We start from the raw sequence: 71,121 nt of genomic DNA, 5'->3' as shown, positions 1-71,121 counted from the left end.
AAGGTACTTAGTGAGTTCTTAAACTGAATTAACATTCATGTTTACAAAACTACGACCCCCAAATGTAAATCCGAGTAAACCCAAATGTAAATGAAGGCGCGATACATATTTCCACGACCTTCATCAAGTTAATATCGCCGACTACCACCCGTTTTACTGCATTCAATCCGAGTGCCCATTATGAACTTTGAAATGATTTTGTTATGAGAATTTTGTAGTACATTAATGTTTTTGTAAATACTTAAATATGTATTATATATGTACTTAGAAAACGCGCAGACCAATACAAACAGATAAATTCAGGTAAATAAAATGTTTGCGTTGTGCGGGGATAGAAAATTAAAAACATGTTTTCATTTCGCCTACCGCTGTCCCGACTACCGATACTTTTCGCTTATATCGATTGATATAACGCTAAATCACATTCGAGATGGTCTAAGCTTCTAACACACTCTGTGACTTTATTTACCACCATATACGAGTACACTGCTGAACATAGCTGCTCTGAAGTTCTGCCCAAGATTTCTCTAAATCTGCATAACCTACCAAATTCCCTTGATGATTTGTAATCAATTTTATCTGTTGACATCACTGTAGACTGACCTTATTCAGCCAATAATCCCCGTCAGCACCTGAGAAGGGGGCCCGAGAGCCCTGCAGGTCCAGATATTAGGTCAATGCCGGGCCGCGGGAAGTGCAGCACTTGCCGAATCTTATCACGAACAATGTTCGAGAGGCATTGTTCCAGAGATAGCAATTAGGTAACAACAACTTTGAACTTTATTCTAGTTCCTAATAAAAGCGAAAGGTCACTGACTGACTCACTCATCATGAAATCTCAGAAACTATAACACCTACAAACTTGAAATTTGACAAGTAGGTTCTTTAAAGTGTGTAGACATCCGCTAAGAACAGGAGGAGGAACTGGAACTCCACCCCTAAGGAGGTAAAAAGGGGTCCACGAGTACGAGATCGCGGGCTAGTAGATGGATTAAAAAATAGGAACCGAACCGAAGCACAAAAGAAGGTCACAAGCAAAAGCTTCTCCTGATGTAACTTTGTCAAAGAATTAAATTAATGTAAAACTAAGTTACGCATACGCAAATATTAACATGTTGACTGTTTTATTAGGATTGTGCCTAACAGGAAAAATATAGGGTGTCACGAGGCAGGATAATAGGGTTTTATTAAAACAAGATACAAAGAAAAGAAGAAAAGACCCTTGTATCACAAATTAATTAGTGGAGCTACTTCTCCGACATATTAACAGAGACTTAAGATACAACCTAATTAATAAGACCTGAGCTAATTGGAAAGCTTGTTAGGTGAGGTCGACAGGTTCTTGTCAATTTCAGGAATTCTTCACTAAAGGTCAAGCCGAGTTGGATAAATTAGCCTATCAATTCGCTGAAAGTGAAATCAAAACTATGACTTAGTGTTTTTTTTTGCATGCCATTTTCTGGTAAAATGTGATCTACTTTATCTGATCCTACTTTAATCTACTTTACCATCTATTTACATTATTTTACATGTACCACTTTCAAACGAAATAAATGACTTGATTTGATATTTGATTTGATCTTGAAATAGAAAGCAAAGTAATCATAAGAAATGGACACAACCTTAATGAAATGCCATTTACCTATAATGAGACATTGTTATGACTCATTTAATTTGGTTTCAAAAAGGTATATTCAGCAAACACGCTATTAAAATTACTGGTAGTTTAACTCCTTAAACTACTTACTTACATGAAATTAACTATAAATTATGTACAAAATTACTACAATTGTTCAAACGCATGTTTAAATTTCGTTTGCAAACAAACAGACTGATTTAATTGAATAGACAGACGGTCAACAAAAGATAATGGTTGTGACGTAACCGCGTATCTGCTACGTGCCGTGAGCTCACGCAGCACTTCAACCGCCCAATGCCTATATTTATTTTGTTCAATGAGAATATTAGTACATAATTTGTATTGCACAAATTACTAACAGCCCCGTTAGCCCCTCGTACTAAGCTAAATATGCTTGTTTTACAAGTGTGCTAACCACAATAGTCGAGCGACGGGATTCGAACCCGCGTTCCGCGGATTTCGAGCCGGCCGGTCCAACCCCTTCACCGTTCGCTATTGTGACTTTTATCTGATTGCTCATGCATCTCCGTACGTCCTTGTAATTTGCATTATGAGTAGACTACAACTGTAGATGTAGTACCTATTATTGTTGTGAACTGTAAAATCTACTATATAAAAATAAGTCGGGTTTTCCTCCCTGACGCTATAACTCCAGAACGCACGAACCGATTTCCACGGTTTTGCATTCGTTGGAAAGGTCTCGGGCTCCGTGAGGTTTATAGCAAAGAAAATTCGGGAAAAGGGGGTAAAACGGGATCCACGCGTACGAAGTCGCGGGCGGCCGCTAGTTGCATAATAATTATCTCCTCTGCGCACTCACACGCCAACCCTCAGCTGTGATGGAAACACTTGCTAAATCCAAACTATTAAATTTTACAAATTCTTAAAATAGACCGCGTCTTGACAAAAGCAAGCAAGAATACGACGATACGCACAAAGATGATTACACTGTTTATCCTTGGTAAATACTCTTTTTAATTTTGAATGGGTAATTTTATCCTGAGTTTCACCCAAAAGTGTTCAAATACGATTTCGTGTCCAAGGTTGAGTTTTATGAAAAAGCTGTTATAAAGGGATACTTGTAAGTGTTAAGTCTTAATTTTCCAGTTAAAAAAGGTTGCGTTTTATGAAAACACTATCACAACTGTAACCTGTATCTAACCTGTAACGCCCCTGGGTCTGCGGGTGTCTATGGGCGACGGTAATCACTTACCATCAGGTGATCCGTCTGCTCGTTTGCCTCCTGTCACATAAAAAAAACTGCGTGCAGCCTTGCATAGACTCGAATATCGAAAGTATGATATTCTATGAATGAGTAATGTTTATTCTAAACGCGGCAATATCAGCGGGGGCCGTATCTCCGGACAAATAGCCGTTAGCGACACACGGCGCCTCACGTAGCCCTAATAATAATATGTAACTGATGACACATAACTTAACTTCTTCCTACTGTACTTTGGGTACTTTTTTATACAGCTTGCATAACACTACTTCCTATGTATAATATACACAGTAAATTATATGTATAGTGTTACTGCTTTATTCGCGCCAAGAACCTGGATGCGGGCCGCGCAGGACCGGTCGTCATGGAAATCCTTGAGGGAGGCCTTTGTCCAGCAGTGGACGTTATTTGGCTGAAACGAACGAACGAACTCCTCGTAGCGTAGCGTTATGTTTTCATTTTCGTAGCACCTCGTAGCATTCGCGGTAGTTTCCCTTGGTAGGTACTTAACAGATTCGTACTTGTTGCATTGTTTATTGCAATTTTTGTAATAATGAGGACATAGTAGGTTTTAATGTATTTTCTTTAATTCGGAACTTTTTAGATTCCAATTATCTATCTATATATGTATAAATCGTATAGTTTGAAAAGACACCAGACAAACTTAAAAATACTGCGTTACATAATAAGTTACCTTTAGTTTGCTTTAAGCTGTGGTGATAAGTATCGTTTGGAGCACAGACCATTAGAATATATTATCTATGTATTCGAAGCAAGTAGTAAGTAATATAATTAGTCCCAGTAATCAGCTGTTCCGAAGGGAAAAATTTCCCCTCAAAGTGCGTATTCCCCCGTTCAGTCGTTACGTAACAAATACGTGTTCGGTTACCTTAACCTGAATGAAGTGCGTACCATTGCAAGGGTGTCGATCGCAGAGACCACGTGTCCACGCAGCCGGCCGCGTGGCGGTTGTCTTGGGCTGGATGCGCCACGAGTTGAAAAGTTGATCTAATTTGATTTGACCTATTTGGACTACTATGAATATTTCAAAGGAATTTGTAAAGAGCTCTATTTTATGTTGCGCGGTTTCGGAAGTAAATTGGAAAGAAGTAATTCGGAAGGAAGTAAAAAGTGTATTGGTCTTCATTGTCATAAAAAGTCGCGTCTTAAACAGGCCACGATATAAACTTCAAAACTAATCTGATTTTTTCTAATCATCAGTTAATAAAAAAGAAACCTTTATTATTATTATGAGTTTGTGAGTTTTGTTGTAAATGTACTCGTAAATTCCTAATATCCCACCGCGGAGACGTATTCATCCCCTTGCATGGATCATGATCGTGAGACAAATAATTAGGTAGGTAAGTATAGAATTGTGATGTGAAAATAAAAAGCTGACAAATATAAATTAAATTTTTGAATGAATAAACATGGTAATTAATCCATTCATTGCGCTAGATCCTTTACTTATCCTCAAATATTTAATGGTTGGGTGGTCATGTTAGCTTACTCGATAATCTAACTAAAGAATTCCCGGTTCATTTTCGAGCAGCTGCCCGTCGACAGAAAATAAACCAGTTTCGAGAAATAACTATTTCGACGTGCAAACAGCTTTTAGTCTGAAACAATTTGAATCCAATTTTACTCTATTATTTTATTTGTTTCAGCAGTTAAAATATTTTAAACTATTGTGTATAGAACTCATGTATCATCTCTAGTATACAATACGGAATATTACCGAATATCTTCTGAAAAGCTCCCGTGTTCGTACATTTTTTTTATGTTTTTTTAACGCCAAGCATTGGTTGACAACGGTTGTTTTTTATATCGATGGCTCCTACGTATAAGGGCGAAACTGCCGCTTACGCCTTTTTCCAATTATTTAAGCAATGATTTCACTTTGCTCTAATCTATAACATCAGTAAGAAAAAAAAATTTTTTTCCATTAGATACAAAATAAAATTTTAGGCAAATAGGCGTATGTGCAAAACTACGCCACGTATAAAGCCCAATCATACGATTCGTCAATCTATACGAGTAGTTGCTTACATAAACATATATTTTTTATAATCCAAATCTTAAATAAAGCCATGAAAATATTTAGCAAATTGTTTTATTTATAAATTATGACACATTATATAGTTATTTAATTTTTAGCGTTAAGAGTCGCATCTCAAACTAATTTGAAAATTATAAATAACTTGAAAAAATCGAACTGCCTAAGGCATCGTGGGTTCAATTCCCGCCTTAGGCAATTCGATTTTTTCAAGTTATTTATATTTTTAAAAAATATGACACATTATGTTAAAAGACCTAACTAAATCTCGAGCACAGTATATGGGCGTATTTGCGTTAAAACGTAAAACGGTACATTAAACGACTTTTTCTAACTGATTTATTATTGATATAGCACATGATAACAATTAAAATAATTACATGCATAAATAAAGAGAGTAATCGCTTAAAATATTATATTTACGTTGTCATTTAAGTCTCTTTACGTTGAACAATATACATGAAATTATAGAAATATGCCGACGTAAAAGGGCAATGCGTAAAATCTCAAAATATATAAGAAAAATATAAAAATTGATAACAGCAGTAGCAAAAGCATTACATGTTAAGGCTAAATGTGAAATTTCATTAAATTCGTTTTAGTAGGTCAGAAGATATGACCCAAAAATATGGTTCTGGCCACTAAAATGGCTCTCCTGTAAAATTTACTTTTTTCACTTACGCCAGTATACGTAGGAGCCATCGATATTGAGTCAATAGACATGACTTTGGTGCAATTTCAGTAAGTTTGTGTTTTATGGACGTTGAGCTTTCGTAGTCCTTAAAAACTACGACGGTGCTACGTCGTAGCAAAAGTTTTCTCATTGCGACTGCCTCTACAGTATTCTTTAATCTTTATTTATTTATTTATTTATTTATTTACACTTTTGCACATACAACTGTACAGTGGCGGACTTTTAATACCAGGTGGCATTATCATTATTTTATTCATGAAAAATCTTACACGTAGAACCACCTAATGCACATTAGTTCAGAAACAAGTATAAAGCATCAAACTAAGCTAAATACTGACCACAATGTATTGCGATGTATTACGATAATTATGTATACGTACACAACTGTGCGTACCTGCTTTGTATTTGTACCAGCCTCACTTATTTTCGTAACCTTTAATTTCTCTGAAATAATGTATATTATTCTCGTCACTTCCATACCTTCGACATCTGCGCATTATTTTCGCTGACACAAGTCATCGGGCCCGCGGGAGGGCTGAAGAGGGCCCTCGAGGACTGCTCCTCTCGCCGTTGGGTAACCGTTGTGTCGAGGCCCTTGAGGTATGTTTGGCACAAGAGGTAATTCTTGGTAGATGATACTCTGAGCAATCGCTACAACTATCTAGTCCCAAAGTAGTATCTAGTCCCAAACTGGTTTGTAGGGCCATACGTTTATCGTAGTAGAGTTGAAGTAGAGTTGAAGAGCACGTCGAGAAGAAAAGATCTCCAATGTGTAAAGTTTATATTGTAGTGAAATACTGACGAGAGTTATTGTGGCAAATCTTTTCTTGAATAGTAGTGTTACGTGGCATGGTTGTTGACGTACTGAGTTATAAGAAAGAAAAATACTTAAAATAGTAACTAACGCGCGCACAAAAAGTGGGACGCAAACATAAGCGTAAAAGTAAGTGCAATGTACGATGGCTTGCCCGTACATAACCAGTTATACGAGTTTCATTGTAGATAATAAGTAATGCTAGTCTAAAAATAAATTAAATAGGTACTTAAATGTGTAATAAAAATGATATAATATTATTCGGCTATTAAATATTCAACATTTTCAAACAGGCACGAATCCCAAACTTTCAAACGGAGCTTTTATTGGCACTTAAGCACTTAAATGATACGCAAGAATATTACCTCCAACTATGTCTGGGGACATAAACGAGCTTCCCAATTTATTGTAATAGGCCCGGGCGCGTGAGCCTGCATTTCTTAACATTTTCAGACAATAGAGCCTTACATAATTCTAATTGTTATTTATTTAATACAAAATTCTAGCTACAGTTTTTCACATTTTGTTATAGGATAACATTTTCTACTCTAGTTCCTACCGTTGCCACTCCTATACATTATCCAGAATCTTCTTGATTGTCAGATTGTCTTGACTGCCAATAAAAGCCTAATAAAGGCCAAATTTGTCCCACGAGTAAGTTAAACCGTCATTGGCCCTGTGAAAAATCAATTGGAAGAAAATAGGAGGCATTTGAAACCAGTGATTGACTTTCCTCTAGTACAGCATGACAAGGTTTACGTTAAGACGGGTCTCCAACTCGTGTTTTGCCCTTCACAATCAACAAAAACATTCAAAATTATAAGCCTATGAACAATGAAATAAACGATATTATTATTATTATTATTATTAATGCTGGAAGAGTGCAGTGTCCAAAGAACACAGCATAACGATTCCCTATAGTTTGACAGCAAGCGTGTGTCTACACGTGGTTCGTGAGGTGGAGAGGCGACTCTGTCAATTTGTATGGACGTAACGCGACGTTCACGCTACGGCGCGCTTTAAAATTGGCACACAGCCGACTGGTACTCGAGTTTTATTTTGAGTCAGTGAACTGCAGTAGGTACACAACAACAATAAGATAGAGAATTCGAGAGTAATAGTTTACTATCTCGATTTACAAAAACTGGATTCCGATAAACGATAGCGATCGACGACTTATTTAGTCTCCAAGAAGGTTCTGATAGGCAAGCTTCTTGATACATTTAATTTAAATCATATTAAAGTTTTATAAGATACACATTTTAAGATGGTTATCTATTTTACATTACTTTGCCGTTTACAAAAGTACTTATTTTCTTTCTTATAAACTTGACTAACTCTACTTTACCCCTAATTAATTATTACTTAAGTTCTACGAAAAAACTATGTGGATTACTGTGTTTGTAACACCGTAAACTGGTCCTCTGTCCCATAAAGAGTTCAAACCAAGCCCTGCACCAAATGTAACGTGTCAACAAATCGTCCTTAATACGTTAACCTTACACACATGCAGAGACCTATAGATGTCCTGAGTAGAGGCCTAAATTAATTGTTTGTAGTCAACCAAAAAATATTTTATACATACTTAAAAATGGCTGAAAATTGAGATTGAGTCTTTTCATTTCTTTCCCTCAGTATCAGTACTGAAACAGACAATAGAGTTAATGTAAATTATGTTTAAAAGATTTCACAGAAGGTATTATTTACACGAAAATAAATATACGAGTTATAATGCTATACTTGTCAGGTATCAACGTTAGTCCCACTAACTTCGATGGATAGCGATGTTGTTTTGACAGCAAGAGTATCATATCACAACATTGCAGGAAGCGAATAAACTGGGCCTTGTATCTAAATAAGTTTTTGCGCAGCAGACCCGGCAAACAAGCGGGGCAAACAGTTTAGCCGAATTGACGCACCATTATACTCGTAGGTGTAGCAGTGATTTTCTTATTGTGTACAACGCCCGAAAGAAGAACGTGATATTTTTAGGACATCAGATTTAAATTGTATTAAAGTGCAAAGTTTTCAACAGTCAAAACATATTTTTAACTGCAAGTTAAGTAACATTTATTTATTGGTGACTAAGTTTCATGCGCTGCTTCTTCTCAGCACTGCAGTGCACTGGTCCATTTATTATCCCGAAGCAGTGTTAGGGTAAAAGTCTGGGACGTGTAAAAGCGCTTTTTAAAAGCCTACATATTTGCAGAAGATAAATTACTTTTCTGACTCTATCGAATTAAATTCCGTTTCGGTTCACTGTAAACCCTAAATTAGGTAGGAACATGAACATAGCCGATCTGAAAAAAAAACATGAACCTAATAGGCTTGTATCCACAGTGAATAAATCTGCAGTATAAGATTGTATAACTATTAAGATAGTCGTATAATTAATGAAAAACGAAACTACATAAAATAATAATTAAAGATTATTAGATATTTTTAGCAAATAAATTCGGAAATAATTAACTTTAAAAAAAAATAAAACCGACTTCAAATGCGTGAACACAAAAAAAAACTAAAAATTAAAAATATTGCGTATAAAAAAGTTCATCCCCAATTTTCCACCCTTGGGGGTGAAATATTTTCTTCAAATTCGCATGAAACCACCCTTTTGATAATACCTATTCAACAAAAAAATAATCAGTCAAATTGATTTATAATCGGCGGAGATATTGCGTATAAAAAAGTTCATCCCCAATTTTCCACCCTTGGGGGTTGTTTTTTCTATTATTAAATTTAAATGGGACCACCCTTGACCACCTATACGCCGAAAAAAGATTTGTTCAAATCGGTTCATAATTGGCGGAGTTATCGCGTAACAAACATAGAAAAAAAAAAAAACATACGGGTCGAATTGAGAACCTCCTCCTTTTTTGAAGTCGGTTGAAAATGGCCCATAAGTCACGTGACAGCAAACACGTTTTCTATTTTTTTAAATATAGTTTTTTACGGCTCTGGGTGCAAGCCCTTTTAAGCCAGATTGTCATTGCCAACATTTGAGTGTTGCTAGAAGGTTATTTTTGTAACCTGTTAGGTGATTTTTCGAAATTTGTAGATATTTTTTCTTTATAGGGCTCTACAAATAATTTTACATTAGGTCTCGAGTTTTGGCAAATAATGTTAGATATAGGTACTGTACAGTACAACTAAGTGATATAAAACATACACCGTTACTAGTTTCCCATATGAATAAGATGAGAGAGTACATTTTAAAAATAGGTTAATTTTTTTTATATTTCTGGTAATTTCTGACAAGACCCGACTGGCAACACTTTTCTTCATGTAAAGTCTTGACCCAGAGCCGTGAAAATCTATATTAAAAAAAAGTGAAGTTTGTTGGTAAATCCTATGTCATGAATAGTTCCTAACCTCATTTTGTTGTTATCATTATTCTTAAACAAAGTTCAACAATTTCATTATAATATGTAGGTACATGATATCAGCTTATGTTGTGTGATATATCTAACTTACATTGAAATGATCTTCACAAAAATACATCCTTGATTTTGTTGCTAAACAATGGACATCATATTTTACGTATCTGCTGATTGTTTGGTACGTATACATATAAATAACTTGTTTGGCGTTTTTATACTTGTGCTTGTACATTGGGGCACTATACAGGACTTGAAATACGATGGATCCATTTGTAATTAATTTAACTTTACAATTTCCGTACTAAAACAGCTGTGTTTTGCAAGGCGTGACGTCATTCAAGACGCCATGACGGTCGTGAGCGTTTTTGAGGGCTATATGTCAAATATTATTGAAATGAAAAAGCAAAATATTCCTTGGAGATGAGATTTTTTTCCTAAATAAGAGCGCATTTGTATAAAATAGACATCAAGGTATATTATTAACTAATTATTGAAATTTGGGCGAAAAGTCTATTACCTATTTTAAACTTTAGAGATTTACCTATTTAGATTTGGAAATAGGTTACAAAGATTGCCGTCAAAATTAAGAAAGCTAATTTTATTTCAAGGATTTATTTTTATATTTTACGGACCGTGTATTAATAGAACCTGAAAGGTCAAGAATCAAAGAGAAACTCAACAAAGAAAACACATTAAACATAATTAATTACTCAGGTGAAGTAGATGCTTAATGGGTAGGTGCCTACTTTTTGATACCACCGCCTACGGAGTTTTAACATACATTAACTACTCTATAATTTTATATTAATCTATAAATAAATTTAAAATCTATAAGATTTAAACATAAATATTTATTCCCACTTTAAATCTTTACATTTATTTCGAAATGTGCCCAATACAAGAAAACCTAGGTGACTTTTACGTAAAAAGTATTTTGCATCGTAACATTAAAATGGTTTAAGTTACCAACAACAACACGTCGAAAACTGTTTTAAAATTAAATTAGGTCACTGGCGAATCCAGGCCAGTTAATGACGTATGCCAACCAGCGGTGACGTCACGGGACTCACGGAGAAACGAAAGTCCCACGTGGGGCACTCCGTTGAGGCCTTCAATGTGATTTTTTAGGGAAAATTGCGATTCTATGTTGTAATTAGGGGTGATTCAGAATTTAATATAGGCTGACATGGAAAGTTACGTCACGATAATACGTTTTCCTTGGAAATAAATAGACGGTAGAATACAGTTTGTTACAAATAAGCTTCATTATGTAGAGTTAAAATAATCGAACCGGAATGAATGTACAATACTCAAGAAAAAGGAAAATATTTACTAAGAATTTCCAATGAAATTGTACCTAAAACTTTCAAAGGGAGCTTTTACTAACGCCTACTGAGAACCTTTCTCAAAATCACTTCAAATTAAGCTCTCTATATACCTATATCGACTGTCCGTTTTCATCCCAGCAAGCACAGAATACATTACTGTCAAAACTACAGATTAAATAACAATGGGCACAATAGTTTGGAACGCAATTAAACATTTTTGCTCGTTACTCAGAAAAATAATATTACACGCACACGCACGCCACGTGTCTGCCACGCGTCACGCACACATACGTGGAGCATTTGGGAGGATTTTGAAAATTAATATTTATAATAAGAGCTTTGAACTTCTTGATGGTGGTAAAAAAAAAGTGCGTTGGTAAATAAATAAAACGTAAATAAACGGTTTTTTTTATTTTGCTAATTGTTTTGCCCACGTCTCTATGTGAGTGAATTTCGGGTTGTCCAAAAATGTGTATGCCATGAAAATCATACTAGGATAAGTAAGGATATTTTACTATTATTTATATTTACTAAGACGGTCCATTTATAATATTACATTCATAATTAATTCTTGTTATTCATGTATCCGAAAATTAGCAAGAATTTAACGGTCTTATAATATTCATATATATCATAGTTCAAATACACATACTAAAATATTTTTGGTGACAAATTGTGCTATTTTCCCGATCTTCCATAAAAAACTATGTAATTACAATGACTTATTCAATAAATTAATATAGGTACCTAGTTTACAGAAATTTTTTCATAGAAAATCAAATCAAAATTAGTCAAAAAGCAAGGTCCCACCGAGATTTGAACTCGGATCGCTGGATTCAGAGTCCAGAGTGCTAACCATTACACCATGGGACCGTTGAGAGGAGCGGCGAAATTTCATTCCAACCTCCACGATTAATGATAAAATAACTAAATAAACTTCTTAATTTAACAATTTCTAATTTTTGTAAAAAGCTGAACGAGTTTTCATTTTATTTCACCAAACTCTTTGAAAATATTATTTTTATTGACGGAATACTGGCCACCTACATTTTTTCTTCTGCCATGACAAATTAATTAAAATATTAAAAATAAAACATAGTTTAGTGATGTTCCATTCGCAATTTAAATAAATGATTGTCGATTGTTCGCAACACGGTCCAATATAATCGAATGATGTCGATTAGTTATCATCAATCATACTCGGGTAGGAAGAGGTGAACATGTGCCGATGATTGAAAAGTCGATAGTTATTCAATTAATTTACAATAACCGATGCGTCAAACTATTTTTAAAGTTAGGTTAATAGGGTTAAGAACTTGTTTCTAATGTAGGTTAAGTGCTTAGATAATAATAAGTAATTATTCACTTGGGATAAAAAAAAATTAAACTTTACATGTTTGTCGATATGATAACATGAAATTTATATTCTGCTTTAATTTACAGCTAAGTAACAATACTGAAAAAATAACTGTGGAACGTTAATGATAAACAATATAATGATCAGAAAAGAAGAACTTAGTGAAAAGTTTATGATCCGCCTGATGATGACTATTTATAATAAAATATTATTAGAAATATAAATAAATAAATTGGCAGTTTGCGTTTACGTTCCAATTCGCACGGCCCATTGCTTCCGAGTGATGTTGTAGCCGATTATGCACCGCTGTACAGTCCCCGCTAATAAATATCTGCCTCTTATAGTAACAAATACATATAGAAACCATTTACCTGCGATTGGATTTACGTGTAACACCTAATAATGCAGGTTTATAGTCATGTGGGTATAGGGTTACCATATCTCAGGATTTGTCCTGGGATTTCAGGATTTTCGGACTCTTCTCAGGATTGCGGCCGGATTTTATGAATCTCAGGATTTTTTGGAATTGCTAAGAAATAGGTGACATTGCCTACATTTTTAAGATTTCTTTAATTAAAAAGAAAAATCTGTGAAGATAGTGTAAATGTGTGTGGAAATAAATAAATAAATAAAAGTTAAACAAAGTAAATAAATCTCATCAATATTGAATATCTCTCTACTTGAAGTAATTTTGCACAACAAGTCACATTTTTATTGTTTTTATCTGCGGATTACTGAGGATAAATAAGTGTTGATTTTCACTTATTTATCCCCTGTAATCCACAGTGTGTAAAACAATAAAAATGTAACTTTTTGAAATGGCTCAGTACGTTTCAGAGAAAATTCTCAAATTGCAACTAAATCTCAGGATTTTTCCATGAAAATCGGGTTTTTCTCCGGACTTTCGATTTTTTCATCTGGTAACCCTATGTGGGTAGAGCCATAGAATACGGTAGAGCTAGACGCGCAGTTTCTGTCTGGATGCGATTTCAAGACAGTAATATTTTGTATGTGTTTTTGCATTCCTGCAATTAATGAATTAAGCTGATTGTCAAAAAATAGAGATTTCTCTACATTGTACCGCACGTTAGCCGTCATAGTCCGTTTGAGCTCTGAAACTAAAGTACTCAGGGCAGCGACTACACTTTTTTATTACTAGGTACAACTCTTGAGATAAAGTGAAAAGAAGCTACTAATTAAAAACAGATTTTAACACAATATTACAAAGTGTAGATACCTACTGACTAGAGATGGATGGTCTCAATAGTATTTTAAATTTTACAATCATGGGTTTGTTCACATTGGACAATACTCAACTCGGTTACAGGTTAATAGTATCTTCTCGATGTTTGAACGATTGCCAATTTGTAGCAGACTGTACCCCGCTGTGGACACGGCGGGCGACATTATTTGCATCTGCGCCGCATAATTGGACCGGACAGAGGTCGCGATACTACCCAACATAATTTTAGTTATCACATTAGGGTGAGAGATAATTTGATAACCGATATTATTGTAAATGGAGAGACAGTATTTGCATTGGAAATTATGTCGTACCTACTTACTTAGTAAAGTCTATTAATTAGGTACAATATGGGTATAAAATGCGTCGATATTTCCACGCACACCTAATTAATTATAGCCAAACCTATTGTTGTAACTGCAAATATTTTATAGTAAATTAAATATTTCTTGAAGCCGATAAAGTGGGGAGTAAGTGTGTATTTCAAACGATAAATTTTGAATTCTATTTATAAGTCTCCTCGACAGCCCCTTAAAGCCCCTGAAAGCTAGAGCCGATGTACACAAAAGCTTTGCCTGAAAAGTAAATTCTCACTTTATTAAGTAACATCAAAGATATTTACGTAACTGATACAGAAAGTATGATAGATTTTACTAGATAAACACAATGTATGAAACAACAATGACCACACACCATCGTCCAATTATTATTCAATAAAGTAGATTGCATCCACCACTCGACAAGTGAACATATCGCTTTATTGCCCAACAATTAGTGACGTAACTGGGGTGATAAGTCGTGGAACCAATACTATTCCTTATTTGTACAACCCCAAGGTTTTATTTAGTACTCCCACTTTAGTGTTTGGGGTGGAGTTTATTGTTGTTGTAACTGACCACCGCCTGACCGCGCCGGCAAGTGACTAAAGACAACAAGAATTATTTTCTCTGTGGTGTGTCTGGAACATTTTCCAACGGCCAAAATAAACATTTTCTTAAAACAGACCGCAATTATCCAACATGCAAATTGAGATGGATAGATAACTCTTTTTAGTTCGCTGAAAATATACGATGTTCTTTCAGGGTGTGTCTAAAAATATTTTTGCATGCAACGCAAATAGTTCTTGCGTAAAGTGATAATACAGTGACTTCGGCAAGCAACAGAAAACGTCGTGATGACATTTCAGATAATACGGGATGAGCAGCCATAATCCTAATGGTTTGATCTTATCCTAAATCCATAGATTTCGGAGAAGGATATCCGTCTAGAAACCAGTAATACCTTTAAGATTTTTTTATTATGTTATTTATTACCAATATGCATTCGCTTGTGTAAAGTTATGTTATGTATACTATTAGCCTTGTATTCTTCAGTATCTGCAAAGTAGGTATAACATCATTCCCCCGCCACAAATAAAACGCGATGAGCAAATTTAGTTTAACCTATTTATTTAAATTCAAACATGCAATTATTCTCTGTGCACTCAATAATCATAAAACTGTTATCATAAATATCTCGTCTGTAACCAAATAGTAAATCAAGCTATTCCCAATAATAATATGCATTTGATAATTTAAGAGAATTTATAACAGTCAACATCTCGTAAATTTATAATCGAATTAATTGGAACGAGATCGAGTTAATCGAATCGAGTGGTTCCGCGATGAATACTGACTAATGACCGCGCGTGGCCTGTCCATTATGATCACACCCCATCCCTAAACCAGACCATTCCAATTTCAAATTTTATTTTTCTATTGTGCAAATAAAGTTACGAAATAGGTTGACCATTTCATGAATTTGAAAGTGTTTCATCATGCAAACCGCGAGAGCCAGAAAAAAATAATATTTCATAGAAACCTAGATACCTTATCAAAAATATGTTTTGAATCAAGAAATTAATTTTACCTAAAGTACTAACTTATTTACTTAGGTGCAATATTAAAAAATATTCCTAAATCCCACCAAATCAAACTTTTCAACAACTGCACGTATTGTTTTTTATTTTTTTGCTTTGAAAAGTCGCAGAAACAATTATTGTATTCGAATCCATTAAAAAATTCATTAATTCGAATTGTACCTATTGTATTTGGGTATTTACAATCATTTGTAACCGTCCCTATGCAAATCCCATCTTGAGTGGCGTGGCGACAGCCGTGGATAAACTAAAAAACTGTTTTTAATTGCCCCAAACTTTAATCTTTGTGAATGTATTTCGGTGACAACTGTTGACGACTGTGACGAATACGAATTAATATTATTATTTTATTGCTTCTTTTAGGTCAAACTTAACAAAAAACATTATTCAAATTTCATTTTTGGTCTTGTGGTAGCTATATTTGTGGAATAGACTCAATGCCTCTAAGAACAAAATAAAAACTTTAATAAATTAGCAATTAAATTCAAAATAATTATACTTTATTTATAGTGGGATAGAACTTTGGCATTCTTCGGAATTCGCTTTTCCTTTGAGCAGTTTCATTATGTCCATCTAATTATTAAATGTAAAATAAATACTTATAAATAGGTAGGTAGGTAATTTCTTGTATTTACAGGTAGGAATTTAATTTTAATTGTTCAAGGACAGTCCATCCATAAAAAAACAGTTGATGTATTCGGCGAATTTAGGATTCTAGAAAATTTAACAAATTCAGTTACCTACAATAATGAGACAGATGTAGTTATTGTAATTATGCTGGATTATAATTAACATTATTGTAACGTTTATTTTTACAGTCAGAAAAAAGAACTTTCAAAACTTTCAAATTCCTTGCGCTCATAAAAAACTTCTAACGCCATCTATCGTAAGCTATAAGCTATAAAACTGTTCAAAGAAAACGCCATAGATGGCAGCATTGAACATTCATTCATAGTTTATTCTTATTGTGTAAAATGCAATGCTTTGTTATACACGAAATGAAACTTTATAACACATTTCCACAGAATTTGAACAGCAGTAATTTATTAATTTAAGTTTACAAAAAGACATACAAAAACGAATATGTACGTTATAAATACGTTCCTTTTCATTCGTCGTTATTAAAATGCCCCCTCAATCTTCCGTTCCGTTTTCTGTCCTTGTCACTTTTGACATTTGGGGTAATTTTAAAAAGTTACAGCCGCGTCGCGTCGCGTACGGACCTGTGGTACGGACACAGAGCAAAGTAATACATTGGGATATCGATTTTATTTATTTATTTGTTGTCTTGAACAGCTGGAATTCTGTTTGCAATCAATGTGTAGTGGATACACAAGTGATTAGTCAGTGTTTGTGTATTGTCCTAAATGTCTACGCAGTCCAAAACGATGCCTGTTCTAGACCTGAAAGTTTACATCCGAGTGGTGGCTGCAGTTTTCTCTGTAAGTAAACACGTCTCGATTTCACTGTTTACTGTCTTGCCGGAGACTAATTAACTCGGTTGTGGTGTTCGCTTCCTTAATTGGCTAATCAGCTGACGATACCTACTTGATTTCACAAATACAACATTTTACTATTTTTTGTAACAAATTAATTTGGCGGTAGTCGTAAAAGTGTTACGAGGTCGCTTTTCTTTTCTAGATTATTATTGTCAAGGCTAGGTAATTAGATTTCTAAGATAATAAATCTGGAATTTCCCTGTAACATTTTTTTCCCATTGTTTGCAACTTAACACAAATATTACAGGTGAACTAAATAAATAAGATACTGGCATAGCTTTGGATATTTGTTTAATTTAAATTCGATTTGATAGAACAATGTAGTAACAATAATTGTTTTAGATACAAGTCTTATTTATGAATCAATATTACAATGTTACTACAAATTATGGTGATGATGGTAGTATTTTATGGTTCCCTATATTTATTTTGAAATGAAATAAATAGGATCAGAGGGAATAGTTAACAAGGGATTTAAAAGAGTAAACAAATATATATTTTTTTACTTTGACTATAATTTCACAAAGTATTTCTCTTAGATATTCATTAGTGTACTTTCTTTTTTGTTAGAAAAGTCTACTTATTGAGTTTTCTATTGAATGAAGTAATTTGATAAAAATTGTAAATTAAGAATATGAGACATTCTTATAATCACAGTTTGTGCAAAACTGAAGAAAATGTATTTATTTATTTAATAACTCAACACCTATTGTAAAATCCCCAATTTCCCAAAATAAATAAAGGTACACAAACAAAATAAATATTTGTATCTTTGCTTTATTTTTTATCATAAATTTTTGCCACATAACTGGATGGTTGATGTAACTTTTCATTGCATTGAATTATGAAGATGTGAATTAATTCAGAATGTATGTTTTTCCTTAGCTTTCATCAACAACAGCATTTGTGATGGCTCTCCTCCGCTTGCTGAATCCAGAATTATTCTACCTGGACCCACTGGATGGTACTGATGTTGGTGAGTTGAATATGAATAATTTTTAATCTTACTTTTCTCCTCCCTTTATTATATGAAATTATTTGTAATTTTTTTTCAGTATTACTTGCTGCTGTTTAAAGATTCACAGTTTAGGCCATATTCATACTTTAAACTAATAAAATATCTAATACATTTCCTGTAATAATTACAAATTATGTTACTACTTGTATTAAATCTATTTCCTACTAATATAGATCCAAAAGTTTTGTAAGGATGTTTTTATGGAAATTTGTTATTCTGTAACACAAAAACTACTGAACAGATTTTGATGAAACCTTACAGAATATTATAATTTATACATCATATCAATTTAGGCCTTTTCAAGGGGAGAGTGAATATGTACTTACTGGTGAGGAGATAGACCATATCCTAGGCTGTATCTCACTTAACATCAGATTTGATTGCAGTCAATTGCCTGCTTTGTGCTTCATAAAAAATAATTTAGCTATAATTTGTAATGATCTGTGTCAAACTAAATTCAAACTAAAGCTTCTTCTTCTGCTTCGGTCCCTCACTGATGAGAATCGCGACAACATATAGTGTTCCTCCACAGACTGCGGTCATAAGCTGTATTGACCGCACGATGCAGACTTACGCCCACCGTCTTCTTTACCGCCTCTGACCATCTTGTGCCCTACCCAGAGCATGTCTGCCTTCCATTTGTCCCAAAATAATTTATTATACTCACAGTAGGATATACATAGATAGATCGTTTCATCCACGAAGACGCGCCCCACCAGTGTTATCAGTACACGCTAAAATCCATGAGTGCACACGCACACTACAATAATCACGCTCGGAATGCTTGGATCAAACTCCCCGCACCCCGCGCTTCTCTCGACCAAAAATTGGTGGGGCGCGTCTTCGTGGATGAAACGATCTGTCAAAGCTAGTTAGTTCATAAAACCCTCATCTTCCAGTGATCCACTACTTCATCGCGGGCTTAATGGTGGTGGCCAGTGCGGTGGGCTTCCTGAACTCATGCGTGGTGCTCAACCGAAGTGCCGCGCTCAACAGTGGTCGAAATCTGACCACCTGGCTGCTGCTGGATTCGCTGTTTGAGACCAGTCGTGTGGTGTACGTCTTCGTGTGTGAGGTGGTGCTGAAAGGAAAAGGACCGCTGCAGGTGTACGAGCTACTTGTCAGCGCTGCGCAATACCGTGAGTATAACTGTTGTGTGATCTGTTTAACTGCTGCTCGATTTTTAAGACCAGGTGTTGTATTTATGTGTGAGGTGGTAATTAAAGGAAAAGGCCCACAGGTGTATGAGCTGCTCATCAGCTGAGTAATACCGTGAGTATAATCACAGTTTATTTATTAATTGCTAGTGTAACTGCTCGAGTAGTGCGTGGCGCTTAACAGCGGCCGGAATCTGACCACCTGGCTGCTGCTGGATTCACTGTTAAAAACCAGTAGAGTGGTGTACGTGTTTCTGTGCGAAGTGGTGCTGAAAGGAAAAGGACCGCTGCAGGTGTATGAGCTACTTGTCAGCGCTGCGCAATACCGTGAGTACAAATAATGTGGGATTATTTTTACCTTAGGATAGGACATGTGGCTACTGCTCGACTCGCTTGAAAAGGCCCGCTGCAGACGTATGAGCTACTTGTCAGCACTGCACAATACTGCTGGGTAAAGGGCCTCTTTTTACCATACCACGTGGCTCCTCGACCGTTGTTCGTGTGTGAAGTCATGAAGGTAGGTAACTGCTTAAAATGAAGCATATACCTGTAGTATTAGCAGTCTACAGTAGCCCTTTCGTCAATAGTGATTGAATCTATTTTCAGAACACCCTGTACAGTGATAAGTGGCGTTGATAGAATGATGAGTGTACGAATAAATTCGTTAATATATGCGCCTTGACTTCACTGAGAATGACGAAGGTCTGTCGATCGGCACTGCCCTCTTTTATACCTACGGTAGCGTGTGTTGTATAGCTATCCAAAAAGGTTTTTAATTTGTTTTCAGAAGCATGCAATACACGATATGATATAAATGCTTCCTTAAATTTAATTTTATTTGAACATTAAAAACGTTATTCAGTGAGTCGCAAATTGGTAACAGAAATCCCATCAAAAACAATACTTGTCCAAAAAACCAAGTCTCGCAACTCAGTTGTTCTACGGTAAAAAGTTGTGAGATCCATGTAATACCAAGTCCAGGCCAGGAAATCTTTAACGTTTTACATAAATTATTGACTTGGCCATCGCACTAAATAATTTAATTTACACGTGTTTTCATGCGATGGCCAAGTCAATATATTTATGTAAAACGTTAAAGATTTCCTGGCCTGGACTTGGTATTACATGGATCTCACAACTTTTTACCGTAGAACAACTGAGTTGCGAGACTTGGTTTTTTTGACAAGTATTGTTTTTGATGGGATCTCATTTCTTTTTGTATTTTGTAGACAGCAGTTATGTATCTAGAAAACTGGACCGAAATTGAAAAATTTTACTCGACTTGGCGGTTGCACTACCGTGCCCCCAAATATTTTAGTTTTTCCTTGATTCATACACCAAACACTACTTATATTCCAAATTTGAAGCTTCTAGGTCTGCTAGAAGTGCCTTAGAATTTTGATGATCGGTGAGTCAGTCAGTGAGTCAGTGAGTGACAAAATTGACCCGTTATAATTCTTAAACTACTGGTTCAAATTGAATGAAATTTTAAATATACCGTGTCTTTACAATGCCTGCATATCTAATGAAAATTCAGCCTTCTAGTTTTATCCACAACGAAGTTACAGGCGGTCGAAAATGGCCTGAATTGCTTCGAGAAAAGGATGGTACGGCCGTGCCGCTTTTTTGCTGCCCCCAGATAAACGATACTTCTATATTCATATGATTTTGCGGAACTTTATTCATTACTAGCGGCCGCCCGCGACTTCGTACGCGTGAATCCCGTTTTAACCCCTTCATCTAGCTTACGCGGTTTAGATTTTTTCATACAAATTTTTTTCACGCTAACTCCCGTTCCCGTGGGAATTTCGCAATATCCTGTTGTAACTAAGCTTTAAGTTTACTAACATACCTGCATGCCAAATTTCAAGCGTCTAACTTAAGCGGTTTAGATTTTTCACACAAAAGGATTTTCCCGCTAATTCCCGTTCCCGTCGGAATTCCTAAGTATACTATAACCTGCCCAGGAGTATGAAGAATAATTGTACCAAGTTTCGTTAAAATCCGTCGAGTAGTTTTTGTTTCTATAAGGAACATACAGACAGACAGACAGACAGACAGACGGACAGACAGACAGACAAAAATTTTACTGATTGCATTTTTGGCATCAGTATCGATCACTAATCACCGCCTAATAGTTATTTTGAAAATATATTTCATGTACAGAATTGATGACCTCTCTACAGATTTATTATAAGTATAGATTTATTAACCTTTTTTAATTGTAATAAAAATTGCTTAGTGATTGAAAAGTGCCTGAGTTATAAACAGTTTTACATCCAGAGCAGCCTTACTTATTTCGTTTAGAGTGACTCTAGACAGGTAGTAATTAACAAGGCAAAACTCTAATTACGGCTTATTTATTAATGTTACGGGATTGTTTGTTTCCAGTGTTGGACAGTTTCCTGTACTGCCAGATGATACTGCGGCACTAGTGGCCGGCCGCCGCGAAATCCGGAGCCCCGGGATTTCGCCCCCGGCGCCCGTCTCACCGGCCCTCGGGGGTTTATGATGTACGTACTGGGGTTAAGGGACAGATGACGGTTCATCAAACTGAACACTGGCATCTAATGTAGATGCGATAAGAAGGGCTGTTTTGGAACAAAAATGTTAAGTTTGATGTGCTGTCGACTGTGCATTTTGTCCACGCAAAAACTGGTCTGCGGGCCAGAAGTTTTTTTTAAAGCAAAGGGAAATTTGCAAATTCCTTTAATTTGATACAACATGTATACCTAATAGGTATCGTTATTTTTGGTTTAAGGATTTTAACGAAATATTCCTTTTTTTTTAAACTCGAAACCAGTTTTTGCTACGTCGAGATATATCTTAACCCGGTATTGATATAACTTTATAGTTAGCACATAGATGTATTGTAGATCTATATGTATGTTAGAGAACATATTTTCGTATAAGTTAGGGGGTGAGGGGGTGGCGAAGTCCAAGCTTCGCCTAGGGGCATTTGGATATTGAATAAGACTGCGATCGTCTATCCTCTTTAGCTCTGAATTTTATAGACGACATTATTTGGTAGCTATTTTCATCAATAAAACACTTAGCTACCCGTTATCAACATATTCAAACCTGTCTATTGCTGTCGCTCATGTCTGCATCTCATATTGAGCGGGAGGGATAGACAGACGGAATCGGGTGTTAGGAAAATAAAGTATTTGTGATGTCTTGTGTTCATTTATTTCCCCTTGCGTCGCCACACATCAAAAGTTAAGTATACTGACCACACGTTATAAATAAAATAGATCGAGAGCAGTCTTATCGAACGCATTTCCTCGCTGGGCGGAGTATGGTTGTTTTACCATAAGAATGGTACAGTTACAGAGTGCCGCAGCTATGCCTATCATTCAATGAGGGCTATAGTTTTAGCACCCACCAGTTGGCGCCACTGTAGATAGGTCACTGTCACTTGCTAGTAGCGAAGAAAGTGGGGCTTATACCACTATTCCCCGTTGCCAATCCCCGTCAACGGGGATTAGTGAACAAACATTTTTTCAGTTATTGTATGCGAAAACATATAATTGGTGTAAAGCTTTATACTCAGATAGTTAATAACTCAATTAACACTGTTTGTTTTCCGAATAAAGTAAAATAAAAAAGTTCTCTAATCCCCGTTGACAATCCCCGTCAACGGGGATTAGAGAACTTTTTTATTTTCATCAAAATCAATCAAAAATCAATATCAAAAATATTTGTTCAGGTTAGACCACAAGTGGCACTTATGAACGTCAAAATATAGTAAATAATAATAATAAAAAGAAAAAGGTAGCCCGAATAATGGAATAAGCCGAAAGTGGTGCCAACGGGTGAGCGCTGAAGGCATTCGCGTTTGCACTCACCACGATGGCGCCACTGTAGTCATGTCAATCACCAGTGGTGCCAACTGTTAAGTATAAAAACGATAGCCCTCATTGGCGTACATTTAAAATGTCATAGATTTTAAAATTGGCTGTCCGCCTCTTGCGCTATACCACTCTACTGGCAAATTTTTGGCCTAATGGTTAGATAGACGTTGGTTTGACGTTTTTACATAAACCAGCACCGATGGTAAAAGGCCAGTGAGGTCAAAATGTAAAGGCATCACATGACCGCCAACGTGTTTATAAAAACGGCGTGAGCCGTATTAGTGTAAATGTAAAAAACCTTCTGCCGGGTCGTCGGTGAGGGTAAATGAAAATACGGTCAATGACACACCCCCTAAACCGTAGGGCAGTTCAGGCAGCTGTCACATTCCATCCTGACTGTGATAGTTTAGGGTTTAATTAAACAATATGTTATACTTCCATATTTCATAATGAAGTTGTCGTATTGATAAGGAACTCATGCGTTTAAAATATTTAAATTATCAAAGCCTAAAAAGACAATATTGTGATAATTGAAATATCAGAATGAACAATATCCTTAATAGTTTTTAAGTATTGAAGCCTCTGATATTAAAAGTAACTTTTTTAGTTTCTTTAGATGTTCCTAATTTTGTACTACACTTAAAAGCAAATGGTTTTATGTTTTGTATTTACAGTTTTTAAGAGGCTTTGAAAATGATCAAGAGACTTATTTTATTCTTGATAACACATTTTGTTTCCGAGTTTTGGTAGCTAAGTTACATTCCATTTTGTATTATACTTAACTAAATTTAAATTAGAATCTCTTGATCAAAATCATCTTAGATTGCGTAAAAACGTTTCAGAAAATGTATTCAACTAGTATCTATCTTGACATGTTCCTTTAGTTGTAGGATGTAGGTAGATTATGGCGTCTGGTTCACACGTCTCAGTATTAGCGTCAAGGTACCACCGAACTATGCATCGACGGCATATCATGAAGGTATATTTTCTTTTTATTAATTGAGATTTTTTATCTGTGATTTATTAATTTTATACCGTGTAAAACTTGTGCTACTTTGCTATTTTTTACACTTTTATAATTTTAAGTTTCAAATAGAGTATTTCTATTTTTAGGTATTTACTTTTGGCTTAATCTCGATTGCAAATTTATGCTAGTCATCTAAATTATTATTTTATTGTATTTTCCCTGTGATTATATTTATTTTCTAGTAACTATTGTAAACAATCCTGAATTGTTTTGCCAAACATTTTATGAAAAAAGATACAATAAATTATATCAATAAGGATTCACGATTAAAAAGTTTAATATGTAATCTAAATGGTGCTCTTTATTATTATTATTATTACATACGATAAAGAGAAACACGTTACTGCCGTTGATACGAAATGAAAGTCTAAATTTGTTTAATCTTTTTAATCAGTGAGTTGTCTGTCCAAAAATATAATGCGTACGCAGCTATCAACACTTCAACAGGCTACCGAATTACAAAGTGCACTTCCTTGCTATACACAACAAACTATACACGACTCTGGCCGGGGACGTGCGTTCTTGCATATTTATACTTAATGTATATTGATTTTGTTATTTCTACACCGAAATTGAGGTAAAAATCGACAATATTGAAAAAATACTGTGAATGCGCGTCCCCGGTGTTACTATGTACACGATGAGCGCCGCCGCAACAGGAACAAGCGGCTCAACAACGCCTACTGGCAACACTCACTCTGTTACGGCTCCTACACACTCGTCAGATCGCATCGCTTCTTTGGTAACTTTGGCGTATTGCTCTCTAAACAATACTCTTTCCTATCTGCATATACCTACATTTATTTAATCCTTGACACGCGCACATTATGCATTTACTACATCAAAACTCTTGTGATGTTTCACGAACCGAACTAATGTGTATGAGCCTTAACACAACTTACATCCCCAATAAGTTTTAATTGGGCTAGAAGAAATGCATTCCGCGAATGATATGATCATAAAAATATCTTAAACCGAAAAAAAAACAATTAAGTTTACTAATCATTGATCAAACAATCCCTGGAGGGATTAAAATGTCATTTCATTCTGCCCAATCTCGATCTAGCAACAGAATCGATATAAAATAATGTTTTAGTGAAGGACTAAACAGCATGGCGACTAAGCATGTAAAATATTATGTACGTACTATTTAATTTTACCCTGTACATTTTAAAAGACAAAAATGTATACTCGAACGCATGTATGTATAGGCCGATTTTGTCAATCAGAAGTCAGCAGTAACATTTTGGTCCATCTACAATTATTTCACACTCGAGGTTCGTCAACATTATTCTACAATCACACGGGTGTTACTGCTGACTCTAAAATTTGTTAAATAAGTTACAAAAAATATTTGTTATTAATAAATATGGCTTTATAACATGACAATTTCTTTCATTTCACCAATAGTCGTAAAAAAATATTGCGGCGTCAAAAATATTACTCGCAACATCCAGACTCGGGCCATGGCACAAAACAAACTAGTTCGATTACTGATCACACTCGGCTCACCAATATAATATATTACGAATTTATTTTCAATTCAACTATTGCTACGTGTAAGAAAATACTATTCTTTCATCTTAATGGCACTTCTAAAAGTTTGTATTCAAATCTGAAATATTTTACCCCATATTCTTACTGCTTAGTTCTCTGGTAATATCACGGGGTATTTCAGGTTCTCCGTAGCTCTAATACCATGGAATAATCACATTACCCACGACCATTAGTAGGAGCACTTCAAATAATTTTTATTTTTTCCGTGACTCCACCAGGAATAAGCAGTAGGACCCTGGAATATTTTATTTATAATTATTTTATAGTGAAGGAAAGTTAATTTATCTATTACAAACGTTACGTTATTTATCAAACTCTGTTAGAGAATAATGCCTATTAAAATTGAGACTTACATCTACCATTTGAGAAACCTAACTGAAGTGTAAAATTCAACACACGTAAGATATATTACAAAATGCATATTAACACTGAAATTATTGCTTGAAATACTTTGTCAACTGTACGTGCGACCAATAACACCACGGCGTATCATCGTACAACTATTTTCAATTAAATTCATTCTCACAACCTGCTACCGAATTCAAAATGTACAATTGAGTTCATAATCGTCTAACATTAGATAGTATTATAATACATTTGCGAGATAAATTGAGATCTAACATAATAAGGAACTAAAATAATTCGTAAACAGACTCGTCAACGAAACTTAACACTATTTTAATTACAATTAATTGTTCAAAACAAACTCAAACAGAGCTACAATTTGAAATCTATCTACAAACAATACATATTGTCATGAATTTGATATAATATACTAAGTTACGGCTTGTGGCTTTCCCCCATTGGTAGTACATAATATTAATAAATACGCAAGCAATAGTAGCTCTTATTCACAGCTTCAAATACATACAATTACATAATGTAAATCAATCAATCACAAAGCTCGTTTCATCAATCTTAAATTAACATTTTAGTTAAGTATACAAAAGTGCTTCATTAGGATTACAAATGGAAGAAAACCATCCACTCCTCGCTAAGTTGTGCTAACAAAGTAGCAATCTTGGATATAGTGTCACATGATCGAACTTCTTTTGCTTACATTGACTAGTAAATTGTTCCACAACAATCGTCGTTTTCGAATCTCGTAAACAGAATCTGCGATGAGATTAAATTTAGATTTCATATTCCCTATTTCTAAAAAAATAAGCTGGTGATTAAATAGTAAAAGATAAATTAAAACAATTCATAAAGTAATGCTTTAATATATAATTTTGTAAAAAATGCTATAATCTCAAACGATTGGCCCAAAACTTAGCGAAGAGTGCCGTCTTTGGGGATATGTTAGCATCCTTACGTAACTCCTACTGCTACGTCAACCGCCTACCTACACTAATATTGCTACAGTAGCGCCATCTACGCTCGATGCTTGCTGAGCTTATAGCCATTTCTGTCCGATGGCACAAATTTTTGGCTGACTTTTTAGGTATAATTTTCAAAAACTAGGCCAAATAATTTAAAAGCCAATGCTTAAGATTTTAGGAACGTTGTTAAGTTTGGCACCTCGCTCGATAAGCACCCTGAGGCATGGTGTTATATTGCACCAAACGTGTAAATATAGGCCTTTATCAAATTGTGTTGTAGAGATGAGCGCTAAGTTAGAGAACAAACAAGCTGGAAGAAACTAAATAATGAAAGATTAGAATATTTAGAAAGTTTACAGAACTTTAGAAAAAGGGAGAGGTATTTGATAGGTTTTATTAACTCCAGCCTGTTTGTTCAGAATACATTTATAAATGCATTAATGTTCAAATCAAATTATAGCCCATAAATTATGACATTAACATTTCTGGCTCTAAACTACCACAGGATAAGATCTGGTATATCATCTTTTCCATTTAATCAAACTCAATGGGGCGAGACAGCACAATACAGACGTGACACAATAAATGTTCCCATTTAATTTGAACTATGGTGGATGGAAATGTTTCAAAAAATATGTCAGTACGTGAGTACATCATTAATCTGAAAGATGTTTCAGATGAATGTTCACAATTTAAAACACTTGGGAAAATATTCCCAGGTAAAAGATCTTTTGTTACTAATAAAAATTGCATCTACAAATTGTTTCTGATGGCATTTGTATACTCGTTTGCGTACGGCTAGACGTGCTAGTTACTTGAGATTTAACGATCAGTATTTGATTTTATATTTGCATCGAGTGCCTATCAGTCGTCAACAAGTCAATTTATAAGATGACGAGCCGCCTCAATCGATTTTGAACCTTAGACCTCTCGCCCACGGCGACTTTTTGTACATTGTAGCGATGCAGTAGCGATTCTATCGCATCGATACAATGCGGTCGCTAGCTGTGTTCCCTCGTTCACATCAACGCGTTTCTGTCGCGATGCAAATGCGATTCAGTAACCCTCCCTCCGTTCTCTTCCCGATGTCATCCGACACGGTCGCGCGTTTGCATCGATACAGTGGCGCTGCTGTAGCGCGTTGGCATCGTGGCAAATGCGAATAACGCGCGTTAGTAAAGCCTGGTCCGTGAGCACGTAGAATTTTGTCCAATGACCCCAAGCTACCCATCCTTATCGCTCGCGCGTAATTATATTGCTGTCGCGACTATGCGACGGGCGCCCGCAGTAAGTGTGCGAGCGCGACAACAACATAATTACGCGCGAGCGATAAGGATGGGTAGCTTGGGGTCATTGGACAAAATTCTACGTGCTCACGGACCAGGCTTCAGTAGTTTACAAAACGTGCGACAGCATCATTACAAAGTGAAGGCCCTTACACGTTTCAGACAAAGTTCGAAGTCAACTGAGGGATCCAACGCCGTAAATGCACGTAACATACAGGTTGTTTTAGCACAGTACCGTCTAACGGGCGTGCGCTAGAAGTTCTGCTGTCGCTTGCGCTTGAGGTGGATGGCGTCGAGGATGGGCTGCCGCTTGCGCGTGTAGATAATTATCCTTTCGAACCCTGAAGTCAACTGAGGGATCCCACCACGTAGATACAGGGTGGTTTTAGCACAGTACCGTCTAACGGGCGTGCGCTAGAAGTTCTGCTGTCGCTTGCGCTTGAGGAGGATGGGCTGCCGCTTGCGCGTGTAGATAATTATCCTTTCGAACCCTGAAGTCAACTGAGGGATCCAACGCCGTAAATGCACGTGATATACAGGTTGTTTAAGCACAGTACCGTCTAACGGGCGTGCGCTAGAAGTTCTGCTGCCGCTTGCGCTTGAGGTGTATGGCGTCGAGGATGGGCTGCCGCTTGCGCGTGTAGATAATTATCCTTTCGAACCCTGAAGTCAACTGAGAGATCCAACGTTGTAAATGCACGTGACATACAGGTTGTTTAACGCAAATGCACGTAACGTACAGGTTGTTTTAGCACAGTACCGTCTAACGGGCGTGCGCTAGAAGTTCTGCTGTCGCTTGCGCTTGAGGTGGATGGCGTCGAGGATGGGCTGCCGCTTGCGCGTGTAGATAATTATCCTTTCGAACCCTGAAGTCAACTGAGAGATCCAACGCCGTAAATGCACGTGACATACAGGTTGTTTTAGCACAGTAGATCCAAGCACGTAGATACAAGGTGGTTTAAGCACAGTACCGTCTAACGGGCGTTCGCTAGAAGTTCTGCTGCCGCTTGCGCTTGAGGTGTATGGCGTCGAGGATGGGCTGCCGCTTGCGCGTGTAGATAATTATCCTTTCGAACCCTGAAGTCAACTGAGGGATCCAAGCACGTAGATACAGGGTGGTTTAAGCACAGTACCGTCTAACGGGCGTGCGCTAGAAGTTCTGCTGTCGCTTGCGCTTGAGGTGGATGGGCTGCCGCTTGCGTGTGTAGATAATTATCCTTTCGAATCCTGAAGTCAACTGAGAGATCCAACCACGCAAATGCACGTAACATACAGGTTGTTTAAGCACAGTACCGTGTTTAGCGGGCGTGCGCTAGAAGTTCTCGTAAACGCACGTGATATACAGGTTGTTTTAGCACAGTACCGTCTACCGGGCGTGCGCTAGAAGTTCTGCTGCCGCTTGCGCTTGAGGTGGATGGCGTCGAGGATGGGCTGCCGCTTGCGCGTGTAGATAATTATCCTTTCGAACCCTGAAGTCAATTGAGAGATCCAACGCCGTAAATGCACGTGACATACAGGTTGTTTTAGCATAGTAGATCCAAGCACGTAGATACAGGGTGGTTTGAGCACAGTACCGTCTACCGGGCGTGCGCTAGAAGTTCTGCTGGCGCTTGCGCTTGAGGTGTATGGCGTCGAGGATGGGCTGCCGCTTGCGCGTGTAGCGCGCGCGCAGCTGTTCGATCTCCGCTTCCATTTCCGCGTCCAGCCGCGACACGCGCGCTTCCAGCTCCGACACCGATAGGAACGCCAGCTGCCGAGCGAAAGGTAAGTACAGATATAAAAATTTCGCCCAATAACCCCAAGCTTCTCTCTCTCTCTTCTCTTCTTATCGCTCGCGCGTAATAGACGTGTTGACACCACCAATCAATTGACGTACTTTTTAAAACTGTCAAAACGAAACTCTCTCATACATTTTGTATGGCACTACAAGCAAGTGACGTCATTATATAAACTACTTTTTTCAATAACAATGCGACCAAAAATCGTAATTTACAGGTAATTTAAAATTAATTAAGTTTTTAAGACCAGAATGAAGTGTCTTATTAAAAAAGTTGTGATTTCGAATTATTGGGGAATGGTATCAAATTGTCTATTATATTGCTGTCGAGACGGGTGGCCGCAGTGAGTGTGCGAGCGCGACAGCAATAATTACGCGCGAGCGATAAGGATGGGTAGCTTGGGGACTGGGGTCATTGGACGAAATTCTACGTGTTCGGCGACCACACTTTAGCTTGTCTATCGCAGTTTAGGGCCTACGCTAATGATTGGACGGGCGCACGCACTCGTATGTGTTACAAACATAAACAATATGAGGACAGCGTCACGTGCATCGTGCACGCTATCATAGAGGAAGGCTGAATGCTTTACACGCCGCAGGCGTGCATTACTATGCGGGTACTCGCGGCTAGTGCCCGCCGCTTCACAAGTTTTAGCGTAAGCCCTTACCAAAAAGTCCAAAACAATTCATTAGACACCAATAAATATTTAATAAGAATAATTTTATCGTCGAAAACGTCTAGTAAATACGATGCAGTCCTGTTGTACCCATGGTTGGCCCCCCTGGGGGAACCAACAAGATTTCTAAATCCTGCACCGTAAATACAATCAAACTCTAAACAAATATTCCTGTATTCTATATTATTTCCACTCGCCGCGTAAGTGCCGGTATTTAATAAATGTCATAAAATTATATGTTTACAAAATATATAAAATTACAAATACCATAATAATTATTATAAAAATAATACACAAAATATAGAAATAAATAAGTTCAGTTAGTATTTTTACTCACAATGGTAATCTAAACAAACAGGGTCATTCATAAAATAGATTTTAAATAATTACTGGATATATTGTTATTGGAACATGTGCCGTGTTTTAGTTAGGTTACGACGAAAGGGTTTTGAGTATAGAGTGGTCGAAGTATAAGTAAAAATATACAAGGACTAAATTAATTTTAATAAGTTAGTAAAAAGGAAGAGAATAGGGTTTCTTTGCAGCCTCACGCCTTTAGCACACCGTCTCGATACTATGATAGCGAAACTAAGTACATTTCTGTATTCATACCACCACGATGCAAATGTGAACGTGGGGATCTGAACAAGTTGTTTGTTATAACCCGTCATTCCTTCAGTGGTCACTAGATGGGCAAATAAAAGAGCCCATTTTTAATCACTAGAATATCTTTACATCGTACAAAAAAGGGATGAACACTGATAAAATGACATTTTCATACTAAATATCAATTTAAACTATAGTCCAGTCGCCGAGCACGTAGAATTTCGTCCAATGACCCCAAGCTACCCATCCTTATCTCGCGCGTAATTATATTGCTGTCGCGACTATGCGACGGGCGCCCGCAGTGAGTGTGCGAGCGCGACAGCAACATTATTACGCGCGAGCAATAAGGATGGGTAGCATGGGGTCATTGGACGAAATTCTACGTGCTCGGCGACCTGGCTTGAGTTTATTCTTTGTAATATGGGGGCGTGTGTCCAAGAATCAGTCGACGGGTAATTAGTTTCGCAGATGTCTGCTACTGGCGTCAGGCGCTAGAGCGCGGCACTGGGATGGCACACGGCACTGGGATGGCACACGGCACTGGCGGCACAGGGCCGGCACTCGGCACTTACGGCGCGCGGCGAGCGGCAGCAGCGCGACGACGTGCAGCTGACTTACGAATTCGAAGTTGCCTTCCTCCACGCACGCGCGCTGACTGGCCAGTTCGCTGACCCCCATCACGCTCTCCAACGCCGCCTCCACGCTGCAAGAACAAACCAATCTTAGTGGCGGATATAGCTTTGCCGCCCGTAGGCTTAGTTGTTGTTGATCTTATTTGACTAGCCTACTGGCCTGGCAAACATTGATATATTCGTATCCAAAATACGTATCAGAGGTGGAATTGTGTAAAGCAATCGTAATCATTTGACAGTTCATAATGTACGATTATTCTGAGAAACGCTTTGTTTATAGTTCCAAAATACTGAACTGTCCTATCCATGACATTGACAGCGGGGCGCCACCGTCAATCCCGGATCGCTAGTTCTGATTTTTGCCATGTTGGAAACCATATAGTTGAACGATGGTAGCGCCCCCCTGTCATTGAGTTTGGTGGGACAGTTCAGCGTGGGTCATCTATAGCGTTATGAACTGTCAAATGATTACGATTGCTTTACACAATTCTACCTATGCTTTGTGTATGTAAAAAATGATTATGAACTAAATCTGCCGCCCTAGGCTTTAGCCTTCTCAGCCTGCTGGTAAATCCGCCACTGAACTTAAAGCACTATATTAGAAGGGTCGTTTTAGTGTCACGCCGACTGTCGACGCGTAACTTTTCCGCAAAATAACAAGTTTGTGTCACTTTAACCACTGTCTAGTACTCGTCAGTGTAAGCACGGGCGTGTTATTGTAACGATAAGCTTTTCTCGCGCCATTTTATCGATTTTATCGACGCCAAACATATGGGCGATAAGGTTTAGCTCGGCTAGCTAAAAATATTTACGTTTTACATATTTAATAAAAGTACATTACGATAGATAAATAGAAAGCCCTTTATGACACTCATCTTAAATACATCGGCAGTGGTTTAAACACTATAAGTGGTTCATTCATATTCTATCATTTGAACTAATAAAAAAACACAGGGAACACACAAACAAGGCGAAACAGAGCGGAGCGGATTAGATCGACTTATTTCCACTTTACCGTTCCGTCCCGTTTTGGTGGAAAACGGTCTTCAAACCTAGAACTTCAGAGTCCACAGTCATCAGTCACAAAAACGTTTCATTTAGATGGTACCTATATTGAGTATTTGTATACTGAGTAGTAGACTATGACAGTTTTGACAGTTCCAACTCCTTGTCAGACAGTTTTTTTAAGATAGCTGCCAAAGTCACGATGACCCAAACTTCATGATTCACCTACATTATATCCTATGTTGGGAGCATACGCTGACAAACTTTCAGCTTTTATAAAATGACGTAGGTCTGGCGTTCACCAGCTCTTAGTTTATAGCAGTCTTTCCCAAAGTGGGCGATAACGCTCCCTTGTGGGCGCTGCAGGCTTAAAGGGGGGCGGTAAGAGACCCAGAAAAAAAATCGGGACGTTGTGTAGAGGCTTGGGAGGCGTCATCTACTAGGAGGACTCTTAGACATTGACTGAGCTCGACTCTTGACTACAAAAATGGGGGGCGCTAAAAATAATGTATTCTCAAAGTGGGCAGTAGACTAAATAAGTTTGGGAACCGCTGGTTTAGATGGTATATTGAGTGCACGTGTACTGAGTAGTGTACTGACCCGTCGCCCTGCGGCGGGCGGCGCGGCGCGGCGCCGTTGGCGGCGGAGAGGTGGTTGACCTCCTTCTTGTCGAAGTGCTCCAGGAACAGCGGCCGGTACTTCGGCCGGTTCGTGTCCATCGGGTCCGTGTCGTGCCCTGCACACAAAACAGACGGTTAGAATACTTTTAGCTTGAACTGCACCATCTTACTTTAACCTACGTTAACAAAATCTCTCATCTGTAGATTATCGTCAATTCGTCATCACCCTCTTACAGAGCTACTCTAAAGATTACAGTTTTGAGTCAATATCACCGTCTCATGCTAGCGTCTCGTGAGAGGGATGGCAACATTCGAAACTTTGTGCTTAGTGCGAGTTTTCTGAGTAAATAAAATAAATATCTTTGGACAGTTACACACAGCGTCATCTAGCCCTCTAATATGCTTGTGTTATGGGTGCTAGCTTAACGGATTATGCATATTATACATAGTAACATTAGTAACATTTAGACCCGTCACAAAAATTAAAATTCAACATTTCAATTTCTACACGGCTGGGAATCGAACCCGAGACCTCTTGTGTGGTATGCCGGCATGTTGTAGCGTGTCCCGCCGGTACTCACGCTTCATGGTGGCGAGGTCGGCGTCGGGCTCGTCGTGCCGTCGTGGCGCTTCATCGTCGCGTCGTAGCCCCGTCGTAGCGTGTCCCGCCGGTACTCACGCTTCATGGTGGCGAGGTCGGCGTCGGGCTCGTTGATGACCATGGTGCCGAGGTCGGCGGCCAGCTCGTCGTGCCGTCGTGGCGCTTCATCGTCGCGTCGTAGCCCCGTCGTAGCGTGTCCCGCCGGTACTCACGCTTCATGGTGGCGAGGTCGGCGTCGGGCTCGTTGATGACCATGGTGCCGAGGTCGGCGGCCAGCTCGTCGTGCCGTCGTGGCGCTTCATCGTCGCGTCGTAGCCCCGTCGTAGCGTGTCCCGCCGGTACTCACGCTTCATGGTGGCGAGGTCGGCGTCGGGCTCGTTGATGACCATGGTGCCGAGGTCGGCGGCCAGCTCGGCGGTCCCGTCGCGTTGCGGCACCAGCGTGCCGTCGTCGCGCTTCTTCATCGTCTCCTCGTCGTAGCCCTCGCCCTGCAAATGGAGAAATCGTTCGTTAGTGTTGAAGGCAAAAATCGTAAATGTCAGCCCCAGGCTTCTCGTGGACGTTGTAATAGACGATTGGAGGTGAAATAAACGAAAACACTCCGTTGACCGACCATCTGGCGAAGATCATGTTAAAATACTAAGAACAGAGCAGGGTCGGTCGTTGTGAAAATCCTTGGGGGAGGCATTTGTCAAGCAGTGGACGTCATTTGGCTGAAACGAACGAACACCAGTGCAGCCGGTCTAGGATACACGTCTCGATATACTTTTCATCGATTACGACAAATGTATGCACTTATTGTCGATATAATGTTTCGATAAGACGATATAATAATGTGCATCCTAGAATGCAAAGACGGATGTTAACCAGCAGCATGAGTGAAGCATAAAGATAGCAAGAAGGCGCTGGATGCAGTCCGTTACCAAACGGTCAATATACAGGGTGTTAGGTAAATGGGTATATGAGCCGACACTAGCCCATGTTAACATGGCCATATAAATGGTATGGTGAAGTCAGAAAATTGATATCTTCATTTTAATTATTTTAATTTTCGTACAAATCGGATTTCATAAAATTTATTTTGTATGAAAATTAAAAAAAATAAAATGATGATATCAAATTTCTGACTTCACCATACCATTTATATCCTTATGTTAACATGGGCTAGTGTCGGCTCATATACCCATTTACCTAACACCCTGTAGAATAAATTTATTTCCAGAAAAATTCACTTTAGTTACATAAGTTTACAAAGTAGTTATACTAATAGGAATTCAGGTGACTTACTAGTAGTCCCCAAACTAGGTAGTGTAGTAATAATTATGGAAATCATTGGAAGAGACATATGTTCAGCAGTGGACGTCCCATGGCTGAAATGATGATGATGAATTAACTCACCGGCGCGGGCAGTCGTGCACCGTGCGCTCGCGTGGCTTGTTGCTCGCGTAACTCGCGCGCCTCCGCGATCATGGCGCTAAGGATCGACGCCTGCTTCGCGTTGCCTGCAAACACCACACAACCCATCATAACTTATGCTCAATCTAATGAGGGCTATCGTTTTAGCGCTCACCAGTTGGCGCCACTGTAGAGTAAGGTCCTGTCACTTGCTAGTCGCGAAGACAGTGGCGCCAACTTGTGAGCGCTAAAGTGGTAGGAGGACTATCGCATTTGCACTCATCAAGATGGCGCCACTGTAGAGTAAGGTCCTGTCAATTGCCAGTGGTGCCAACTGTTAAGTATAAAAACGATAGCCCTCATTCTATAGAGTAGTTTTCACCATGAGGGCTATAGTTTTTAAGCATAGCTGTTGGCACCACTTGCGATTGACATAATCCTATTCGACAGAGGCGCAATCCTGGTGAGTGCAAATGCGATAGTCCTCCTACCGTTTCAGCGTTCGCTAGTTGGCGCTACTGTCTTCGCCACTAGCGAGTGACAGTGACCTTACTCGACAGTGGCGCCAACTGGTGAACGCTAGCGCTCTTTGATATACTTTTAAAAGCTATCAAAACGCGTCACAGCATTTAGTTATGTAATCGTTTAACATACATACCGATAAACTCGTGGTTTAGTAAAAATTCCGCTGTCGCTCTCTCTTCTGGGTTCTTTATAAGGCACTGGCTGACGAAGTCTATGAACTCTGGCGACCACTGGTCTGGTTCTCTGTAATTACAAAAACATATCAATTAGTTTGTTTACTTTTCTTAGAATTTAGTTTGACTAAGACTAATCAAAAGTCAGAACAAACAAGACTTGGCCGTTGCCTGAGCCGGAGCTCGCATAGGTAAGTGACACTTAAACAGGCTAACATTGGCCAATTGGTTATCGAAATGTGCACTTATTAGTTAAGGACTGAAAAAGATTCTGTGGCAGGACTTTCATTAAGGACACAACCTTTAGTAATGAAGATCACCAGTGGCCTAATTCACGTATTGTGACAGTCAAGATCTCGCTGACGTTCAGAAGTCGTCCCATTGAAAAATAGTTCTAAATCCGTATTCATAAGGGTCATTTCGATATAACTATTACCAGGCCTGTTCATCTCCGCGAGTTTACATCGAAAACAAAACACGCACGATGGCTCACCTACAGGATACTATTCGACAAGGCCTCACATACGAGCGAACATTGACTCACGCACGCGTATTCTTGTGTAAGATGGAAGAAAATAAAGAAAATGGTGTACTAAATACTGTGCAGTATTTAACTGCCTAAATAATAATAAAAACACAGAATGTACTTTTTTAAGTTGCCTCAAGACACTGAGAGGTAAATAAGTAGTTAATATTATTCATGATAATTCATGCTAAATCATGTATTTCCTCCGCCATTTTCCGCAGTTTGGCACCTCACGTCACATCATTTTACCGAAGTCAGCCCTATAGCTTCGGCGCAGTGCCGATCACTGACGTTTGTCAACAAAATGGTGCTTGACTCTTGAGACAGGCTAAATTACATCATATTGTTAATGACATTGAGCATACATTTTTTAAATACCTTCGCGAAGTAAAACTTCTGTACGTAGTACTTATTATTATTCTGTGATAGCAGCTACAAAGGCAGCAAATGTCATACCTGAACGAAGGCGGCGGCTTCGTCGGTATCATGAATATAGCCCGCATGGGGTGTATGTCGCCGTAGGGCGGCTTGCCTTCCGCCATCTCCAGCGCCGTGATGCCCAGCGACCAGATGTCGGCCACGCAGTCGTAGCCGATCTCCTGGATCACCTCGGGCGCCATCCAGAAGGGAGTGCCTATTACTGTGTTGCGTTTTGCCATTGTGTCCTGGAAGGCAAAAGGTATGGTTTTAGTGAGGGCTATCGTTTTTCAAAATCAAAAATCAAAATCAAAAATATTTATTCAGTTTAGACCACAAGTGGCACTTATGAATGTCAATAGAAAATAATAAAAAAGAAAAGGTAGCCCTTATGGGGCACTTTACATGTCTCTTTATCTTTTGGGCCCTACCAGCGCTTCGAGACAAACATATGGCAAGTGCTGAGAAGAACCTACCTTTTATACCTAACAGTTGGCACCACTGGCTATCATAATCATTTATTGCTTCATAAGTGTACATAGGCTATGGACATGACTCCACAGTGGCGCTATCTTGGTGAGTGCGACATGACTCCATAGTGGCGCCATCTTGGCGAGTGCAACATGACTCCACAGTGGCGTCAAATGGTGAGCACTAAAACGTTAGCCATTGCAATGGCTGGTAATAGAATAATTCACACCACTGCCAATAACTATACTTTTTATGAGCTGCACTGCAGGAGCACCCTTCTAATTTATCAGAGGCAAATGGAGGATTTGGCGAACACTTTCAACGCTAGCAATTGGAGTCTATGACGTCACTATTTTGATAACTCAAGTAACCATTTTTAGTTTTAAAGCATCTAAAATTCCAAATTCATTCATAAGGATTTGCATAATTTTGACCGTTAAACTTTTACTTTGGCGATATTACAAATATACTGGCCCAAAGTTGCCGCCAACATATTATTCTTACCGTAACCTGTTGCTGACTCTTAGGCCAATTCAGTTAAGATTTCAACTCATAAAATCTAAAATGCAGTCACAAATTATTTATAATCTTGGTCATAAGAATCTATTCTGTCCCAAATACACAAACTCACAGTCAACTGTCCCGCGACGCCGAAGTCCGCTAGTTTGGCATGTCCTTTAGTGTTTAGTGTATATTTCCAGCCTTGATGTCCCGGTGGATCTTGCTCCCTCGATGCAAGCACTCCAGGCCCTAAGCAAGTCTGTCCCGTTACAAACTCACAGTCAACTGTCCCGCGACGCCGAAGTCCGCCAGCTTGGCGTGTCCCTCTGTGTTGAGCAGGATATTTCCAGCCTTGATGTCCCGGTGGATCTTTCTCCGCCGGTGCAGGTACTCCAGGCCCTAAGCAAGTCTACACTGTCCCGTTACACACTCACAGTCAAGTGTCCCTCTGTGTTGAGCAGGATATTTCCAGGCTTGATGTCCCGGTGGATCTTGCTCCGCAGATGCAAGTACTCCAGGCCCTAAGCAAGTCTACACTGTCCCGTTACACACTCACAGTCAACTGTCCCGCGACGCCGAAGTCCGCCAGTTTGGCGTGTCCCTCAGTGTTGAGCAGGATATTTCCAGCCTTGATGTCCCGGTGGATCTTTCTCCGCCGATGCAGGTACTCCAAACCCTTGAGTGTGTCGCACAATATCGTTGCTATCTCGTCTTCCGAGAGCGTCTTCTTCCGTAGCCTCATGATGTCTGAGACTGAACCGGCGCCGCAGTATTCCATTACGATCTGGGGGTAAATATTGTTGAATTAAATGAAGTAAGGTGACTGAGAGGCTAGAATATAATGTTTCGGTTGCGGTAAGCGTAGGCAGGCAACTATGTAGGTAAATCATTTAATAGCTATATGATCTGTATGTAATTATGTATTCTAGCAAATAAATTATTGAATTTGAATTTAAAGATATTAAGGATATAAAAAAGGTTTACGATACGAACTAGACGTTCTACATAAGGGTATTTAGAAACTAGACATGAGAATCCTTGAAATCTGACTTTGTAAGTGGTCGACACATAGTTACGCCACCCTGTGCTCGAGGTATATTATCAAAAATCGTTACTGATATTCAAAAACTGTATAATTCTTCAATTATTGAGGGGAAAACTAGCTACGCCCCCTGCTAGCATAATTACGTGTCATTCATGTAATTTATTGAGGATTAATGATCATGATGATAGTGTATCAGAATTCAGAGTAGAACAGGCATGTACTGAGCCACGGATGAATGTCTAGGTTAGGGCAATAACTCGCGGCTCCATTTCTTTAGCCTCCGGAGGACACTAAGCCGGGTTTTAGTGGGTAGGTCCCGGCCTTTTTGCGAGGCGAGTCCCATATAAACCACAGGCTGTCCACATCGTCCAGTGGGTATGCGCAAAGCTTTTCCCGACGGACAAAAAAGAAGAGGCATGTATAAATAAATAACACAACACAACCAATAACAGACATAAGAAACATTTAAATCACACTAATATTAAAAAGGCGAAAGTTTGGAGTGTGTATGTTTGTTACTTCTTCACGTCTAAACGGCTGGAGCGATTAAAAAAAATGGTATGGAGTTAGCTGACATCCTGGATTAACACATAGGCATTACGTTGTACCGCAGGTAACACGGCGAGGCACAGCTAGTAGGTCAATAATTTCCTCCGACTCACCCACAGGTCTGTGTTCTTGAAGTAGCTGCCGTAGTACTTGACGACGTAGGGGCTGTCGCACTGCTGCATGATGGAGATCTCCTTGATAATCTCCTGCAGGTCCGTGTCCACCGGCACCTGCTTGATGGCCAGCACCTGCCCGCTCTCTTTGTGGAGTGCCTGGAGAGTGCCAGATAACGAATTAATAAGTTTCCCTGTAAGCAAATCCTTTACTATACAAACAACTGGCCGTAACAGCGTGGGGAGTGTAAACGAAAGCTTCCATTTGCCCTTGGCAAATGAGTTGGAGACTAAATTACTTGATGATGGTAGACAGATGACTGAGAAAGGACTACTACCTAACGGCTAAAGATAATATGGAGGCCACACTTCGAATACCTACTTGATGCTAACGGTCTACTAATCAGTGCAGGGGACGACATAGTAAAAGTGCAAAATGAAGGGTGTAAGGATGGGAATCTTTGTCTTGGGACTAGCAAAGTCGAGAATTTGAGGAGCCAGATAAAGAACAAATAAAAAGGTATACCTAAAAAAAAGCCAAAGTGATGAGATGACCTAGGTAGGACCCATTGTAACCCAGGTCATAATAAGGTCAAACTTCTATATTAGTGAATCATAAGTAAATGTAAATGTTGGCGCCAGCGCTGTCCATAACAAACCACTTCACCTCTCCATAACATAAGTGTGTCAGCAATCATCATACAAAAGTAACTACAGCCATACAGCTTTCATTAAACGTAATAAATCAAAGCCTCCGAGACGTTGATAACTGCAGATAAAGATCGGAACACGTAGCCCTTCATTAGCGCAGCCTGCATATGAATGAAGGTCATTAAATGATTACATAAAGTTAGCCTATAAGTCAGGAGGGTGAGGGTCTCAGTCGTTCATCACGCGAGCGGCGCCCTACTCCCTGCAGGGCGCCGGGGGTAGCCAGGCGGCCTAGTGGCGCCGTAACACATACAAACTGTCCATTTTTATTTAGAACTTTGATTTAGTTTAGCCAAAAGTGTTGAAATCCTTTTTTATTAAGCTTCATCCACACCAACGCGTGCAGGCGCGGTGATGGCGATCTGCACGCGTTGGAGTGGTTGAAGCTTAAATGCATATTAGACACTGCTTGGTAGTATGATGAAGATGCTAAGGCAAAATTGCCTATGATTCAATGTCCACGCCCTTCAGATAGTAGGTACATATTAGGTACACACTTGAAGTGCACTTTTAACACGTTGAACGCCACACGGCTCACTTGTGAGCCTCAAACAATAAAATTCGTGTCTCGGCAGTCAACGACTTAAAAGAAATCACATTCGTCAAAAGGTTGTGACAAACACTACGGCTGACTGAACATCATTTATAAGTATTTTGATTATTTTTACAAATGTCAACTTCTTGAACAATTCGTTAGTTAGCATATAAAATATTCAGGCCGCTAGTTGAACGGCGCTGTTTAGTAAAGAGGCTAGACTGTTGATTGAACGGCTAATTAAGCTAGTTGTCTGCGACGTATCAATTGCAATCTAGTTAAATCCCAAGCAAACAAATGCTCTTTTTACAACTGTAGAATGAAAACGCTGGCATTCATAAACGCATCAGCCAATTAGGGCAGGTCCACAGACGGCGGGTAAATAAACACGAGCAGTGTAAACACGCTGGCAGCGGGCCGAGACCGACCCTAGGTGTTGCGGTCGCCACACGCCAAGATATCACAGGATACGAATGCGTTAGAAAGTTGCTTCTAGTAACAATAATTGGACGTGTTAAATTTCTCAGAATAAGTGAATTTTAATGAACTCTTTGGCTCTATTGTCTTATCACAGATAGTGTCGTGAAACAGAGCGACACAAATGACAAACATTATCTTAGTTTTTGGGTCGTGTCTGTCGGTGGTTGTCTTACTGTTAAATATTAGATTTCATAAGGTGAACATAGCGTTATCCTAACTTTTGTGAAGTCACAAACACGCCCAAAGGGAGTTGGTAGAGATCACATTTTTCCCAAGACGATAGCCGATTAATAAATTCGCTTGTACCTATACCGTTTCAAAACCCTGAGGATATTTAAAACTAATCAGACTTTTTGAAAACTTTAATAATGGAGACCCTACCCGAGACCGTGGCTACAGGGAGGGGAAAATTGAATAAGTTAGGCACTTGGCTTTTTAGGCGAGCACATGTCTGCTATAAAATGAAACTCATGGAAATATCATGTCTGTGAAGGCATGGGACCAAGAGGGGACCGGGGTATCATTAGTGCATAACACTGAACAAAACATAAATAAGAGTAATATTGGAAGCAGTGCACATTTTGCATCGAGAAATATAAAGTTTATTTGAAGTCTATTTCTATTTGGTAAAAGACTTATTATTATTCTGTGGTAAATGCAAGTTTTTAAACGAAGCGTTATTAAAAGAAACTGTTTCTAAAATAGATGGGAGGGATGGCGAGGGTCGCGAATGTGTTTACATTCCCTCTAAAAGATACATTAAGGAATTATTTTCTCGGAATTGAGGGATTATTAATATTTTTGAAAGGTTTTTTGATAGATGAAACTGTTTTTTTTTTTGTCATCTCATGCAGTCTGCACGAAACTTCCAAGAAAAAACATTTAACGAGTAGATTAATAAATATATTATGTAATTACCTTGTATACACTGCCATAGGAGCCTTCTCCCAGCTTGCAGATGATGTCGAAGACCTCTTCTGGCTGCCGCGTTAAACTCTCTTCTGAGAGTTTCTTTAGTTCGCTATAACAATACAAAAAATACTATAGAAAATACAATTACATACAATTGACCTAATAGATGTGGTGACGGCAGAGTAGAATACATTTGTCACCAACCCCTACTCTTCCCGCGGGTGTCGTAAGAGGCGACTTAGGGACTACACATCAAACAGAGAATGGGCAGCAGCGCTCTCTGAAAAACATCAATCTTTTAAACTGCGATCTCCAACCCGCCTGCCAAGCGTGGAGATTATGGCAAAACCCTCCACTATAGTGGAGGAGGCTCATAGTCCAGCAGTGGACTGTAAAGGGCTGTTGATGATGACCTAATAGAAAAGTTGGTAAGATCATATCAAGATAAAATGGGCGAGGAAGTTGTCCAGCAATGGACGTCACTTGGCTGAAACAAATGAACGAACGATAAGATGACTGATTAAACCGAGTTAAAAGTAGGTAAATAAAGCTCAGTCTAAATTAAATCATTACAGTTTCTGATGATAGCAGCTTTGTATCAGCAACTGTTCTATGCTCTATTAAGGTCGAACCAAAAGGACCCTTACTACACGTTAGGTCATGGACGACGTATTTGAGTATAATAGTTCCACGTTATTTTACTACGGTACCCTACGAAAGTTTTACACCGAATCCGGATAATTTAATGTCCCCAATAGGAAGTAAACCATGTAATATCGTAGCAAAGCGATATATCTGTCACCGTAAAATTGTGAATTCCGTCAGATTATAATCTGACGTGGTTAAATTACAATCTAACCTAACCCACTGTTAGTTTACAATCTAACGCGTTATATTATAAACTGACAGAGTTCACAATTTCACGTTGACATATCCACCCGGCTCCCACGCCTTATCATATCGCGTCAAACAACCGCGGACGCAGACAATGGCTGTCGTGTCGACGGCCCCTTATCGATGGGGTACGCGCCGCGGCTTGTTCTTCAACCAGTATTTTGTTTTATTGCTGTAACCAGAGTAAATACAAATGAGTAGGTCATCTTCATAGAAACGCACCGAGCGCGGTTTGTATGTGAGCGCGCCATTACGTATGCGGCGCGCACGCACACACTGACGAAATTTAGCGTGGATTAGCGAGGTGTTGCGCCATTTCTCTCCATCGCCATCTACTCATTTGTATTTACTCTGCTGTAACTCTGTAAGGGCAATCGTTTTCCTGTTGAAGATCTGACATCTTGGTCTGTATTTCAGAATGATAGAAAGAATATGAAATGCAAAACTATTATAATGGTCCCTGCAGAACATCTTCATCATACGAGTACTACTAAATTGACTGTTATGAATAAACAAATGTAAAAGTATAAAAATCAAACAATGACAAAGCATAGGAACTATAAATGATTCCCGACACGCAATCTGGAAAGTTGCTAATCTAATAATGGGAAACTCCAGGTGTTCAGGTTGAAGAGAACTTTAAACTGGCTAGTTTCATTGATTTGAATGACATAAGAAGTCGGCAAATGGTGAATAATGATATGACTTACCAGCTACAAAAATACATATCTTATTAAGATAAGAGATGCTTCCGTAAGTAATCAAAAGTGAAACTAGGGCAAGAATACATGACAAATCCGGATTCTTTATTAGGCATGTGTCCTTTTCAGGCCTCTTATATTTACTTTCACCACTTCGAGACATTTAATCGGCTAGTGATGAAAAAAGCAAGAAACTTATTCTCAACGTCAACTGGATTTAGAACCTTGAAAATACTGATAAAAATGAAGTCCTACATAATTTAAAGCTTTCAAATTCCATACATCATTGGTGAGGTGAATGCTTGGCATCCACGGCATCTGTCGCGGGGCTATTAATAGCGGTAATTATTCTCGCATGTGTAACAATGTGCCACCTGAATCGATTAGACATGATACACATCAATTTTTTACAGGATCAGAGTCCACAGATGATATTGTCAGGCGATGGGAAGATATGGAAACGAAAGCCGAGAGTGCAGAAATAAATGTATGAATAACAAGAAAATGACGATCAAAGAAGAAAAAGTTGGAACGTTTCTAAGATGATCTATCTGGGGGCACGGCAGTGCCCCCACCAAGTCGAGCAAAAAAGCGGCACGGCCGTACCATCCTTTTCTCGAAGCAATTCAGGCCATTTTCGACCGCCTGTAACTTCGTTGTGGATAAAACTAGAAGGCTGAATTTTCATTAGCTATGCAGGCATTGTAAAGACACGGTATATTTAAAATTTCATTCAATTTGAACCAGTAGTTTAAGAATTATAACGGGTCAAAGTTACTTAATTTTGTCACTCACTGACTCACTGACTCACTGACTGACTCACCGATCATCAAAATTCTAAGGCACTTCTAGCAGACCTAGAAGCTTCAAATTTGGAATATAAGTAGTGTTTGGTGTATGAATCAAGGAAAAACTAAAATATTTGGGGGCACGGTAGTGCAACCGCCAAGTCGAGTAAAATTTTTCAATTTCGGTCCAGTTTTCTAGATACATAACTGCTGTCTACAAAATACAAAAAGAAATGAGATTTGGGGGCTCGGTAGTGCAACCGCCAAGTCGAGTAAAATTTTTCAATTTCGGTCCAGTTTTCTACATACATAACTGCTGTCTACAAAATACAAAAAGAAATGAGATCCCATCAAAAACAATACTTGTCAAAAAAACCAAGTCTCGCAACTCAGTTGTTCTACGGTAAAAAGTTGTGAGATCCATGTAATACCAAGTCCAGGCCAGGAAATCTTTAACGTTTTACATAAATATATTGACTTGGCCATCGCATGAAAACACGTGTAAATTAAATTATTTAGTGCGATGGCCAAGTCAATAATTTATGTAAAACGTTAAAGATTTCCTGGCCTGGACTTGGTATTACATGGATCTCACAACTTTTTACCGTAGAACAACTGAGTTGCGAGACTTGGTTTTTTTGACAAGTATTGTTTTTGATGGGATTATTATTGCCGAAAATGTACGGGACTATTCGCACCTCTCGTTCCGCCACTGCAACTCCTCTGTAGCCAGGATCTACAGCTTGACCGCCAATAAAAAACTTGCCAAAAAGGGACTCAAAAACTCGATATAACCTGATTTGACATAATATGGAATGGTAAAGAAAACACTGTGATGTGCTAATGGCAAGATCTGGGAACAGAAGAAAAAACCCACGGGACTATGACACTTTCACACTTCTTCGTTCGAGATCCAAAAGACTGATAACCGAATGTCATGACGTATATCTGTCCTCAGTTGAGGATTGCTTAGAGGATGACCCAAAGGTATTCTGGAGGTATGTGAATGGGAAGAAGGGTAGAGCTACAATTCCCAACACAATGTTTTATAATGGCAGGAAATGTTCCGATGGTCAAGGCATTTGCGAACTTTTTTCAGAGTTCTTTGGCTCGGTATACGACGGTCCATGTTCGGCTGTTTCGCCTGAATCTTTGGACCTTCCCGCAGTTTCTAATTCCACACTTCATCATTTCAATTTCACACAACAGGAGATTGCCTTGAAAATAAAAGCCTTAGATATAAGTAAAGGTCCAGGACCTGACGATATCCCTCCTAAATTTATAAAGAACTGCTGTGATGAACTATTATTGCCGTTATGCCTGTTGTTTAATAAATCGATTGAAACTGGAATGTTTCCTTCCCGTTGGAGAGCGGCCAATGTCATTCCCATTTATAAAACGGGCGATAAGACATCTTGTTTAAATTATCGGCCAATAAGCATCCTTCCATGTTTCGCGAAGCTCTTTGAGTCATTGGTTTATGAGCCGCTCTACGATCATCTTAGTGGGCACATATCTAGTAGACAACACGGTTTTGTTAGAAGGAGGTCTACCCTGAGCAACCTCTTGGAGTTTAAAAACTATCTCTGCCATGTGTTTGCTTCAGGGGGTCAAGTCGATGCTCTGTATCTCGATTTTAGCAAGGCCTTCGATAAGGTGGACCACTCACTCCTGTGTTATAAACTCTCGTACTACGGTATACATGGGAGTTTATTGAGATGGGTGGTATCCTACTTAAGTAACAGAACTCAATTGGTGACTGTGAAGGGCTTTTCATCCTCTCCTATATTTGTATCATCTGGAGTCCCACAAGGATCGCATTTAGGACCGCTTCTATTTGTGATCTTTATAAACGACTTGATTAATCGACTGTCATGTCCCTCTCTTCTTTATGCTGATGATCTGAAAATATATACTGATGTCACGGATACAGCGAATTGTGAAGTACTTCAAAGAGATCTCAATACTGTGTCTGATTGGTGTGCTTTAAATAAAATGAGCCTCAATGTGAACAAAAGCAGTGTTATCTCCTTCACAAAAAAGAAAAATAGAACTATTTACCAGTACTGTATCCGGGACAAAGTACTGGGTAGAAGTGAGGTCATAAGGGACTTAGGTGTATATTTCGATGAGGAATTAACATTTCACCATCATTATGAACAAATTATTAAAGTGAGTAATAAACTGTTAGGATTCATTATAAGAACCACCAAATCTTTCAGGAGGCCCCGTAGTATGTTGTGCTTATTTTTTAGCTTGGTTAGAAGTGTCTTAGAGTATTGCTGTCCGATATGGTCCCCTTACTACAATGTCCACATTAATACCATTGAAAGGGTACAGAAGAGATGCCTGAGGTATATAACATATAGGTACGGCATGGGCCGATCGCTTAAGCAGTACAGTGATAGACTTTCTAAGTTTAATATGGTCTCTTTGCAAACTCGTCGAAGCAGATATGACTTACTCTGTCTTCACAAAATAGTGCACTCATCTATTGATGCTCCAGACTTGCTGTCTTCACTAAATTTCAACATCAGGTTTAGATCCCGTAACCCAAGCATATTTTCCCTACAGGTATATAAAAACAACACCTCCTTTTTCAATCCCATGGTGAGAATGTGTCGCTCATACAACGAGGTAGTTCGCAGTGGTGGAGACATTGACATATTTAATAGCAGTTTTCCCCGGTACAAGAGATTGGTAACAGAAATCTTTAAAAATAAATAATCGTCCTCGACCCTATCCAATGTTTACCCTATTTTTATGTATATTTACATTTGTCTTAATATAAGTAGCTTTATTTAATACTAAGCATGTTGTGTACGCTGATTTTGGATCTCTGTTTAGTTATTTAATATTTTGTTAATTTCATGGCTATGTAATTGACAGTGATCTGTTTGTGTACCTATTTTAAATAAAGAAATAAATAAATAAAAAAAATGCCAATACAACATCATGAGATTCCACAAAGTTAAAATTACTGTGCCATATACTCCTTTTGATACTTTACGAGCTTTGCAGAAAACTTTGCTTGGTATTTATTATTGAAAATCGCCCAGACTTCACAAACAAGCCTGTTAAAACAATCTGCGTGCACAGCACAGTCACAACAGTACGTAAACGGCAATAAATCGCTTAAAAAATTATTGCTTTCTATTAAGGCTTGGTATTTCTGCTAAAGTAGGTATTTCGCGCTGTCAAAATCTGCGCGCGCAATACTTCGCCGAAGACAGCGCGCCAAAGAGCTCTCGCGGCTACACAGTATAGAAATACGCAGTTTAGAAATTAGTGTCCGACCGAAACTAGTTTTACGACCGAAACCGAAACCGAAAACGAATTTCGGCAACGGTGTCTATTTCGGCCGAAACCGAAACCGAAACCGAAACTTCCTTACAAGGCTCATATTTTAAGGGAAGAATAAAGAAAACGTTATTATAATCAGTCAGTCTTTATTGTTTTCTCTTTAAATTGCATTATTTAAGGAGAATTTAACTTATAAAGCACATTTTTACTCTAAAAGGTATCAAATTATGTATTAAAAAAGAAAAAGAAGGATTTATAGTCTAGATTTTTTTTAATTACTCGCAATATTCAGGACGTCTACATAACCCGTCCCATAGTCGGGTCTTTTACCTTAATAATTTCTCAAAACAAAATTGGTACTACGTAAGTTAGTATCTACTGTACTTGCCACTTGGATACCTTGGTGATAAATACTAAAATGAACTTTGAAACTCTGAATCCATAATATTATCACCATGAAATGCAGTCATTACTAACTACCTAACTAATGTTTGTTTACGTATAGCATTTGCGAACAAAAAAAAATTATAGGTTAGATTAAACTTGATTATACTTTTATCAGTCATATTGAATATTTTTTTGATGTTTTCTACTACTGAATAAAACTTACTAAATTCAAAATAAATCACTCGAAAACTCGCCACCAAAACAAAACAAAACTAACAGCAAACAAACAAGCGAGCGAATCACGACATTGGTTCTGATCGGATTCATTCACTCATTCAACGCGCCGAACATGACCGATAACAGCGCGGAAACTCCCGAATGCACATTCGGTTTCGGTCGTAGTTTCGGCAAGTTTGCCGCCGAAAACGAAACTAAACCGAAACTAGTGTTTTTACCGAAACTCAACCGAAAACGAAACCGAAACCGAACATTCGGTCGGACACTATTAGAAATACGCAGTTGGTTAGGTTAGGTTGACTTCCTTCCGTTCAAGCGTCACACTCACAGCACTTTCTAATACAAATCAAATATCCAAGTGATACAAATTAAAACAACTTTCAAAATTTTTGGGAATATATTTTAGAATCGAATAAATATAGGATATAACTGCCAAAGTAAACACGGTTCAAAGAGGCGTGGCGTCACCCGACCTTCCGGAAGTTCCGCGCCGGCTAAAATAATTTCAAGATTACGTCACCCGACCTATCGGTAGATCCTCGGGAGCTTGAGCGATTGGAAAAACATTTTATGATCAGTTACTCGTAGTAGCGATTATTTAGAGCTTGGATAATAAATTATAGTTTTGCAATTCACAAAGCTTTGCATGTAGTTAATTACATTAATCAGTACACGCATCAATTTTGTTCAGTCTTTTTGTTTATTAATAAATAAAAATATCATACTAAAATTGCATACATATTTGTTTGTATTGGTCTGGGTGTTTTCTTTCCATAATTTATGTATAACGTATGTACGGGGCTCTGTATCGAAAATCACTATGAGCAATGAGCATCACACACGGTTACCTGGAGTCATTACCGCAGAAAAATTTTTATAAATGTTGTGCTTTAGAGAGTCGAGAGTATAGCAGATAATTAGTCCATCGTGAGCAGAAATTTGTCCACTAATAGCGAAATTCGTTCAAATTATAGTTTTAAAGTTATTAGGAAAACAAAGATTTTGCTGGGGTAACGTTTCAAACATTACCCTGGCAAAATTTTTTTTGAAAGTCGTTCTATCCCGGAACCAAATACATGGATAGATAGCTCTTGTTGCGTAGTAATTTGTCCACGAATAGCAAAATTTGTTCGTGTTCCGGTTCTCAAGTTATTTAGAATTTCGCTGGGGTAATGTTTTGTGATGTCCCAGATCTCGTAAATGGCTCAACGCAGAATTTTGAAAAAAATACCAATGATAGACCTTGATATGTCCAAATTAGTTCAAACATTAGTCATTGATTTGAATGATAAACACCAGTGTAATTAAAAGATTTCAGAAAATCAGATAAAACGGATTTGTGAGTAAACCAGTACTCTTACATTCTAATAAAAAGGTGTAGCATGTACCCTTGGTACACCTTTATAACCACAGTAAATATAAATGATGTGGCTTTGCGCAAAAGAGAGATTTCAAGAAATCTAATTTATTTTAACAGTCTTACTTTCGTGGCCGAATACGCGATTCCCTTATAACAAGGGAACATGGCATACAATGGACAAATTAAAATGTTCCTTAAATAAGCTATCCTGTTAATTTCAGCTTTATATTACGACTTATAAGAAAGTTATCGAACTGCAAAAAAATATCAGGAATTCTTCTATAAGCCGACCAAATTATAAAGGTTACAAAAAAGCGACCGTTCCATACATAAGGCTTGCCATCTTAAATGAACGGTATAATATCGAGGTTTCGTCAGTACAGTTGCGAACAAAGGTGTTTGTGTAGTGTAGTTGAGTTGAGAGGTCAGATTATTGAAATAATAAAACGAACATTTTATTTTTTAAATACATTTTAAAAATAACTTACATTACAGATAACAATGAGAGGATGACATTGCAAGGTGGTGCCAGTCCAGTCTTAAATCCGTTGATATATGCTGCATCTGCCATGTTTTTGGCTAAAAGATTCTTCTATCTTGCAGTTTAGACTTTTATTACAGACCTCAGACAGTATTTTTGGAAAACTTTTACGCATGGTGGAGGAAGGGACGCTCTAGAGCAGTGGTTCTTAACCGGTGGTCCGCGGACCACTGGTGGTCCCTGGAGGCATTCCAAGTGGTCCACGATGTGCACTTGCACTTGGTCAAAACCACTTTTAACTGATTTTTGCAGTCAAACTGGTTTTGACCGATTATGAGGTGGTCCCTGACAAGACAGAAATTTGGTAAAATGGTCCCTCATGACTTAAAGGTTAAGAACCACTGCCCTAGAGACTCAAAACTACAAGGATACACATGAACTCCACTTTTAAATCCGTTGATATCTACTGCATCTGCCATGTTTTTGGCTATAAGATTCTTCTATCTTACGGCTTAGACCTTTTAGCTACAGACCTTAGACAGTATTTTTGTGAAAATTCTTACGCATGGTGGAGGAAGGGACGCTCTAGACACTCAAGTCTACAAGGAAGGAGTCACAACAACTCCAGTTTTAAATCCGTTGACATCTGCTGCATCTGCCATCTTTTTGGTTAGAAGATTCTTCCATCTTGCAGCGTAGACCTTTAGCTACAGACCTTAGACAGTATTTTTGTGAAAATTCTTACGCATGGTGGAGGAAGGGACGCTCTAGACACTCAAGTCTACAAGGAGTCATATGAACTCCAGTTTTAAATCCGTTGACATCTGCTGCATCTGCCATCTTTTTGGCTAGAAGATTCTTCTATCTTACAGCTTAGACCTTTAGCTACAGACCTTAGACAGTATTTTTTATTATTTATTTGTGTCAGTGTGCTCTTCTAAAGAGTGTAAGACGATTGTATGTAGGTACTATTAAAATGTAATTTTAACTCATTGGTTTTGTCTCATATTTGAGTATTGTATCATGAGTAAAGTCTTCGCTTAAAAGGATGCGAACGATTTAAATTTCAATAGGTAGACAAAATTGATAATTCTTAATTATCAAAAATTTAAGCTTTCTCCAGTAACACTTATATTATTATACTGTGACTCATCAAAGTCATCATTGTCAAAAATATTGACAAATCGCGAACTGTCACGGCCAAAAAACTGACACGCGTCCGTCCTCCGTAAGCGCCACCGCGCGACTGATTGAGATTGTCCAAGCCGTCATGGACGATTTTTTCCACATTTTATAACATAGTAACTAAATAAGACGCAATATAAAAATTTCATCCGTTAAAAGCCCTCAAGTTATTTCTGAACTTTAGTTTAGTAAAAGATTTAGAATCTCAAATCGCTTATTTTAAAAATAAAACCATAAATAGAAAACGAATAGAGGTAACTTTGGGAATTTATTCTATCGAGTCAACTTCATCAAATCGTGTTTCCATCCGTTAATAGCCCTAGAAAATATCCTCAACTATGCCCAATAAAAATCTTAGCCTTTAATTTTACTGTTTAGTACCTCAAAAATGAAAAATGAAAACCTCATTTTCGCCATTTTCTCTGCTACCCGGCCTTAATAGACTCGTGGAAATAAATACAATGTAACAGGCGTAAACAAGTGATCGAAAATTAGTCAATCAAACATGAGTAACGGCGGGTCATACTACACTCGTGTTATCTGCTAAATGGAGCGTAACTGTATGCAAGTTGATACTGCAGTCGGTAATACACAGCAATATAACTTCATTACGCCATTAACAGTAACACCCAAATAGGTAGGCACATAAGATCAATACATGGATCTTTATGAAAATACTACCTACAACCGTATGTCTCAAGTTAAAAAATGGACCAGTCCTTTATAAGAAAAAGGGGAGAAAATGTTGATGGATGGCTGAAATAAAAAGGATATTATCAAGTAAAAAATGCAGATAAACTGCCTCTGGGTGTTTTGATGAATGAATAGCAGTTTTTATCAATCCGAGAAGCCGAGATTTCACAGTGAATGACGTTAACACTTTTAAAGAAACAGAGATGACATGAACCGGTTCGAATACCAGAGCTATTTTAAAGTTTTAATACTTATGTATTCTGCAAATTATTCTTTGAAACAATCATCTATAATGGTATCAGTGTTGATTTATCGAATTTATTTCTGCCTTTACGGCCCTGAAGGCAGATAATGGCCAAGTTTATGATGGGTCGCCGACAGTTTTATGGCCTCCATAACTGAACCATGGCTAGCACGAGACTTTCCTAGAGAGGCAGAAAAGTTTGCGACGTAGGATTAACTCATCTATACTTATAATAAATCTTTAGAGAGGTCAATTCTGTACATGAAATATATTTTCAAAATAACTATCAGGGGGTAATTAGTGATCGATACTGATGCCAAAAATGCAATCAGTAAAATTTTTGTCTGTCTGTCTGTCTGTCTGTCCGTCTGTATGTTCCTTATAGAAACAAAAACTACTCGACGGATTTTAACGAAACTTGGTACAATTATTCTTCATACTCCTGGGCAGGTTATAGTATACTTAGGAATTCCCACGGGAACAGGAATTAGCGGGAAAATCCTTTTGTATGAAAAATCTAAACCGCTTAAGATAGACGCTTGAAATTTGGTATGTAGGTACCTTAGTAAACTTAAAGCTTAGTTACAACAAGGAAATCCCGAAATTCCCACGTGAACGGGAATTAGCGGGAAAATTCTTTTGTATGAAAAATCTAAACCGCTTAAGTTAGACGCTTAAAATTTGGCATGTAAAGTTATGTAACGTTAAGTATGTTTAGTAAACTTAAAGCTTAGTTACAACAGGATATTGCAAAATTCCTACGGGAATGGGAGTTAGCGGGAAAAAACTTTTGTATGAAAAAATCTAAACCGCGTAAGACAGATGAAGGGGGTAAAACGGGATCCACGCGTACGAAGTCGCGGGCGGCCGCTAGTAGTTAATATTGATTAAAGATCTTGATTTAATCAATTCTGTTCGGAAACGTACCCATTTTTTTTCGTTTCAGCCAAATGACGTCCTACTGCTGGAGTGCTGGACAAAAGCTTCCCCAAGATTATAAAAAAAACTATTATTTTGTAAATATGATGATTTTTTATTTTGATGAAGGTAAATACGAGTATTTCAGTTCGAAAATTATATTACCTTTCTACTTATTGGTAGCATTTTAATAAAATTTAATAATAGAAACTGTTTTCGTAAATTAACCCGAAATTACACGTTCGTTTATAATTCTGTTCTTTTCTTAGTATCTATTTGGCAACGAGTTCAAACCAATTTCTTGGTATAGCTCATTCTAAAAACCTCACCGAGTCGACCGTTCAATTTTGCACTCAACGCCGCATAAATAAATCTGTGTCAACTCGTTATCATAGGTGTTAAACGTGAATAGGCACTTTCCTCGAACTCAAAAAGATACTTTAAAACCTCTACTACAACAGTCCTAGCAGATAATTTCAGCAGTAAATATTAAATACAAATCGGATTTTTTTCAATCAGACTACATTTTCTGAGCTAACAGTACACTGATGGAAGCCATTATACTTTCAATTCTTGATTTCCCAGGGTACAATGAATAACCGTACAAGTGGAAGTGAACCGCCAACCGGGAAATTCCCATGAAAATAAAATGGAGACAAGCAAACAATGAAACTAAATAACTTTCACATGTTGTTGTTGCGACTGATAATAGACGGAAACTTGTCGCGATAAAACTATATTTCCTTAACCTATTACATACATTGCAGATAACAGTCACCACAACAGTCTATAAACATTCGATACTAAACATAAACATCTCACATCCGATACTCAGCTCTATTACGTAATAAAGCCATGGTCTTGACCTGAGCGAAACAGTTCAAAGATCTAACGATAAAGAAGATCAGACAAACAAAAAAGGCTGCACACGAAACTAATAGTGAAGATGTCTACAAACTGCAAAAGGGCTACTTTAAACTAGACGACAGAAGAAAAAGAGCTTCAATTCAATTTAATTAACATTCCCAATCAGGCCAGCACTTGTTTATTTGTTCAAGTAAACATTGATACAGACCAAAACACGAGATTCGAAGAAACGTGACGCACGAAATTGGAAAGGTGAAACAAGTACCTTTAATTAAGAGAAAGTAGGATACAGGAAATGTGGAAATACCAAATACGACGTTTCAATGACGCAAAGGACTATAATCGAAAACAACTTGTTGGTTTATTGCTAAAAAAACATGAATGTTAGACTATGTACAACTTACGTTTAAGCCATAAAATTAAGGCAATATAAAACATTGGTGCTAAAGCAAAAATCATTGCTCATGGTATCTTAGAGATTCATGATTAATATAAATAATCCCTTACTATACATTTTTCCTCCGCACATTGTTGAGACACATGTGTGGCCCAAAATTACATTGTATAATTTTAGTTTATGATCTCCAGAGAGAGTGTGTGTTATGAAACATTCCAATCTTTTGTTCCATTGTCAACATTTGTCAGCATTTACAATAACAGGCAAACCACTAACGCTATTATTAGTTTTGGTAATGTACAACTAATTGTAATTAATAGGCAAAGTAGGATAATTTTGCATTATGTAAAAGGAAAATATTTATTTTACCTATATTAGCTGGTATACCAATACAGTAAGTAAACAAAGGAAGGAAAAACATACAGGTTAGAAGGCATACATGAGAGTAACTCATAACCGCATACAAAGAGATGACATGGAATTTGGGAAAGAACCAGAGAGGGCCCAAACGCACCCTTGCGAAGCCATCCTATCGTTTTCAGTCATCCTGTCGGCGCGGCGTTTCTTGCAGGTGTTGCAGTTTAAGGTAGGCGCACCCCCCTCCCACACTCCACTCTTCCAGAAAACTAGCCTGCCTTCACTATCCATGTGGCACTAACATTTTTACCACGTGAAACTACCGCACTAGAAAAATATTTGTTCCAAATGTAACACACAATACACAAACTTTTTATCACGTTTACTACACCGACACAAATATTTTTCTTTCGTTCTGAAAAATGGTTTAACCACACAGATAACTTAATCTCACTGATCGACGATCCAAACCACCGAAGCTTTAGCTTTAAAGCTAATCAGATACCGTTTTTACGTAACCAATTCTCAGAAAGTCGTCCAAAAACGTGTAACAAAACTGCACTCCCGAAATAAACACTCGTATCCTTTCCAAGTTATTACGACCGGTGCGAGCGAGCGACCGTCCGAGCGCGCTGTGTTCACAACACTGCCTGAGCGATACCCGCGTCCAAGTTTCCCAAGTTCAGCTTTTGAACTCGATTCTAGCTAGGACAATCTGTTGCTGAATTCCAGAGACACTGATTCATCTCGGACACACTTTTCAACTGGTTTGCACTATAAGAAAAGGTGTTATATCCATTGAAGTAAAACAGGAAATTGTTGTATCGTTGTATCCTTGATGCTTATATGGAGTTGGAAGCATTGACTGATGATGGGTCTACTTTGATGCATCGTGCAGTTGCATAATATTAATTAATGATGAGTGAATTGTCAGCGTGTCGCCTCTGAGGCAACACAAACACTGAAAGACATAAATCACACCGCAACATTAAGTTTTTTAACGTCGCGTGCGCGAGGCGAAGGCAGGCGTGTGGTCGCATCTAGATAAATAAAACCGCGTGTTGCTTGCTTCGTCTATAAATAATACTCGGGATCCTACGAGTTACATCGGCACTGTGACCTTTTTATTGGAGCACATGACGATTAAATAGGACTAGCGTAATAAAAAACATCATGTTTAATACTTATTCCAATGCTAGTTGAGCTGCATACACTTTTTAAGCTTCTTCTTGTTTTGCCGTCTTTTGGGATCTGGTGAAATTCAGCATATTTCATCACATGTCCCTGCATTCCATTTGCTTGGCACATTTAAGTTTCCGTTTCTCAGTTTCGCGTGGGCCATCCTCGGTACAATGAACTGAAGACACACTGTCTGCCATCCCCCACGCGATCTACGCATCACAGCAACAAACAATGTTCCGCAAATAACTCGCCTGCATTCCGAATATTTTACAGGAGAATGACAAAGAGAGCAATGGCAGTAATGTGTTTATAGGCGGTGGGTGCGCGAAATGCGGGCGATTGAGCGCAAGCTATCTGGGCCCGGTCAGTCAAGATCGACGACCTGGAATGAGGACAGACTGCCGTTCATCCAGGTCTAGATAACACCCCACGCGTAGTTTTCACACTAGCAAATCCGGGCGCTCAGTGTACGGAGTTGGCAGGCCGTGTATACAATCCAACCGATGTAGTTGCGTTTAATATGTATGTATGTAGTTCTATTTTTGTAATGCTTATTTTTATTTTAACCTAATAACACAAAGAGTATAATTTATAATCATTGGTGATTAGCTCCAACGCGTCTGTATAATCTGTGAAGATATTACTGAGTATGATTAATGTGCGTCGATAAGTGCTGCATACTGCACTGTTAGAAATAATAATGTCTGCACAATAAAAAATTCCTAAGATAACGATAATTGACTACCTACTACAGGAATATTAACATAAAAAAACGGCTACGAAGCTATTAAGACGAGTATCAAGTTATATTTTAAACATCTATTTCATACTAGCTTTCCGCCCGCGGCTTCGCCCGCGTGGAATTTTGTCTGTCACAGAAAAACTTTATCGCGCGCGTCCCTGTTTCAAAAACCGGGATAAAAACTATCCTATGTTCTTTCCCGGGACTCAAACTATCTCTATGCCAAATTTCATCAAAATCGGTTGCGAGGTTTAAGCGGGAAAGCGTAACAGACAGACAGACAGACAGACAGAGTTACTTTCGCATTTATAATATTAGTTGGGATGCTCCCCTAAAGAGGGGAATTTTACGACCAACGGGGTCATTAATGCCCTATTTTCTTCAGTTAAGTACCTTCCCCGTCATAATCGAATTATGTAAGATACAGTAACGACACCGAAATGCTCAAAAGATAGACTAATTCAGATGTAATTTTGTCTTTATATTCAGGTCATTGATATTTCATTCGTGCCACAGAATGTATGGAACAGTCAATGGATGGAAATTACTTCCGAACGCAATATCTGCGGTTAATCCCAGTTTATGAACCCTTTCTCGTCATGTTTACGGTTGGGAAAATGATTTTTCAGCTCGGTCACGAGGTCAATAGACAGCTTTACAGGTAATATTAACAAAATCTTTGTTGGCACAGTTGACGAGGACCTTATATGTCTCTTAGGTGGTAAAATGCTTTGAATTAGTTAATATTCAGATATCCTTCACAAATCCTCCACTTTTGTCACAAATATTATTTAGGGTGCTAGGTCAATTCTCAGTAATTAAGCCAAACAGTTGGAGGAATATCAAAAATCAATCACGCGTCCAAAATGATGTTTCCGGGTTTACGAAGTCCCAGCCAAATCGGCGCCCGGCGCCATTGTCAACCCGCTATCTAGGCTGCGCACATGGAGCGGTCCACTCACGCGCATGCAAGCCCTTGTAGGCAGATGTGAACAATCAACTGCCCATATGCATCGACCGCCTATGCGTAATCAGCGGCAGCAACGCCGGAAGAATGTACGAGTTGTATAAACTGTTTCTGGTCCTGTAATTAAGTTGGTTCTTTGAAGAAACGGTTAGATATCTTATGACCAAATACCAATACGATACGGATTGCACTTGTTTACTTAGGCAGAAAGCATCAATCTCAAATGTGGGTAGTGTCCTACTATTCACATTTGGATTCTAGGTTGACCAAGCTGAAGTCATCAGAACTGTGTAACTAATATGCAGCAGTGGGTAGACCTTTTGATAATAATCTGACATGCCTTGATAAATTATAGCCATTTATGAAGTACGTAGCAAAACATCAATCATTAGTAGTTTCATGGAGCTAAAAAAACAAGAAAAGCTCGTCATTCAAAATATTTGCAAGATGACGTAAGCCGTAAGAAGTAACGCCGATATAAATCAGCGCGTCTGGGCATTTTAATTACCAAGAACAAAGCCTCCGTCCGGTATGGCTAAGCTTTTCGCAGGAACCCTGAACAAAGGACGTGCGCAAATCCCTTAGGTTTAAACGTAAGAGTATTACTTATTTTAGGTGTGCAAAATAATTAGGAACCACGATAATTGACATCGATAATGGGACAAGGTTCATCAAACAGCGAAATTCAAGGTGTGATTATTTATCATAGTCGACAAAAGAGGGTAGAAGAAAATATTCCAGCAATGCGTCATTTAGATGTAGCTGATTTAGCTAGCAGAGGCAATCGATCTCGGAAGACGTTTCGCTAAACGTTACCTCTCGCGAAACCGTCAAAAAAGTATTTTCATAAGTTACTATATGATTATTTTATTAGGTTTAAAAAAACATCAGAAAGGACCCGATAACGCAGGCAGGTTGACCGACCCCACGAAATCGCAGCCTTTGACTCATCCGCGGAAAAAAAAGAATCGCCAAAAGCCCACCTCTAAACATCGGAATTTATGTGCAAAAACTGGTTCCACAACGCGGGGGAAAGTAACACGAGTCGCCAGATGCACGGGACTCCTTCCTTATTGTTTACAATAATAAGAAAATCTCATCGAAATTGATATAAAAACCTGCATCTTATAAGTAATTTATTTTCTGTAACGAACAAAACTCTAAATAGAAAAACAGGCTTAACTACTTACCAGATTGATCAGACTTGAATCGGTTACAAAATAGCATAAATTATGTAGGTTATTATTAAAATCTCCTAACGTCTTTAGACTTTTTTTAATATCAGAATTCTAATTTGAATACTGTTAACGAATTATCAATTTATGTGCTGTGTGAAAAATAAATGCTGCAAAAAATATCCTCTTGGTCAGAGGGTAGATAACTTTTTATGTTAGAGGATTTAAATTTAAAGCGCCCACTTTGCCCTAGTTTAACTCCAGAGGTGCAATTGTGTAAAACAATCATATTAATTTGACAGTTCAAAACGTACGCAATAATTTGTCAAACGGCTTGTTAAACAGATTTTATTGTTATCAAATAAATACGATTGCTTTACACAATCGCACCTCATTGAGTGTTGCCATGGTGGATCATTGCAATAATAATATTCCATAACTTCTTTCAATCTCAGATTAAATGCACAAAATACCAAAAAGTATGTTAGTTCTCTCACTCTCACTCTTTTGGAATCTATATATATAAAAGAAAGTCGTGTTAGTTACTCCACTTATAACTCAAGAATGGCTGAACCGATTTAGCTGAAAATTGTCAGGGAGGTAGTTTAGAGCCAGGAGAAGGACATAGGATACTTTTTATCCCGTTCGAAATAATAAAAAAAAAGTCTGCTTATTTATTGCCATTAAGGCGGAACAAAGTTCGCCGGGTCAGCTAGTAATTGATTAAAATCAGCAATGCTTGAGCGACCATCAACTTTCAGAGTATTTTAGTGTCGTTCATGTAGACCAATTATAATACAAAGCTGTGTACAATGACAATCCAATAAACGTTAAAATGTACTAGTTAGGAGAAGCTGTAGCTTTGTTTTAGACAAGAATTTACATTAAATCCTCAAGCATTGTTATCATTTTACACAAAAATAATCTAATTAGTTGTACTGTGGAGGACGGAAGTTCATTTGTCCATACATGTCAATGATAAGAGCCATATTATTATGCCGTCTACATGTATGTACTTACGTACATTATGTTTGATTGTTTGTTATGATTAATGCTGGCTTATAAGTATGTACTAATTCGTAATATTTAAAGTCACTCTGTGGTCTAGTGATAAGACTCAACTTGGACATTAAACATTTTGTTTAGTGTTTACAAATTAGGTTAAGATTTGCCTCAAACCAAATAATTCCGTGCTTAGGAGAGTAAATTACGTGGTCAGACCAATGAGGGTTTTCACAAATGAAAAATCCGCCAGATGGCAATACATAGACGCGAGGTCCAAATGCTGCATGATTGGTTATTTTTGACATGATGACATTATGTCAAAATCCACCAATCACGCAGCAGTCAGACCCCATATGTCATTGACATCCACGTCCCGCCATCTAGCGGATCTTTCATTCGCGAAAACCCACATTGAGTCAGATGCTTATGTTAATTAAGTTGACACGAGATTTAGGACCTCCATTGTTACAAAAGACATAATAGTAGAAGGAATAAAGTAGTTCAGATCTAGGTGCTTATGGACATTAGCCTAGGTATATTTTATTAGAAGGTGACATAAACATGGAGGGTCAAATGCAGAACAATACGAACCAGATTGCAATGCATGACGTTGCTTGATCAGATTTTTAAAATTGGTGCTCAAATACTTCTAGGCTTGCTTTAATAGTTGGCTTAAATAACAAAAGTTCTTGCAGCTACAAAACTAATGAAAAAAGTTGTATGTTCCAATTTTAAAATATGTGTCATGATTTGAAGATTTTGAGGGTAAAACATTTTGAAAGGTAGTTTTTATATTTTTGATAATGTCAATATACACGATTCAATATTATTTTTATATATAATTTATATTGGTAATAGAAAACTACCGCAAATAAAATATTTCTGTAAAACAAACAAGAAAAAAGTAAGAGTAAAAGTTCATGCGTACCGTGATCCCACAGTTTGTTATTGTTTCTATATTACACTTCGACGATACCAGGTAAGTAATTACTATAAATATTATTTGTTAATTTTAATGTAAAGTAATAAAAATTCTTACCTCTTCGATGACGTTTCCGTCATTTTCGCTTTATCACTTTATCGGTTACACTAACGAAACGAACAGAAAGACATGGGTTATTCTCTGTAAAATGAACTAAATATTATTTTCTGTGCACATTTTACAATTATACTTTAGAAATATGAAAGAAAAACCACAAAATACAACAAAACTTGAATGCACTATCGCTGCACATGCATCGCCGACCACCGTCACACAGATAAAAAAGTTTTTTTTGCTCGAAATGTCGAATTTGACATATTTTGCAATAGAATCAAATGTATACTGCCTGTTGCTATCCATTATTCATATTATTACGAGTTACGAATTTTCTATAATATTTTAAGACATAAGGCCTTAAAAGAATGAAAGATAATTATCTAAAACCTAAATTAATAAATATTGCGTGCAGGTACAGTGATTTGTTCATTCTTATTATATTATTATTTGTCAACTATTTGTTTCCACAAATTCAGAAGTGTTTTCTTGAAATTGGTTGTTTTTCAATCCTTTTTTTCATAGTAAACATAGATATTTTTTATGTTAAGACCTATCATAATTCCCTGAAAAGAAACGTAGCGTTGTCTTTTTTTTTTCATGTCCACGTTGCTATGGTAACCCTGTATTGATAACAAACGCATGGCCAATGGCCGCGTTCAAAATGCTTGTATAAACTGTCAATCTGTCAAGTTGCAATGCAACCGCGAATTATTTTCTGTATTGATTAAACTTTTATTGTTAATCGTGTGCTAAATGTAAGGTTTACACAGTTCGTTAGGGGTGATATAGGAAAAATGTTCAAGAACACATTTCAGTCTGGTTTCCTGTCAATTCTTTACAGCATAGGCAGCAAACCTTTGCAAATTTGGGATAAAAAAGTGCGAAATGGGCACATAAAGAGAATTACAGACAATGATATCCAGAGTTTAGTGCTCGAAATAGTCGGGACCAATGTCAGCACGACGTACATTACATGCCCGGCCGACCCGAAGAAGACGCTCGGCATCAAGCTGCCGTTTTTGGTTATGATCATCAAAAACCTCAAAAAGTACTTCACCTTTGAAGTCCAGGTAAGGGTTACGTCATTTCCGTTGCCAGGATACATTTGTTGTGAACATACAAACTTAATTTTTGTGCTATGAAAGTGTATGATCAATAATCTCCAAACATAACCTCCATTATTTACATTTACAGGTTTTGGATGACAAGAATGTGCGAAGGAGGTTCAGAGCAAGCAACTACCAATCGACAACAAGAGTAAAACCTTTTATTTGCACAATGCCTATGCGATTAGATGAAGGATGGAACCAGATCCAATTTAATTTAGCAGACTTCACGAGACGGGCTTATGGAACCAATTATGTTGAAACTCTGAGAGTACAGATTCATGCTAACTGTCGAATAAGAAGAGTCTACTTCTCTGACAGATTGTACTCTGAAGATGAATTACCGGCAGAGTTCAAACTGTTCCTGCCCATTCAAAATAAAACGAAGACTGCTGTTGCTACATGAAATCTTACAAATATAAAAAAAATGTGTTGTTAATTTAGTAAATGTATGTCTAAGTCTATTTTTTGTTTTTTATGTAATTATATGTACTTTTCTATACACCCCTACTTTCTACTATTTATTTTACTGTGTATTTGCTGTGCAAATAAATGTGCACCACATATTTATTAATGTTTGGAATTTTATAACTCCCCCAGTTAAAGATAAGACATGGTTCACATTCATAAGTTTAAACCCCTTTTGTATTATTAAGTTTAGGCCTTTAGGAAGAAATCTTTTTAGCAGGCCTTTTGTTGGTTGGATGAAAAAGTCAATTTATGAGATTACAAAAGCAACACGAATAAATTATTCTTATTTATTAGGACAACTAATTCCTCTATGAGGACAACCAACAAGACAAACACACATACATAAAATTACTATAACTATAGTGCTTAGAATTATGTGTTGTCGTAATTAAAGGCTGCCACGGCATGTAGTCTAGATGGTATTATTAAAATTCAAAACCAAAATGGACTAATGAGTTTTGCATACAATTTCTATAAATTCTCGATAGGTAAAGTGTGTTGGAACCTTTATGAGAGTCCGATCACAGATGAGACAGGGAGTCCCAAAGAGCTTAAAAGAGTCCGATTAACTTTGGATACGTGACAGCCAGCTGTCAAATTAATAGTGAGTTCCATGCATGCCAAAAGTTAATTGAACAATTGATCGTTGATGTATCATTTCTTATCACATTGTGTTTCCATAACTAGGGTATGGATAATTTTTGTATTATTAATTCGATTTTCTTCCCTAAACTTTGAATTTTTGACAAATTTCAATATCTATATAATACGTGTGAGTGTGATATACAGGGTGGAAACGTTAAGTGATCTCACTCGATTATTTCTAAACTATACAAGATATCGAAAAACTGATTACTGATTCTGAAAGTGCTTTACGAGCTCTTTCAAACGATATCAGTAATAGGTTACAGAATTAACTGGATCTATCCGAAAATTCAATGTTTTCAGCCTCCATACTAAATGTATGCCAATGCCAGCCACACAATATTAGAAGTGTTAATTTTTTTATTTTAAATAATAAACACTTAAAATTAATTCGTGAATTGCATTCTTATTTAAAATTATTCACGGAAAACATTGGTTTTAGGCTTTACTTGCTATAATATTATCAAGACATGAGTGCTATGATTGTGGCAGTATTAAATGTATGGAAGCTGAAAACATTAAATTATCGAATAGATCCAGTTTATTTTATAACTTATTATTGGTACCATTGGATAGAGCTCGTGAAGAACTTTCAGGATCAGTTACCAGTTTTTGGATATCTTGTATAGTTTTTAATATTATGAGGTTTTACTAAATGTATGGAGGCTGGAAACATTGAATTTTCAGATAGATCCAATTTATTATGTAACCTATTATTGGTGCCGTTGGATAGAGCTCATGAAGCACTTTCAGGATCAGTAAGCAGTTTTTGGATATCTTGTATAGTTTAGAAATAATCGAGTGAGATCACTTATCGTTTCCACCCTGTATATATCGTTGTAAAGAAGAGAAGCTAGAAATGTTTTTATGATCATTGGCAATCCATTATCACCTTAAATTTTTTTTTAAATGAAAGGTAAGTTGAATTTTTTTATCGTGGTTTGTACTTTTGTTAAACTTTGGCGGCTCGTAACTAGCTTTTCAATCATCATCTGGATCTGACATTTATTTTATTTGACTAAAGACATATTCATATTAATATTAAATAAAAAAATCGGTTAAAAACACGTGATAAACAAATTTTAAGCAGTTTTTTGGTCTAATTTCGAGAAAAAATAACTAAAAACAAAAATATCAATTAAAAAAAGCTGCTCACTTAGGGTCAAATGGGCGAACTTGTATTCTTAAAATGACCTTACCTATACAACCACGTAGTTGGTCTAACCTTCCGCCAAACATCCTGTTTATTCCGTTCCGTGATCGTTTGCCATTTCACTCGATGCCAATTGAATGATTATTGTTATCACACACGTCACACATACGGACATCACTATTTCATATCACTGAAAAAATATGGCCAAAGTGGCTATGATTGGGGTCAATATGAAATTATTATTTTTCCTTGTATTTTCTTTAATTCATATTAAAAATGGTCACGCCGACGATATCCTAGGTTGTGGTGGATTCGTTAAAAGTCATGTGACTTTGGATTTCTCTAAAATTGAGATCGGCCTGTAAGTTAACCTATCATCACTTCTAATTAGATTTTACTAAATGTAATAAGTTAAAATTTTGTGTTTATTTGGCTATGCAGTGGTGAATTCATATGTCGTAATTATTTACATTTATAATTTTAGGTATACAAAAGATGGAAGCTTAAAAGAAAAGACTGAATGTGCTCCTACCAATGGGTATTACTTTTTACCTCTTTATGAGAAAGGGGATTATGTGCTGAAGGTCCATCCACCAGCAGGATGGAGCTTCGAGCCTGCTGAGGTGAACCTTAACATAGATGGAGAAACGGATGCCTGTTCGGTTGGGCAAGATATAAACTTCCAGTTTAATGGTTTTGGGATCACCGGTAGAGTTATAACAGCAGGTCAGAAGCTGGGGCCAAGTGGAGTTTCAGTTCAGCTGGTCAATGATAAAGGAGAAGTGAGGAATACTGTTACTACTACAGGAGGGGACTTCCACTTTACACCTGTGATACCTGGCAAATACACTGTGAAAGCTTCACATCCAAGGTAATTTATTGAGTTTACTCAAATAATTTTCAAATACCACAATATCCTTTTTAGACAATTATCTGCTAAAAACGTAGAAAGAACACTGGCTTAAATATTTAATTATTACTACATTGGTTGGGTGCCAAGGTAAGGTAATCTACATACTAATTTATCACAGGTTTAAAATAATTCCAAATTACAGTCCCTAAGTTGAACTGGTGGGTTGCACCATTTATGTTGCAAAGATGGGTATTCTGCACCTTTACCACAAAGAAAACCTTGCAAAAGTTATTGAAAACTTGAAAACTTAGCAGAAAAATCACTTACCTCATATTATCTTCAATTTACACTTGTCTTCTAGATGGAAACTGGAGCCAGCCCAGGCCGTAGTGCAGGTAAAGGAAGGCAACACTGCTCTGCCCACAGGGGTGCTGGCCGTGAAAGGATATGACGTCAAAGGATCTGTCACATCATTTGGGGCCCCCATGAGCGGCCTCTATGTCCTCCTGTATGCAAAAGATGTAAGTTTTACCTGTTTCAGTTTCTCAATTGGTAGTGATATTTTACCTCTTGATATAGGTAGTTTCTTGTGCTATATCAGCCTACCAACAAAAGAACTGGAATGGTAGTTGATTATTAAAATTAATGAAAGTTTTTTAAAGAGTTAATTTGTATAGAATAGATAACTTTCAAATTCATTATAACATAGGTATGCTCAATATCTTAATTATTCTTATGTAAATGCTGTGTGCAGCATTCATAGGAATTTTATTGAATTGTATTCTGTGGTTGTGCCTTTAATAAATAAATATTAATTGTCTATTTTTTAGGAAAAGCAACTGTTCCGCGTCGAAGGCTGCAAGACTGCACTCCTCCAAGGAGTCCCTGACTCTCCCATTTGCCACTCTGTGACTGACAGTAACGGGGAGTTCAGTTTTGGCCTGGTCCCCGCTGGGCACTACTCACTAAGGGCACTGAGTGTGGCCCCGGGACAGAATGAACTGTCTCTCAATGTTGGACCTGAAGTGGTACCCTTCAGTGTTATGCATGACAGCTTGTACATCAAGAATGCTTTTGAGGTAAGCAAAAACTGACATCTTATTTCAATCTAAATATTATTTACTTACGTTACTGCCTGTAAATTGAACTGCCTATAAGAGATTTTAAAAGTCAAATAACAAGTACATTAAAAAACCCAGACATACTGCTAGTGCAAAAACGTGGCTTGAAAAAGAGTCCTTAAATGCTGCATAAGCCCTTTGCAAGCGCAAATTCTGAGATGCTCCATGAAAAAATGAAAAAACTTAACTACTCAAATAAGTTGATGAGGCACCTTTGCACTCCTCATTTACAGACTAAATACTGTGGCACCTTATACTAAAGTTATAATAGCTACTTCACAACAAAAACGTGTAATATTCATACATACCTTGTTCTTCCCAGGTGAGCGGCTTCACAGTGGTGGGCTCGTTGCTAGCTTCAGTGGGCGGGGCAGGCGTGGGCGGGGCTCGCGTGGAACTAGATGGGCGGGCGGTGGGCACAACCGACGCGGGCGGCAAGTTCACGCTGCCCGCGCTGAAACCAGGGAACTACTTGCTCAACTTCTTGCACGGTGAGCTTCTTTTGTCCAGGCTAGAACAAGTGAGACAAGTGAGTCCACAGTGGTAGGCTCGCTGCTAGCCTCAGTGGGCGGGGCTCGCGTGGAACTAGACGGGCGGGTGGTTGGTACAACCGATGCGGGCGGCAAGTTCACGCTGCCCGCGCTCAAACCAGGGAACTACTTGCTCAACTTCTTGCACGGTGAGCTTCTTTTGTCCAGGCTAGAACAAGTGAGACAAGTGAGTCCACAGTGGTAGGCTCGCTGCTAGCCTCAGTGGGCGGGGCTCGCGTGGAACTAGACGGGCGGGTGGTTGGTACAACCGATGCGGGCGGCAAGTTCACGCTGCCCGCGCTCAAACCAGGGAACTACTTGCTCAACTTCTTGCACGGTGAGCTTCTTTTGTCCAGGCTAGAACAAGTGATCCGAGTGAGTCCACAGTGGTAGGCTCGCTGCTAGCCTCAGTGGGCGGGGCTCGCGTGGAGCTGGATGGACGGGCGGTGGGCACAACCGACGCGGACGGCAAGTTCACGCTGCCCGCGCTCAAACCAGGGAACTACTTGCTCAACTTCTTGCACGGTGAGCTTCTTTTGTCCAGGCTAGAACAAGTGATCCGAGTGAGTCCACAGTGGTAGGCTCGCTGCTAGCCTCAGTGGGCGGGGCTCGCGTGGAGCTGGATGGACGGGCGGTGGGCACAACCGACGCGGACGGCAAGTTCACGCTGCCCGCGCTCAAACCAGGGAACTACTTGCTCAACTTCTTGCACGGTGAGCTTCTTTTGGTATTGTATTTGCACTCACCAGTTGGTGCCACTGGTAAGTGACAGGACCTTACTCCACAGTGGCGCCGCTCTAGTGAATGCAATAACTATTAGATTTTCTACCGCTTCAACGGTCACCAGTAGGCGCCACTGTCTTATTTAGCGAGTGACAGAACCTTACTCTACAGTGGCGCCAACTGGTGATGGCAAATCGAAAGTAATGAGGTGTGTGACGTCATTAATTTATCGGATAATTTGTCTTGAATGTCTTCCAAAGTACGACATAACATTGTTTTAATGTTTGCCACAATGAGGTTATATTGACAATCAACATATTTAAATATATTACAGAGAAATGCGAAGCGGACACCATCCAGCTGCAGGTGACCCCCGCGGGGCCCACGCGCGTGCCCCACGCGGCCGCGGCGCGCTGGCGCGTGTGCGGCGCCGTCAGCCCGCCCGACCACAGGGACATACTCATCGAGGCAGAGAAGGGGCCGGTGAGGGCTGCGGTACACTCGGCGCCTGAGAATGATGGTAAGTGGACCCCATCCAGCAATAGGTGACCCCCGCGGGGCCCACGCGTGTGCGGAAACGTTAGCCCGCCCGACCACAGGGACATACTCATCGAGGCTGAGAAGGGGCCGGTGCGCGCTGCGGTACACTCGGCGCCCGAGAATGATGGTAAGTGGACCCCATCCAGCTGCAGTGACCCCCGCGGGGCCCACGCGCGGGCCCCACGCGGCCGCAGCGCGTGTGCGGCGCCGTCAGCCCGCCCGACCACAGAGACATACTCATTGAAGCAGAGAAGGGGCCCGTGAGGGCTGCGGTACACTCGGCGCCTGAGAATGATGGTGAGTGGACCCCATCCAGCAGTAGGTGACCCCCGCGGGGCCCACGCGTGTGCGGCGCCGTCAGCCCGCCCGACCACAGGGACATACTCATCGAGGCCGAGAAGGGGCCCGTGAGGGCTGCGGTACACTCGGCGCCCGAGAATGACGGTAAGTGGACCCCATCCAGCTGCAGTGACCCCCGCGGGGCCCACGCGCGTGCCCCGCGCTGGCGCGTGTGCGGCGCCGTCAGCCCGCCCGACCACAGGGACATACTCATCGAGGCTGAGAAGGGGCCCGTGAGGGCTGCGGTACACTCGGCGCCGGAGAATGATGGTAAGTGGACCCCATCTAGCTGCAGTGACCCCCGCGGGTCCCACGCGCGTGCCCCACGCGGCCGCAGTGCGTGTGCGGCGCCGTCAGCCCGCCCGACCACAGGGACATACTCATCGAGGCCGAGAAGGGGCCGGTGAGGGCTGCGGTACACTCGGCGCCCGAGAATGATGGTGAGTGGACCCCATGCAGCTGCAGTGACCCCCGCGTGGCCCACGCATGTGCGGCGCCGTCAGCCCGCCCGACCACAGGGACATACTCATCGAGGCTGAGAAGGGGCCCGTGAGGGCTGCGGTACACTCGGCGCCCGAGAATGATGGTAAATGGACCCCATCCAGCAATAGGTGACCCCCGCGGGGCCCACGCGTGTGCGGAAACGTTAGCCCGCCCGAACACGGAACATACTCATCGAGGCTGAGAAGGGGCCGGTGAGGGCTGCGGTCCACTCGGCGCCCGAGAATGAAGGTAAGGAAAACTAAATGAAGTCGGTTAAAAACTGATAAAAACTCATTTATTTTTGCAAATAGGGTTTTAAAAAGCACTAACAAAAGCAAGTCATGGTTAAAAACAAAAGCCAGTCATTACCTGGCTTCACTTGTTCAGTGGACCCCATGTGTGTCCCGCGCTCGTGCAGCGCCGTCAGTCTTGCGACATTTTCGTTGAATCCGAGTAGGGCCCCGTGCGAGTTGCCATGGCGACCTAGAACGACAGTGAGACAATGAATTTGTTTGCGAGGGTGAATCACCCACTTGTTGATTAGGATGAGGCACAACAACATTAAACATGTTTGTCGTATGTTCCAGGCAAGTGGTGCACCTTCCTGCCACCGGGAGTGTACGTAGCCAAAGTGGAGCTGAGTGAACAGGAGCAAAGGGAGGGCATGCAGTGAGTATACTTTAGCCTTTAAGTAATTAATGACTAATCTTTATGCTGGATCGCTGATGGTCCACTTGCTATACAATATTTAGGCTAGCTCAAAGAGTTTGACGCAGAATAAGTGCGCATTTTGCGAAGTGCTCATTTTCAGAGTGCACATTCTGCGTCAGACCTTTCTCAAAGACTGCACTTAATCTAGAAATGTACTAATAAAGACTGACTCTAGAAATCATCACATCATTGAAGTTACAAAAAAATATAAATAATTTTTTGAAAATCTTGATTTTTATGACTTGAAATAAAGTAATTCTTCAAATCGACATACCTCTATCTTAAATTCCCTCTGCAGATTCTTCCCAGTAACCCAGAAGTTCTCCGTCGGCAACGGTCCCGTAGACGGCGTGTCGTTCTCCCAACTTAAAGGCACGGTGTCGGGGCGTGTCGTGTGTCTTCGCCCGGCTGACTGCAACAATCTGCCAGTTATGTTGCGGCCGCTGTCGCCTGATGGTGGTTACATCGGGACCCCCATGAAAGCTGTGGTTGTCAGTGAGTATAATTGGCAATACTAAATCTAGCTAAAACAGTGGTACGGCGTGACGTTCTCCCAGCTTAAAGGCACGGTGTCGGGACGTGTCGTATGTCTTCGACCAGCTGACTGCAACAATCTACCAGTTATGTTGCGGCCGCTGTCGCCTGATGGCGGATACATTGGGACCCCTATGAAGGCTGTGGTTGTCAGTGAGTATAATTGGCAATACTAAATCTAGCTAAAACAGTGGAACGGCGTGACCTTCTCCCAGCTCAAAGGCACGGTGTCGGGGCGTGTCGTGTGTCTTCGACCGGCTGACTGCAACAATCTACCAGTTATGTTGCGGCCGCTGTCGCCTGATGGTGGTTACATCGGGACCCCCATGAAAGCTGTGGTTGTCAGTG

General features: G+C 38.8%; 3 protein-coding genes, 1 long non-coding RNA gene and 1 other non-coding gene across 6 annotated transcripts; 3 read left to right on the top strand and 2 right to left on the bottom strand.

The window, feature by feature from the left end:
- Positions 1 to 11,934: 11,934 nt before the first annotated feature.
- Positions 11,935 to 12,006, bottom strand: Trnaq-cug (transfer RNA glutamine (anticodon CUG)). Its single transcript has one exon. It is a non-coding gene; the product is annotated as a tRNA-Gln (tRNA).
- A 4,908-nt stretch (positions 12,007 to 16,914) lies between these two features.
- On the top strand, positions 16,915 to 21,773 carry LOC135075948 (uncharacterized). The gene is made up of 4 exons (XM_063970428.1): positions 16,915 to 17,093; positions 18,036 to 18,126; positions 19,068 to 19,307; positions 21,717 to 21,773. The coding sequence occupies exons 1-4, from the start codon at positions 17,019 to 17,021 to the stop codon at positions 21,758 to 21,760; spliced, it is 450 nt and encodes a 149-aa protein (XP_063826498.1). The 5' UTR covers positions 16,915 to 17,018; the 3' UTR covers positions 21,761 to 21,773.
- A 7,288-nt stretch (positions 21,774 to 29,061) lies between these two features.
- Positions 29,062 to 29,796, top strand: LOC135076126 (uncharacterized). Its single transcript, XR_010258189.1, has 3 exons — positions 29,062 to 29,082; positions 29,114 to 29,646; positions 29,717 to 29,796. It is a non-coding gene; the product is annotated as an uncharacterized LOC135076126 (long non-coding RNA).
- A 148-nt stretch (positions 29,797 to 29,944) lies between these two features.
- On the bottom strand, positions 29,945 to 56,298 carry LOC135076037 (serine/threonine-protein kinase 3). The gene is made up of 12 exons (XM_063970521.1): positions 55,612 to 56,298; positions 42,649 to 42,751; positions 40,005 to 40,163; positions 38,854 to 39,081; positions 37,365 to 37,573; positions 36,343 to 36,452; positions 35,688 to 35,791; positions 34,636 to 34,777; positions 34,502 to 34,585; positions 33,669 to 33,804; positions 32,050 to 32,134; positions 29,945 to 30,121 (listed from the first exon to the last, which is right to left on the bottom strand). The coding sequence occupies exons 1-12, from the start codon at positions 55,743 to 55,745 to the stop codon at positions 29,963 to 29,965; spliced, it is 1,653 nt and encodes a 550-aa protein (XP_063826591.1). The 5' UTR covers positions 55,746 to 56,298; the 3' UTR covers positions 29,945 to 29,962.
- A 5,042-nt stretch (positions 56,299 to 61,340) lies between these two features.
- LOC135075780 (cilia- and flagella-associated protein 20) lies at positions 61,341 to 63,180 on the top strand. Of its 2 annotated transcripts, XM_063970279.1 has the most exons (3): positions 61,341 to 61,504; positions 62,406 to 62,634; positions 62,759 to 63,180. In XM_063970279.1, the coding sequence occupies exons 1-3, from the start codon at positions 61,446 to 61,448 to the stop codon at positions 63,074 to 63,076; spliced, it is 606 nt and encodes a 201-aa protein (XP_063826349.1). In that variant the 5' UTR covers positions 61,341 to 61,445; the 3' UTR covers positions 63,077 to 63,180. The 2 variants fall into 2 exon arrangements, with proteins under 2 accessions (XP_063826349.1, XP_063826413.1); XM_063970343.1 differs by lacking the exon at positions 61,341 to 61,504 and having other exon boundaries at positions 62,190 to 62,634.
- Positions 63,181 to 71,121: the final 7,941 nt, after the last annotated feature.

The sequence above is a fragment of the Ostrinia nubilalis genome, chromosome 1 (assembly GCF_963855985.1).
Source record: "Ostrinia nubilalis chromosome 1, ilOstNubi1.1, whole genome shotgun sequence".
In the NCBI taxonomy this organism is placed as follows: Eukaryota; Metazoa; Arthropoda; class Insecta; order Lepidoptera; family Crambidae; genus Ostrinia; species Ostrinia nubilalis.
The sequence above is the reverse complement of the archived record's forward strand: the minus strand, read 5'-3'. Positions and strand labels throughout refer to the sequence as shown.

Excerpts from the sequence above, each read along its gene's own strand:
- LOC135075948 (XM_063970428.1), top strand. The coding sequence starts at position 17,019 with ATGTCTACGCAGTCCAAAACGATGCCTGTTCTAGACCTGAAAGTTTAC. Across the intron at positions 18,127-19,067 it reads ACTGGATGGTACTGATGTTG|TGATCCACTACTTCATCGCG; the intron begins GTGAGTTGAATA and ends CTCATCTTCCAG. Across the intron at positions 19,308-21,716 it reads TGTCAGCGCTGCGCAATACC|TGTTGGACAGTTTCCTGTAC; the intron begins GTGAGTATAACT and ends GTTTGTTTCCAG.
- LOC135076037 (XM_063970521.1), bottom strand. The coding sequence starts at position 55,745 with ATGGATAGTGAAGGCAGGCTAGTTTTCTGGAAGAGTGGAGTGTGGGAG. Across the intron at positions 39,082-40,004 it reads TCAAGAACACAGACCTGTGG|ATCGTAATGGAATACTGCGG; the intron begins GTGAGTCGGAGG and ends ATTTACCCCCAG. Across the intron at positions 34,586-34,635 it reads CGACCTCGCCACCATGAAGC|CGCCACGACGGCACGACGAG; the intron begins GTGAGTACCGGC and ends GCGACGATGAAG.
- LOC135075780 (XM_063970279.1), top strand. The coding sequence starts at position 61,446 with ATGCGTACCGTGATCCCACAGTTTGTTATTGTTTCTATATTACACTTC. Across the intron at positions 61,505-62,405 it reads TTACACTTCGACGATACCAG|CATAGGCAGCAAACCTTTGC; the intron begins GTAAGTAATTAC and ends AATTCTTTACAG. Across the intron at positions 62,635-62,758 it reads ACTTCACCTTTGAAGTCCAG|GTTTTGGATGACAAGAATGT; the intron begins GTAAGGGTTACG and ends TTACATTTACAG.